A 72,089-nucleotide genomic window follows, 5' to 3' on the forward strand; every position below is an offset into this window, starting at 1 on the left:
ATCCTTGTAAGCGGAACAAGCGCTATACATGCCCTTACACTTCCTCCCTCACTACCATTCAGGGCCCCAGACAGTCCTTCCAGGTGAGGCAACACTTCACCTGTGAGTCGGCTGGGGTGATATACTGCGTCCGGTGCTCCCGATATAGCCTTCTATATATTGGCGAGACCCGAAGCAGACTGGAAGACGGTTTCAATGAACAACTACCCACTGTCCCCCAGAGAAAGCAGATCTCCCAGTGGCCACACATTTTAATTCCATGTCCCATTCCCATTCTGATATGTCTATCCACGGTCTCCTCTACTGTCAAGAAGAAGCCACACTCAGGTTGGAGGAACAACACCTTACATTCCGTCTGGGTAGCCTCCAACCTGATGGCATGAACATCGACTTCTCTAACTTCCGCTAGGCCCCACCTCCCCCTCGTACCCCATCTGTTACTTATTTTTATGCACACATTCTTTCTCTCACTCTCCTTTTTCTCCCACTGTCCCTCTGAATCCAGATCCATGATCCTCTCATATCCCTTTTGCTAATCACCTCTGCAGCTCTTGGCTCCATCCCTCCCCCTCCTGTCTTTTCCTATCATTTCTGATCTCCCCTCCACCTCCCCCCCCCCCACTTCCAAATCTCTTATTAGCGCTTCATTCAGTTAGTCATGATGAAGGGTCTCGGCCCGAAACGTCGACGGTACCTCTTCCCAGAGATGTTACCTGGCCTGCTGCGTTCACCAGCAACTTTTACGTGTGTTGCTTGAAATTCCAGCATCTGCAGATTTCTTCGTGTTTGCAGATACACCAATAGCTTCGCACTGGGAAGCAGCCATTCACCTGCTCGGTGTGAGCGAAGAGACTCATTCAGTTAACCCACCTTGTGATGCTTCACTGAGTTCACTATAAATAGAGGCCACATTTCTGTCCGGAGTGAGCAAAGAGTTTTACTCAATCATCCCAGCTGCTGCAACACCAGCAACTTCACATCAGGGAGGAAGTTCAAATCAGCTCTGTGTTAAATGTTTAACCATCACGGTGACTGAAGGCAGCTGCAGGTTCATGAGGGACTGTTACTGTCAGATTCTGCAGTTCTTGCGGCTGTTCATCGCACCCATGACTGAACCCTGGTCACTGAGCACTGGAGGAGTCCATTCTGCTGATGTTCGCCTTAAACTGGACTGATGTTTAATATTGTGGATCTATGAAAGATAAATCAGTTCTGTATCAAATCCCGTGTCTCAGGTACTTACTGTCTCTGCCACACTCACAATGTAAACTAGGGAGGCCACTCAGACTATTTGATCCCTGCCCATATTTCCGTTCCATATCAGTATATCAAAATCTATCCCTGCCTTTCCCCTCTCACTCTCCCTTTGATGACAGGTTGCAACCAGTCACCACTCCGTGGGAGAAGAGATCTCCCTTGAATTTCAGAGAATCATAGAAATCTACAGCACATTACAGACCCTTTGGCCCACAGTGTTGTGTCGACCATGTAACTTACTCTGGAAACTGCCTAGAATTACCCTACCGCATAGCCCTCTATTTTCCCGAGCCCCATGTATCTAGTCTCTTAAAAAACCCTATTGTATCCGCCTCTACCACCGTCGCTGGCAGTGCATTCCACACACACACCACTCCTTGTTAAGAAAAAACTTAGCTCTGACATCTCCTCTGTGCCTACTTTCAAGCAGCTTAAACATATGCCCCCTCGTGTTAGCCGTTTCAGCCCTGGGAAAAAGCCTGTGGCTATCCACACGATCAATGCCTCTCATCATCCTATACACCTGCATGAATCTCCTGCATGATTGTCTCCAGGCTGAATAAGACGACGTGCTCACTGTGGTTTTGACGTTCTTCAAGGCTCTGGACGAAGTTGGTTAAACTCCTTCCCCGCTCTTTCCAACGTTTTGTGTCATTTCCACTAATTTCAAAGGACTGTGCTTCAGACAGCTGGGTTGTTGCAATGCGCCTCTCAAGCCTGACAGCAGACTAGCGATTGAATTTTCGACAGAGCGGATTCAGAAAGAGTTGGCAGTATGATTCAGGGCTTTTGGGCTCCAGAGAATTATGGGGTCTAGAGTTTACGAGGAGGAGGAGAAATCAGACCAGCAGGATATGGCTGCAAATTAAAGATCAGAAACATTTGGAAACTGGTTGAATGAAAAAAAAAGGTGGTTAATTTCTGCAAATTACTGGTGGAAATCAACAGATCAGGCAGCAAATGTGGAGAGGAATAAATACACAACGTTTAGGCCGAGCTCCTTCAGTATGCTTAGCCTATGAACTCCGCTGCTTATTTGCTGCCTGAACTGCAGAGTTCCTCCAGCATTGTGTGTGTGTGGGTTTCAGTATTTCCAGCAACTGCAGAATCTGTTACATTTGTAAGAGGATTGTACTTTGGCATTAGATACACGGAATACCTGTTGATATTGAGCAAATCGTTTATGGGATCCGCTTTCTGTGTTAAAACAGCTACTGAGTACTCTACACAAAAAAAAAACTGAGGTCTGGACATGGAACCGAAGCTTGCCGGAACATTTAATGGCACCGTGATTACCCAGAAAGCTCGGCATAACAATTTTCGCCGTCGCGGAAGCACCGATCAAATGCGCAGGCGTCAGGGTTGATGTTTGTTCCCGAATATCGCGCATGCGCGCAGTACACTAAAGGCCTCGGAAAATCGGCTCCAGGTAAGAGACAGTTTGCTGGTGGGGTTTTCAACACCGAATTCGGGATAATTACTGTGAGCTCCGGACACCGTGACCCGGAATCCCGGGACAGTCCTGTTCTCTTCTCTCTCTCTCTCAGCCCCACGACCCGTACACGGGCCCCGGGGAGCTTCCGGCTGATGAGGGAATGGGAACCGATGGATCTCTCAGACAGAGCTGAGCTCCAGCTGTCTAAATGCAAGGATTGGGAACTCGGAGAAAGGGAACAAATCTTTTAAATCACCTTTGTTCTACCTCCTATCACATACGAGAGAAAATCTGCAGATGTTGAAAATCCAAGCAACACACACGAATTGCTGGGGGAATTCAGCATTAGTACTCTTCCTTAGATGCTGCCTGGCCTGCTGAGTTCCTCCAGCATTTTGTGTGCGTGTTGTTTCTTCTACCTGCTCTTGTTCTGGACTTTTCTACTCGTGAGAACACGTTTTGACCCACTCTCTCTGGGTACATAATTATATCAAACACTTTTGTCCTGGGCAACAAGTAGGTTTCACATCACAAATGTGCCGGACAGAGTACTGCCTTTCCCTTCATACTCATTGGCATTGCCATCAATAAGCTCAGCACCGACAGTCACCTGGGGGGAGGGTTCAGGGGAAATATTTATGTACGATACAGAATCTGTGTTTATTGTGGTGATGCAAAAGTTGCTGGAGAATTTGCAAGTGGGAGGAAGTGGAGTGATATTTGGAAATCTGACTTTTAAAAGTGTCATTTAGCAAGCAAATCAGATATGGATGGTGTGCAAAAGCTGGAGTGAGAAATTTCTTCCTAACCCTCTGCAGGCCTGCTACATAGGTTGTGTGAGAGTGCAGATGAACTTGATCAAATCCAGAGGATATCAAAGTTCTTATTGACAGTGATTTACTAGCTGTTAAAATGAATACCTCTATTTAAAGTTCAGTGTGCACATATTATTGTCACTGGGTAAAAATTGCACAGCCCAAGATTTTTTGGCACACGGCTCATTACAAATTAGATGGGACATTGGTGGGAAGGTGGGGAGACTTCAAGTGTCCTTGACATCCTCACCTGCTAGGTGTGCGTCCAGCTGCAGCTTGTAACCCTGCATGTTAGGGAGTTTGAGCTAGAAATGGATGAATTCCAGATCATTTGGGAGTTGGAGGGGGTGATGGATATGACCTGAAGAGAGGGGCCAGGCACCCATGCAGCTTAGCAGGAACAGGGAATAATACCAATGGAGAGAGTCAAACTGACCCAAGGCACAAATTGGAGACAGCAAAATGCCCCATTCTTACAGAGACAGGAAGATCATCAGGGAATTGATAGTCATTCCAGATGCCAGCACTGTGCCCAGTTTGAAGATAATTTCTCTCTTCAACTTGGGTTGAACTTCACTAACAGTAATACCAGATCAAATCTTGGCAACTCAAGTAATCTCATCTGAAATGTTGTCCTACACCCATTGATGGATTTTGTAAATTTTTTTACAGGTTAGACACAAGAAGGAATTTGTCTACAGGAATCTCAAACACGACGCGCCAGTTTTGCTGTCTCTGTCTAGATATTTAAGAAGTGGAGCAAGGGATTCAATCGACCATCCTTCCTGCTCAGACTGTGGGGAGGGATTGACTCAGTCATTTGACCAACTGGCATGCCAGTCGTTTTACACGGGGAGAGGCCATTCACCTGCTCAGACAGTGGAAATGGATTCACTTGGCCATCTCAGTTGAGGGTCATCAGCAAGATCACACTGTGCAAGGCCATTCATCTGTTTTGTGTGTGAGAAAAGATTCAGTCGGTCATCCCACCTGTGGACACACCAATCGGAGGCTGGTCATCTGCTCAATTTCTGGTAAAGGATTCACTCGGTCATCTGACCTAATGTTACACCAGCGAGTTCACGCAGGAGAGAAACCATTCTCCTGCTCAGTCTGTGAGAAGAGATTCACTGATTCATCCACCCTACAGAAACACCATCGAGTTCACACTGGGGAGAAGCCATTCACCTGCTCAGTCTGTGGGAAGAAATTCACTCAGTCATCCAACCTACAGATACACCATCGAGTTCACACTGGCGAGAAGCCGTTCACCTGCTCAGTCTGTGAGAAGAAATTCACTCACTCTTCCACCCTGCAGAGACACCATCGAGTTCACACTGGGGAGAAGCCATTCACCTGCTCAGTCTGTGGGATGAGTTTCACTGATTCATCTGCCCTGCAGAGTCACCAGCGAGTTCACACTGGGGAGAAGCCATTCACCTGCTCAGTCTGTGGGAAGGGATTCACTCAGTCATCCAACCTGCAGAGTCATCAGCGAGTTCACACTGGGGAGAAGCCATTTACCTGCTCAGTCTGTGGGAAGAGATTCACTCAGTCATCTGACCTAATGGCTCACCAGCGAATTCACACTGGGGAGCAGCCATTCACCTGCTCGGACTGTGGAAAGGGATTCACTTTGTCATCCACCCTACTGAGACACCAGCGAGTCCACACTGGGGAGAAGCCGTTCACCTGCTCAGTCTGTGGGAAGGGATTCACTCAGTCATCCACCCTGCAGAGTCACCAGCGAGTTCACACTGGGGAGAAGCCATTTACCTGCTCAGTCTGTGGGAAGAGATTCACTCAGACATCTGACCTAATGGCTCACCAGCGAATTCACACTGGGGAGCAGCCATTCACCTGCTCGGACTGTGGAAAGGGATTCACTTTGTCATCCACCCTACAGAGTCACCAGCGAGTTCACACTGGGGAGAAGCCGTTCACCTGCTCAGTCTGTGGGAAGGGATTCACTCACTCATCCACCCTACAGAGTCACCAGCGAGTTCACACTGGGGAGAAGCCATTCACCTGCTCAGAATGTGGGAAGGGATTCACTCAGTCATCCAACCTGCAGAATCATCAGCGAGTTCACACAGGGGAGAAGCCGTTCACCTGCTCAGTCTGTGGGAAGAGATTCACTGATTCATCCACCCGACAGAGTCACCAGCGAGTTCACACTGGGGAGAAGCCGTTCACCTGCTCAGTCTGTGGGAAGCGATTCACTCACTCATCCACCCTACAGAGTCACCAGCGAGTTCACACTGGGGAGAAGCCATTCACCTGCTCAGAATGTGGGAAGGGATTCACTCATGCATCCCACCTACAGAGACACCAGGGAGTTCACACTGGGGAGAAGCCGTTCACCTGCTCAGAATGCGGTAAAGGATTCACTCAATCTTCCAAACTACTGGCACACCAGTCAGTTCACACTGGGGAGTGGCCGTTGTTATGAATCCCTTGGTTTTGTTTGCTATGGACATTCATTTTAAAAGAGAGAGAGAGATTAAGAAGGTGAATCAGTCTGACTTACGGCTTGTTTACATTGCTTGCAGCTTGTTTAGATTTAACCGAGGACACGGACACTCAGAGTCAGACAGAGACGAAGGAGGTAAAATGGAAGGATCGAAACAAAGGAACTAGTGGCCAAGGGTCACTGTTTAGAACTTTCCTATGCCCACAAGGGTGGGTTAATTATCGATTCAGCATACATCGAATGTGTGGTTATCACCTCTTTTGAACTATAGGAGTGGATTGGATTTGGAGTATCCTGTGAAGACCAGTTGTGTGTTAACCCTTGACTGCGTGTGATGTGGGAATTCACTTGAGGATGATACCCCTTGTGACAAGTCACTTTCGGTGATAATTCGTATGTGGATTTGGAACGATGACGGATAAAATCTACAGCGACTGTTCTCTCGTTTTACCACCGTGGAACCTGTGGAATTCGACATGATTCCCTCCTCTGGACATTTACCCTGGATTACAAATATCTCTGTCTCATCACCTATTCCATGGATGAATTGAACTTCCATACTTTATCATCTCAAGACCCTAAGCCTTGTTTCCCCTGCGTTCAATAGCTTGGGAGTAATACTTACACACATATATACACGTAACACTGTTAACTTTTGTTTATCTTGCTTAAGTTATTATTTATAAGTAGACACTAATAAAGATAGTGGTTTTCACATCAAAACCAGACTCCAGTCTATTGCTGCTGGTTCGTTTCTAAAGCATTACGGTTCGTAACAAAATTAGGGCCTACGTCTGGGATATGAACAAATTTGGGGGCATATTGATTGATTAATTATCAATTTCATTGGGGAAATCCCTTTTGATTTATTTGTGTGTGGAAAATCACCAGCAATGGATGTTGATAGATTTCTGGAAGCACCAACCTCTGAGGCATTAGAAGACGCCAGAAGGATTGAGTTGTTGAGTATTGCTAAAAGGTTAGAACTTGCTAAGGTGAAATCAACAATGAGGAAGGCACAGATGCAGAGGACAATAGCTGAACATTATGTATATGAGGGTGTGTTTAAAGTGGAAGAGTTGGAGGTGTTTCTGGAAAGTAAACTTAGTGAGCTTGAGCTCCCGTACAAGTTAGAAAAATTAAAGATGGAGGCTGTGGAAAGGCAGAGGCAGTTTGAGGCTAGAGAGGCAGAAAAACAGGGAGGAAGCAGAAAGACAGAGGCTGTTTGAGCTGGAAAAGATAAGAGAGATTGCAGCAAAGGGGTCTAGTGTTAGACTCTGGTGATAAGTTTGAGGCCAGTCGGGAAGTTAAATTGGTACCTCCATTTGATGAGGCAGAGGTTGATAAATACTTTCAGCATTTTGAGAAGTTTGCTCAGAGTATAAAGTGGCCAAAAGAGGGTTGGCCTATTCTCTTACAAAGTGTAATTAAGGGGAAGGCTCAGCAAGCCTATTCTGCTTTGACAGTTGATGAAGCAGCTGATTATGACACAGGCTGTGCTCAAAGCTTACGAGTTGGAAAGTTTAGAAATTTGAGGAAATCTCTGAACCAGACTTGTATGAAATTTGCTTATGAGAAGTTTGTGTGTTTTGACCACTGGCACATATATAAAAATGTAAATGATGATTTTAACAGCTTGAAAGAGTTGGTTTTAATTGAAGAATTCAAAAGGTGCGTCCCTGATGACATAAAGACATATTTAGATGAAAAGGATGCTGCCACTTTGCAGGAGTCTGCTAGATTAGCAGATGAGTTTGCTTTAACCATAACTCATGAGTTCACCCTGAATAAAAGCTTCCAAAAGAGTAGCAGGGATAACCAGGGTAAACCAGAAATTAATGCTGGAACTAATAACAAGAGTAAGGATGAAGGGAAGCAGTTGAAGGAGAAATATTCTGGTCTTACTTGTTACTATTGTAAGAAAGCTGGTCATATGATGTCTTAATTTTTCCATCCTGAAGAAGAAAAAGGAAAAGGAGTCAGTTCCAAATGCCTGTGATCAGTATGTTGAAGCACCTATAAACCCACATTCTGTTGAGGCTCAGTTAAGGACTGAGAGGTCTGACTGAGTTCAGAAGGTATTCGCCTCACCTCCCCCTCGTACCCCATCCGTTATTTATTATTATTTTTATATACACATTTGTTCTCTCACTCTCCTTTTTATCCGTCTGTCCCTCTGACTATACCCCTTGCCCATCCTCTGGGTTCTCCCCCCCCCCTTGTCTTTCTCCACGGACATCCTGTCCCATGATCCTCTCATATCCCCTTTGCCAATCACCTGTCCAGCTCTTGGCTCCATCCCTTCCCCTCCTGTCTTCTCCTATCATTTTGGATCTCCTCCTCCCCCTCCCACTTTCAAATCTCTTACTAGCTCTTCTTTCAGTTAGTCCTGATGAAGGGTCTCGGCCCGAAACGTCAACTGTACCTCTTCCTAGAGATGCTGCCTGGCCTGCTGCATTCACCAGCAACTTTGATGTGTGTTGCTTGAATTTCCAGCATCTGCAGAATTCCCCTTGTTCAGAAGGTATTCGATCACTTTATGTCAGATGGGTTTGTATTAGTAAAGGAAAGGTCAACCCTGGTACCTATGAAAATTCTTTGAGATACTGGGGCTTCTCAGTCACTTACATTAGACAGTGTTCTAAAGTTTGGTGATGAGACTAACATAGGTGAGGTAAATCTTATTAAAGGCATTGGGGGTGGCATGGTTTCTGTGCCACTGCACAGGATAATTTTAGTCAGGGTTGGTTTCGAGACCTGTTAAGATTGGATTATGCTCCAGTTTACCGGTGGAAGATGTTACTTTGCTGTTAGGGAATGACCGGGCAGATGGTAAAGTCGTTCCTGCAGTGCAGTTGACAACTAAGCCAACCACTGACGACCCACAGATGGATTTTAATATTTATCCTTCCTGCGCAGTAACTCAAAGTATGGCTAAAAAGTCTGCCAATGCAGACAGTTCTGTGCAGCATGATTCTGATACCCATGACAGCCAAAATCAGGATTCAGGTTATGATGACTTGTCAGGGACTTTTCTGCCTTCTTTGTTTCAACAGGACTCAGGTAGTAAGTCTGATAAGAAAGATTTATTCCTGTCTAGGAAGGAGTTTATAGCAGAACAGAACCAAGACCCTGAGATTGAAGCTTTAAAAGAAACAGCTTTCTCAGATAATGAGATTAAGAAAGTACCAGTTGGCTATTATCTCAAGGATGGAGTGTTAATGAGGAAGTGGAGGCCACCTGCTATACCTGTGAGTGAGGAATGGGCAATTGTTCACCAAGTTGTTGTCCCTAAAGTTTATAGGACTAAAATTTTAGCTTTGGCCCACAGTATGCCCTGAGGTGGCCATTTCAGAGTGAATAAAATGGTAAACAGGATTATGAAACAATTTTACTGGCCTAATTTAAGGAAAGATGTTGTGACCTTTTGCAGAACCTGTCACCCTTATCAATTTGTGGGTAAACCTAATCAGGTCACCCCAGTGGCCCACTCTGGCTATACCTGTATTCGGTGAACCCTTTTCCAAAGTTATAGTGGATTGTGTTGGCCCATTGCCAAAGACTGAATCTGGCCATCAGTATTTGCTAAATATTATGTGTACTGCATCCAGATTCCCAGAAGCAATAACTCTCAGAAATATTAAAGCTAAAACTGTGGCAAAAGCTCTTAACAGGTTTTTTACTTTATTTGGTTTACCTAAAGAAATCCAGTCTGATCAAGGAAGTAATATTACACCTGGATTGTTCCAGCAGGTATTTTATGAACTGGGAGCTAAACAAATTACATTGTCTGAGTACCATCCGGAATCACAAGGGGCTTTAGAAACATTTCCTTCTACCCTCTAAACAATGATTAAGACATACCGTGTTGAAAATGGAAAAGACTGGGATGAAGGAATACATTTGCTTTTGTTCACAGTAAGAGAGTCGGTACAGGAATTACTGGACTTTAGTCCTTTTGAACTTGTATTTGGTCATAGAGTGAGGGGAACTTTGGCCTTGTTAAAGGAACAGTGGTTTGATGGGGATGTACATGTTAACCTGTTAGACTGTTTTGAAGTTCAAAAATAAACTACACCAAGCTTGTAGTCTAGTGAGACAAAACTTAAAGATTTCTCAAAACAAAATGAAGTGTTGGTTTGATAAGTGGGCTTGCGGAAGAAAATACGAGGTGGGGAATAAGGTGCTTCTCCTATTTCCAATGTTGACGTATCCACTTCAGGCGAAATTCAATGGACCATATGAAATAGTCTCTCAAAGTAATGATGCGAATTATGTTACTAAAACACCCGACCGACGTCAACTAACACAGGTGGTACACATAAATATGATAAAGCCTTATTTTGTCAAGCAGGCAGCATCTGTGAGTGTTGTAAAAATATATGAATCTGGCAATGCTGAGAATGAAACAATTGACTCATCTAAGGCGACGTCCACACTAGACCGGATAAATCCGTAACCGAAGCTTTCTGTCTTCGTTTTGACCCTCTGTCCACACTGAAATGGTGTTTTCCTCCCCCAAAAACAGAGATTTTCTTCAACGCCCTCCGGAGTGTGTAAATTTGTAAACGTCGATTGCGCAGAGCAGTGTGGACGGGGTAAATGGATATTTTTAAAAACGCTGTCATGACGTGCCAGAACAGATGGCGGCAGCGCGACATTTCATTGTTTTCTTGAACGCAACCCCCCACACAACCTAACAATTTCAGAACAGACAGAAACAATACTGAAGCCAGAAGAGTTAGAAATGTACTTACCAAATACTTTGACCCATAGCTTACTGAATAAATAAGTATACTTACTTTGCCCTGTTTTCTGTCCTTGCTTGTATGAACAGCAAGTACTTCTTTGACAATAGATGTGTAACAGCCTAATGTAACATTGTATGGAAATACAAGATAACACTGATGCAGACATGTTTTATACATTTAACAAGGCACTTTATTTGTCACGGACCCTTCTGGCAATCCCCCACCTTACTGTTTACCTCAGGAATTGGGCTTCAATCCCCTCGTTTAATTTCCAATCATTCCCAGGTTCCACTTACACACACACACCTGCTTTCCATCAGAAAATGCAGGATAAAGACCCTGTGATCACAACAACGAGCTGACAGTTCGTTGGTCGACTCCAGTGTGAGTAACCTTGGTTCATGGTTCATAGGACTGTTAGCTCTAAGTCTAGCATCGCTCCTGGATTCTCTCCAAACCCAAGACTTCAGGTAAAGACTCCCCTGGAAACCGATTCCACGCTCGCTACGGTGATAAGGACTCCCGACTCTGTCCCCACGCCCGTGTTCTGCACTTGGGTTCATCCATGCTTGTGTAATATGATTAATGTATTGCTTGTGCAAACATTCAATAGATGCAATTGTCACCTTTGCCCAGTAACTCATTCTATTGCACATGTTAAATACACCAAAATAATACACAAAGACATGGCAAAGGTAAAGGCAAACAAATGAGGTAACAGCAAATTTCACTTTTGCCTAGTAACAAGCCTTGTTCCATTTAGTTGTACCTGTCGTCCCTTTCATCGGTGAAGAGACTATGGCTGTAGAAAACGTTTCTGGACTAACGCGCACCAGGTCTTTTGTTTGGCAATTTCCATTTAAGTTTCTCTAGTCCAACTGGACAAACGCGCACCAAGTACACCGTTTCCTCTTCGATTTTTTTCCGTGTGTCTTGCGCATGCCCAGTTGGAGGAGATTCACCCAAATATCCATTCTAATGAGGACAGAGGTATTTTGAAAATTGCCTGGTGTGGACACCTGGCGTTTTTACGCCAAACCTGCGTTTTCAAAATTATCCGATGTAGTGTGGACGTAGCCTGAGATTTTTCACAAGCCAGACATGGTCCCAGTTAGGCTAATGAACTTGGTTGTTCTAGAAAACTTTGATAACAAGTTGGCTCATCTGCAGCCAAAGCAAGAACAACAGCTGAGAAATTAATTCTGAAGTTTAAAAATTTATTTCCCGACGTTCCCAAGCAAACCACTGTCGCAGTACATGACGTAGATATTGGTCAATCCAAACCAATTAAACAGCACCCATATTGCATGAACGTAGAAAAGCGTAAATTGGCTGAGTAAGAAATTGAATATATGCTGAAAAATGGTATTATTAGGCCTTCAAAATCAGATTGGAGCTCACCCTGTGTTATTGTGCCCAAACCTGATGGTAGTGTTAGATTTTCCACTGACTATAGGAAGGTAAATGCAGTAACAAAAACAGATGCCTATCCTATCTCTATGGTAGATGATTGCCTCGATAAGGTTGGAAAAGCTAAATTTCTTACAAAGATTGATCTGTTGAAAGGGTATTGGTGCGTTCCATTGACAGACGGAGGTAGAGAAATTTCCGCGTTAGTGACAGCTACTGGGTTGTATGAATACAATGTTTTGCCATTTGGAATGAAAAATGCTCCAGGAACATTCCAGAGAATGATTGATTCTGTAATTTGAGGGTTAGAACACGCAGTTGCCTATATTGATGACTTAGTCACAGGGAGTGACACTTGGGAAGAGCATATCTCTGCAGTAGAAAAGCTGTTTGACAGGCTTTCCCAGGCCAACCTTACAGTTAATAGTGAATTTGGCCATGCCACTGTGACCTATCTTGGCTATGTAGTAGGTCAAGACAAGTTGGCTCCTGTTCAGGCAAAAGTCCAGGGAATTTCTGAAGTTCCTAATCCGACTGGTATGAAGGCTCTCAGAAGGTTTCTGGGAATGATTGGATACTATCGTAAGTTCTGTAAGAACTTTGCAGATATCGCTCTTCCTCTGACTAATCTCCTGAAGAAGGGTGAAAAGTTTGTCTGGACTGAGCCTTGTCAGGAGGCATTTGATTGATTGAAAGTTATTATTTGACATTAGGCCAATCAATGTAGGGTCGTCAGCAAATTTAATTAGTAGATTGGAGCTGTGGGTGGTGACACAAGTCATGGGTATAAAAAGAGTAAAGGAGGGGGCCAAGGAGACAACCCTGTGGGGTATGTGTGCTGAGGGTCAGAGAGACAGAGGTGAGGGAGCCCACTCTTACCACCTGCCGGCGATCTGACAGGAAGTCCAGGATCCAGCTACACAAGGCAGGGTGAGGGCTGAGGTCTCTGAGCTTCTTGTCGATACTTCACGCCTTCGTATGGCTACTGCTCTGCCCATGACTGCAAGGAACTGCAGAGAACTTTGGGGAACAGAGACCATTAGAGAAACAAGCCTCCCCTCCATAGACTCTTCCTGCACTTCCCCTGCTTCGGAAAAGCAGACCATGTACTCAAAGACCCTCACAACCTGGACGTTCTTGCTGCAACCCCGCTCCCCCATCAGGGAAGAGATACAAAAGCCTTGAAGCGCGTACCACCAGCCTCAAGGACGGCCTCCTGTCTGCGGTTATAAGCCAAAAAAATGGACTCGACCTCACAACGTAACTCGACGTGACCCTGCACCATACGTCTATCTGCACTGCACTTTCTCTGCAGCCATAATGCTTTGTTACAGTTATTGTTTTGATGTATATCAGCTCAATGTACTGTTGTAATGTATTGATCTGTGTGGATGGTATGTCGGGCAAGAATTTCACTGCAGCTCAGTACGTGATAAAAATAAACAAATTCCCCATTTTAATTGTGTGGAAATGTTAGACAGACTGAGCTGCTTTGGAACCACAGAAGGAAACTTAACTTTTGTTATTTCTGTAGAATACAGATAAATAGAAAAGGCTTCAATCTCGCATTACAATCTGCGGTAACTGGGATCAGGTGACTGGTGGTGGGTCTCCCATACCGATAATCAGAATCAGGTTTAATAGCTCCGGCATATGTCATGAAATTTGTTGTCTCTGCGGCAGCAATAGAACCCAATTCATAACAATAGATTTTATCAAATGTGATTTAAGATAAGAATATACATATTAAACAGTTAAATTATATAAGTAGTACAAAATAAAAAAAATATAATAAACTATTTTAATTGTGTGGAACTAAATACTGACTGGGTTGTTGCTTTGGAAATTCTAGAGTGAAGCTTAAGTAAACTACACATTTATGAGATGCTCAGATAAATAGAAAAGGCTAAACTCTCACACAAATTGGTCATACACACAGAAACATTGGCTGCACTTCAGCAGGTAAAAACAGTGGAATGAAACATGCTGAAAATATTGCAGAAAAAAAAACATATTGTCCACCCACGACAAGAGGACGTGACAGATCCGGATCTCACTGCCTTGTCTGAATGGGCGAAAGATGAAGCTACACGGACATGTAGAGTAGTGACCGACAGATGCTGCAGATCTGCAGGGAAATGTGAACAGGAAACGGGATCAGGTGACGGGTGGAGGGTCTCCCACCTGAACCGGTGACTCTGCTCCTCACCCCTCACCCGCTGCCCGACCCATCCGCTGTATTTTCCACATTATTCCACTTACACCAGATACGTAGTTACCTTTTCCCTCCATATTTTCCCTCTCCCTTTCCCTCCACCTCCAAGTCACAGAGTCAAGGGTTCAATTCCCATTCCGATCCAACACACAATTCAGACCCAAACAGGAAATGTGCAGGTTTCATTTAAATCAGTCTGTGTTTAAAAACACTCATTTCTATTCACAGTCCCCCGGCCTCACTGGACAGCAACACTGAAACATCAAGTGAGAAACAGCAGGATGTGGCCATTCAGCCCCTCTAACCATCAACAAGATGACGGCTGCTCTCCCATCTCAGCCACATGTTTCTGCCCGATCCTCATTTCCTCGATCCCTCCAGTCTCCACACATCTGCCGGCCTCTGTTTTATGTGAGGATGATCACCGAATCTTCACCGCCCTCTGGGGTGGGGATTTACAGATATTTACCACTCTCGGAGTGGAGACATTTCCCCTCATCTCAGTCCCGGACAGTCCAACCCCCTTTTCAGAGACTGGGATCCCTGGTTCAACCGGTAATGATGTTGTGCATTTCAATGTGTTCACCCCTCGGTCCTCGATTCTCTAAACGAAATGGTTATCACATTTGATGTTTCTTCATATGATGACCCACCACTCCAGGGATCAGTCTGGTGAATCTTCATTGCACTCTCTATAACAAATACTCTCTAACCTCTCTGTTAATCCTCTATGGAATTAATTTCCATCTTCTGCAGCCCCGTGTTGCCCCAACCACTCACCTCCCACCCCTGTCACTATTTCCACCTTCCCACCTCCCCCTCACCTGGATCCACCTCTCACTCCCCAGCTCTTGCCCCATCCCCACCCCTCACCTCTTTTCTCGGACTATTTCCCGTCCACTCTCAGTCCAGAGGGAGGGTCTCGGCCCGAAATGTTGACGGTCCATTTCCCTCCACAGATGCTGCCCGACCCACTGAGTTCCTCCAGCAGTTTGTTCTTTGGTCTGTATAACCCGTGTTAGTGTGGGGAGCGGGATTTTACACCATATTCCCGGTACAATCTCAACAAAACACAAATAATTGTCACTTTGCCCGGACCATTGGCCCCGCTTGCAGGGCAACAGTCTGCCGGTGTTTGCCCCCCAATGTGGTGAATCGCCACCACCGTGGGCTCAGACATTTCCACAGATGAGCCCCTCCTGTCCCCACCGGGACAAACATCCTGTCCGCCCCCTCTCTCACCGTCTTCATCCTCTCCCTCCCCGGGGAACCGGCATCAAACCGACGGGCCGAGCGGTCTCCTCCTACCTCTCAGCGATACATCAGACTCCGGCCGCAGGAGACGCTTCACAAACGCCCCAACTTCCCTCGGAGGGATATGGAAATAAATCAGAAAGCGGACATTTACTTTGAGGTTTGCTCCTCTTTGAGCGGGGTAACGCCCTCTCGGCTGGTCCGCCTCCGCTATTGGGCGGAAACAGTGATTGACATCGCCTTGGAGGTGAGGGGTGGAGGGGTCTCGTGGTCGGTAGCTCAGCCGTTAAACCGCCTCAGCACGAGCAGAGCAGCGCGTGTGTGACGTCAGTTACGCACGGGGGGAACCATGTGTGACGTCACCTGTGGGGGAGCGCTTGTAATTAAAAACACCTGAATGGACATTTCTTATGATTTCAGTGGGACAACAACATTAATCACGGGTTTCATCACTGAATCCAGTGTTGTGAGATGTAAAGTCCCCTGTTATGTGTCCGGCTGTGCCGTGTTGTTGGTGGAGTGGGCAGCGTGGTGTTTGTCTCGATTCGGGTCACAACACCAGAATTGCCAGCGGGGTCCACACACAGTGTATTAGTGACCAGAAAACCTCCCGTCCCTGCAGTCTTTGTCTCCTGGTAAACTCAACACCCTGACAATGTGGACCATAGATACCCCTTCCTCTCAGAGTCAGGGAATCATTCAGACAGCTGATCAAAGAGAGGAATTATATTTATTGGTCATTAAAGTTCACCCAGATTCGTTTGGACGGATTTAATGTGGAGTTCGGGGGTCACAGTGAAAGGGCCGGACGGCCGAACTCTCCCCGTTATCCAAACATCCTTCCAGGTGAGGCGACACTTCACCTGTGAATCTTCCGGGGTCGCCCGTTGTGTCCGCTGCTCCCGATGCGGCTCCTCTACACCGATGACACCGGCTCCTCCGCAGTTGTGCGGGGTCGGGTTGTTTTTACTGGGGGATCGATGTTATTTTTCCCATTTGTGGGAGGGGTGGGTTTGGGGGGTTGACGATCGGGATGCCGTTCTTTTTCATGCGGGGCTGGGGTGGGAGTTTGATTTTTTTCGCTCTGAAAGCCTTTTTCTTTCTTTGTTTCGTGACTCTCTGGAGGAGAAAAAAACTCAGAGTTATTTATGGATACCTACTTTGATAATAAATTAACCTTTGAACTATCCGTGCCGAGCGGGACTTCCCGGTGTCCAAACATTTCATTCCGACTAACTGAAGCTATCAGCTTTTCCAGTCTCTCTCTCTGTTTAGACTGGCCGACTGCCTGTCTGCAGATCGCTCTCTCTCTCTTATGGTTAAATCCACAGTTCGCGCCGTCAGCGTGTGACTGACGTCATAGTCCCGCCTCCTCACTCCCCGGCGCTCTTAAAGACACAGTCACAGTCCGACCGCAGACTCGCAACAGCCGCAACACAACGTCCCGACTTTTCAACTCAGTGCTTCAACTAATAAAGACAACCACGCCATTTGCCTTCTTAACCACCCGATCAATCTGTGCAGTCTCTGTCAGGGACCGATGAACTTGGAGTCTAAGATCCCTCTGATCATCAACACTGTTCAGGGTTTTGCATTTAACAGTGTACTGTCTCAAACATTCGACCAACCGAGCTGCCAAGTTCACAAGTACGGGAAGGTACAGGTACAGAGAACCACTGACTTGTGGCAGCATCACAGGTAAGTACATTCAGATAACACACGGAACACAAATTATACGATTCTCTGTCAGCAACAATCTATAAATACGTTTTATGTTATTAACAATATGTAAAATACATTGTGTCGTGATCAATATTAAAATGTGCATTTTGTGTCAATAACAGACTTGGAAATGTTGAATTTGGTCCCTGTCTCCATTCCTCCTGGAGTCCACAACCAGCTCCTTTGTTTCTGTGACATTGAGGGAGAGGTTGTTTTCTTGACACCACTGTGTCGGGGTGATGACTTCTTCTCTGTAGGCTGCCTCGTTATTATTTGAGATTAGGCCAATCAGTGTAGTGTCGTCAGCGAATTTAATTAGCAGATTGGATCTGTGGGTGACGACACAAGTCATGGGAATACAGAGAGTAAAGGAGGGGGCCAAGGAGACAACCCTGTGGGGTATGTGTGCTAAGGGTCAGAGAGACAGAGATGAGGGAGCTCACTCTTACCACCTGCCGGCGATCTGACAGGAAGTCCAGGATCCAGCTACACAAGACAGGGTGAAGGCCGAGGTCTCTGAGCTTCTTGTCGATACTTCACGCCTTCTTATGGCTACTGCTCTGCCCATGACTGCAAGGAAAAGCAGGCCATGTACTCAAAAATCCTCATAACCGGCACATTCTTGCTGCATTCCTCTCCATTTTAATTGTGTGGAAATATTAGACAGACTGAGCTTCTGTTTTGAAACCTCAGAAGGAAACTTATCTGAACTATTGTCATTTCTGAGGAATGCAGGTAAGTAGAAAAGGCTTCAATCTCGCATTACAATCTGCGGTAAATGGGATCAGGTGACCGGTGGGGGGTCTCCCATATCAATATCAGAATCAGGTTTAATAGCACCGGAATATGTCATGACATTCGTTGTCTCTGCGGCAGCAGTAGAACCTAATTCATAACAATAGATTTTAACAATTGTGAATTACTATAATATACATATTAAATAGCTAAATTACGTAAGTGGTGCAAAACTAAAAATTTTAAAAATGTAATAAACTTTTAATTGTGTGGTAATTCTGGAGCAAAGCTTAACTAAACTGTACACATTTATGAGAAGCTCAGAAAAATAGAAATGTCTAAATTCTCAAATGCATGGCTTTGTGTTAAATGTTTCACCAATATGGTGACTGAAGGCAGCTGCAGGTTCATGAGGGACTGTTACTGTCAGAATCTGCAGTTCTTGTGGCTGCTCATCGCACCCAGGACTGAACCCTGGTCACTGAGCATTGGAAGAGTCTGTTCTGCTGATGTTAGCCTTAAACTAGACTGATGTTTAATATTGTGGATCTGTGAAAGATAAATCAGTTCTATACCAAATCCCGTGTCTCAGGTACTTACTGTCTCTACCACACTCACAATGTACACTAGAGAGTCCTCTCGGCCCATCTGGTCCCTGCCCATGTTTCTGTTCCATATCAGTATATCAAAATCTATCCCTGCTGTTCCCCTCTCACTCTCCCTGTGATGACAGGTTGCAACTAGTCACCACTCCGTGGGATAGGAGATTGTCCATGAATTTCAGAGAATCATAGAAATCTACAGCACATTACAGACACTTTGGCTCTAAATGATGTCACGACCATGTAACTTACTCTAGAACCTGCCTAGAATTACCCTACCGCATAGCCCGCTATTTTCCTAATCTCCATGTACCTATCTAAGAGTCTCTTAAAAGACCCTATTGTATCCGTCTCTACCACCATCGCTGGCTGTACTTTCCACACACACACCACACTTTGTTTAAAAAACGTAGCTCTGACATCTCCTCTGTACCTACTTCCAAGCAGTTTAAACCTATGCCCCCTCGTGTTAGCCATTTCAGCCCTGGGAAAAAGCATCTGGCTATCCACACGACCAATGCCTCTCATCATCCTACACATCTGCATGAATTTCCTGCATGCTTCTCTCCAGACTGAATAAGACGATGAGCACACTGTGGTTTTAATGTTCTTCAGGGCTCTGGTCTAAGGTGTTTAAGCTCCTTCTTCCCTGATCTTTTCAACGTTTTGTGTCATTTTCACTCATTTCAAAGGTCTGTGCCTCAGACAGCTGGGTTGGTTGAATGAACCTCTAAAGTCTGACAGCAGATGAGCGAGTGAATCTTCGATGGTGTAGAGTCAGAAACCAAAAAGTTAACAGCCTGAGTCAGGGCTTTGGGGCTCCAGGAAGAGATGGGAATTAAGAGTTTACAAGGACAAGGAGGAAGAGGAATCCAACCAGCAGAATATGGCTACAAATGAAAGATCAGAAACACTTTGAAACTGTTTGATTGAAAAAAAAGGTGGTTAATTTCAGCAAAGTACTGGAGGAAATCAACAGATCAGGCAGCAAATGTGGAGAGGAATAAATAGACAACGTTTTGGCCGAGCCCTTTCAGCATGCCCAGACTGTGTACTACTCTGCTTAGTTGCTGCCTGAACTGCAGAGTTCCTCCAGCATTTTGTGTGTATATGTTTACATTTCCATCAACAGTAGAATCTCTTGTGTTGTATATCTGCATTTGTAACAAGGTTCTACTTTGGCATTAGACACGCGGAAAGCTTGTTGATATTAAGTGTATTGCTTATGGGAGCTGCTTTCTGCATTAAAAGAGCTGCCGAGTTTTCTACACAAAAAAAAACTGAGGTATGGACATGGAACTGGTGCTTGCAGAAACTTTTAATGGCACCGTGATTACCCAGAAAGCTCTGCAAAGAATTTTCGCCGTCGCTGAAACACCGATCGAATGCACAAGCTGTTCCCGAATATCGCGCATGCGCGCGGTACACAAAGGCCCAGAGAATTCGGCACCAGGTAAGAGATATTCCCCGGCTGCGGGTGGGGGTTTTCAACACCGAATTCGGGACAATTGCTGTCCGGCTCTCTTCCCTCTGTCTCAGCCCCACGATCTGTACACGGGCCCCGGGGAGCTTCCGGCTGATGAGGGAATGGGAACCGATGGATCTCTCAGACAGAGCTGAGCTCCAGCTGTCTAAATGCAAGGATTAGGAACTCGGAGAAAGGGAACAAAATCTTTTACATCACCAGCTGAGAAAAAAACACCTCTGTTCTGCCTTCAATCACAAACGAGAAAACCTGCAGATATTGAAAATCCAAGCAACACACACAAAATGCTGGAGGAATTCAGCATTAGTACTCTTTTCCATAGATGCTGCCTGGCCTGCTGAGTTCCTCCAGCATTTTGTGTGTGTTGCTTGTTCTACCTCCTCTTGTTCTGGACCTTTGTACCCGTGGGAACATGTTTTGACCCATTCTCTCTGGGTACATAATGATATCAAACGCCTTTCACCTGATCAACAAGTAGCTTTCACATCACAAATGTGCCATTCTCCAATGAGACCTGCCCTTCCGTTCATATTCATTGGTTATCAGTCCCCTGGGGGAGGATTCAGGGGAAATATTTATGTACAATATAGAAACCAGTGTTACCTGTGTGTGTTGTGGCAATGCAAAAGTTGCTGGAGAATTTGCAAGTGCAACGAAGTGGAGTGATTTTGGAAATCTGACTTTTTAAAGCATCATTTTGCGAGCAAATCAGATATGGACGGTGTGCAAAAGGTCTGGCGAGAAAATCCTTCGTAACCCTCTACAGGCCTGCTATATAGGTTGTGTGAGAGTGCAGATGAACTCAATCAAACCCAGAGGGCATCAGAGTTCTCATTTGCTAGCTGTTAAAATAAATACCTCTCTATTTAAAGTTCAGTTTGCACATGTTGTTGTCAATGGGTAAAAATTGCACAGGCAAGATTTTTTGGCACACCGGTCATTACAAATTAGACGGGACATTGGTGGGAAGCTGGAGAGACTTCCAGTGTCCTTGACACCCTCACCTATAAGATGTGCATCCAGCTGCAGCTTGTAACCCTGCACGTTCGGGAGTTGGAGCTGGAAATGGATGAATTCCAGATCATCCAGGAGTTGAAGGGAGTGATAGATATGTCATGAAGAGAGGTGCATTGCACCCAAGGTGCAGGACACACGAAACTGTGTGAGAGTTAGAAAGGACCCTGTACAGATTACAGATGTGGAGGTGTTTGTTGTCTTAAGGCAAATTACCATGGATAAATCCCCAGGGCCTGACAAGTTGTTCCCTGGGACGCTGCAGAAGATAAGTGCAAAAATTGTTGGGGCCCAAGCACAAATATTTAAATCATCCTTTGTGACAGGTGAGGCACTGGAGGATTGGAGGACAGCCAGTGTTGTTCTGCTGTTCAAGAAAGGCTCTAAAGGTAAACAAGAAAATTTTATGTTAGTGAGCTTGACATCAGTAGTGGGAGAGTTATTGGAACATATGTGCAGCAACTGGATATATAAGTATTTGGATAGATGTGCTCTGATTAGAGATAGGCAGCATGGTTTTGTGCATGGTGGGTCATGTCTAACCAATCTTATAGAGTCTCTCGAGGATGATATCAGGAAAGTGGATGAAGGCAAGGCAGTGGATGTTGTCTACATGGACTTTAGCAAGGCACTTGGCAAAGTCTCATCTGGGAGGTTGGTCAAGAAGGTTCAGTCACTCAGCATTCAAGATGGGATAGTAAATTGGATGATACACTGTCTTTGGGAGAAGCCAGACTGTGGTAGCAGATGGTTGCCTCTCTGACCGGAGGCCTGTGACTAGTGGTGTGCCACAGGGATCAGTGCTGGATCTGTTGTTGTTTGTCATTTATATCAGTAATCTGGATGATAGTGTGGTTAACTGGATCAGCAAATTTGTGGATGACACCAAGATTGGTGGTGTAGTGGACAGCGAGGAAGATTATCATGGCTTGCAGTGTGATCTAGACCAGCTGGGAAAATGGGTTGTGAAATGGAGAATGGAATTTAATGCTCACAAGTGTGAAGTGTTGCACCTTAGTAGGACCTAGAATTGCACAGTGACTGGTAGGGCACTGAGAAGTGTTGTAGAAGAAAGGGGTCTGTGAATACAGGTCTATATTTCACTGATAGTGGTGTCACAGTTTGATAGGGATAGAAAGAAAGATTTTGGCACATTGGCCTTCATAAACCAAAGTACTGAGTACAGGAGATGGATGTTATGTTGATGTTGTACAAGACATTGGTGAGGACTAACTTGGAGTATTGTGTGCAGTTTGGTCAGCAACCTACAGGAAGATGTAAAAGAGGTTGAAAGAGTTCAGAGAAAATTCGCAAGTATGTTGCCAGGTCTGGAGGACTTGGGTTATGAGGAGAGATTGAACAGGTCTGGGCTTTATTCCTTGGAATGTAGAAGATTGAGGCGAGATTTGATGGAAGTGTATCAAAATTGTGAGGGTTATAGATGGGGTAAGCGTAAGCTGGCTTTTTCCACTGAGATGGTGTGGGACTCCAAACAGAGGCCATGGGTTGAGGGGGAAAGGTGAAATATTAAGGGGAACATGCAGGTAAACGTCTTCACACAGGCAGTCATCCAGGTGTGGAATGAGCAGACAGCCCAACTGGTGCATGTGAGCACAATTTCAACATTTAAGAAGTTTGTATTGGTATCTGGATGGTAGGGGTATGGGTGTAGATAGGTTAAATAGTTCAACACAAACTAGATGGGCCGAAGTGCCTGTTTCTGTGTTGTACTTTTCTGTGACTCTGTGACAAGCACAAGAAATAATACTAATGTTCATTTAATTCCTTTTAACAGCTGTGAAGACCAGCCATTCATCTGGGCAGGAAATGTTTACATGGCGTTAAAACTGTGGCACTTTACATTGACAGTAGATAAAAGAAAATCCCTGCTGCACGTCCGTCAACAAAGGCTATTTGTGTGAGAGTGTTTCAGTTACTGTGGGGCCAGGCACCCATGCAGCTCAGTGGGAACAGGGAATAATACCAATGGAGAGAGTCAAACTGAGCCAGGTCACAGATTGGAGATGGCAGAAATGCCCCATTCCTATAGAGACAGGAAGAGCATCAGAGAGTTTGATGGTCATTCCAGATACCAGCACTGTGCCCAGATAGAAGATGATTTCTCTCTCCAACTTGGGTTGAATCTCACAGAAACAGTGTGATGGCAGATCACACCTTGGTGACTAAAGTGATCTCATCTGAAATGTTGTCCTTCACCCACTGATGGATGTTATAAATCTTTTTTCAGGTTAAAAACGACAAGGAATTTATCTATGAGGATCTCGAACACAACACGCCAGTTTTGCTGTCTCTGTCCACGCTTATAAGAAGTGGAGCAAGGGATTCACTTGATCATCCTTCCTGCTCAAACTGTGGTGAGGGATTCACTCGATCATCTGACCGACTGGCAGGCCTGTCAGTTTACACAGGGGAGAGGCCGTTCACCTTTTCAGACTGTGGGGATTCAAGGTCATCTCATGAAGGTACATCAGCAAGTTCACACTGGGACAAGGCCATTCACCTGTTCTGTGGTGGGTCTTCTCACCTGTGGACACACCAGTCAGTTCACACTGGGCAGAGGCTGGTCATCTGCTGAATTTGTGGGGAAGGATTCACTCGGTCATCTGACCAAATGGCTCACCAGCGAGTTCACACAGGCGAGTGGCCATTCACCTGCCCGGAAGGTGGGAAGGGATTTACTTGCTCTTCTAAACTGAAGGTACATCAGAGAGTTCACACTGGAGAGAGGCCGTTCTCCTGCTCAGACTGTGGGAAGGGATTCAATCAGTCATCCACCCTACTGACTCACCAGCGAGTTCACACTGGAGAGAGGCCATTCATCTGCTTGGACTGTGGGAAGGGATTCAATTCTTCATCTAATCTACAGAGACACCAGCGAGTTCACACTGGAGAGAGACCGTTCACCTGCTTCGACTGTGGGAAGGGATTCACTGAGTCGACTAGCCTACAAGCACACCAGTCAGTTCACACTGGAGAGAGGCCATTCACCTGCTCAGTGTGTGGGAAGGGATTCACTCGATCAGCTCAGCTGAAGGAACATCAGAGAGTTCACACTGGAGAGAGGCCATTCACCTGCTCAGGCTGTGGGAAGGGATTCATTCGGTCATCTGACCTAATGGCACACCAGCGAGTTCACACCAGGGAGCGGCCGTTCGTTTGCTCGGACTGTGGGAAGGGATTCACTTGGTTATCTAATCTGAAGGTACACCAGAGAGTTCACACTGGGGAGAGGCCGTTCACCTGCTCAGACTGTGGGAAGGGATTCACTTGCTCATCCCAACTGAAGGTACATCACAGAGTTCACACTGGGGAGAGGCCATTCACCTGCTCAGACTGTGGGAAAGGATTCAATTCATCATCCCAACTGAAGGTACATCAGAGAGTTCACACTGGGGAGAGGCCGTTCACCTGTTCAGACTGTGGGAAGGGATTCATGCAGTCATCCGAACTAAAGGTACATCAGCGAGTACATACCGGAGAGAGGCCGTTCACCTGCTCAGACTGTGGGAAGGGATTCACTTTGTCATCTAAACTGAAGGTACATGAGCGAGTTCACAACGGAGAGAGGCCATTCACCTGCTCAGACTGTGGGAAGGGATTCACTTTGTCTTCTCACTTACTGAAACACCAGTCACTTCACACCGGGGAGTGGCCATTCACCTGCTCAGTCTGTGGGAAGGGATTCACTGAATCATCCTCCCTACTGAGACACCAGTCAGTTCACATCAGGGAGTGTCCGTGGCCATTCACCTGCTCAGTCTGTGGGCAGGGATTCTCTGAATCATCCTCCCTACAGAGACATCAGTCAGTTCACACTGGGGAGAGGCTGTTCACCTGCTCAGACTTTGGGAAGAGATTCTCTCAGCCAAATCAACCCTATGTGCATCATTGAGTTGATTGAGCTGGAATGAGGCTGTTCACCTGCTCTGAATGTGGGAAGCAATTCACTCAGTTATCTGAACAGATGTAACTCTCGCTAAGGCTAGCAGCTTAATATAGGTGGTGATAGCCTCCCAGCCCAATCTTATCTAATTCTACTTTAGTCTGTTTTTTAAGCTTAGCTGAATAAGAAATGATCTGGCCATGCAAAAATGCTTTAAATGTATCCCATATAATTCATTTGGACGTACCCACTATATCATTAAAATGAAAGAATTCTTTTATCTGGGTTTCAATAAAACCAATAAAGTCAGAGTTTTGCAATAATGTCTGAGACATGTGCCATGTGCTATGTTGAGCAGGCAAGAATGACATAAATTCAAAACAGAAACTCAAAGGTGCATGATCAGATATAGCAATAGCGTCATTTTCACAATTTTTAACACTAGGCAGGAAGCGGGGATTGATTATAATATAATCAATCCTCGAATATTTTTTGTAAACATGTGAAAAGAAAGAATATTCTCTGTTACCGGGGTGCAGATATCTCCATAATTCGATCAATCCAAAATTGATCAAAAAGGAGTTAATAAGTGACACAGAGTGAGTTGGAAGTCGCTGATTGGTTGAGCTCTTGTCAATCATAGGATTTAAACAACAGTTAAATTCCCCACGCATTATCACATATATTCATTTGAATCAGGCAGTAAAGCAAATATCTTTTCTAAAAAAAGAAGGATCATCTAAGTTAGGACCATACAGATTGACCAAAACAATTTTTCTGTTACAGATCACTCCTTTGACAATTAAAAATCTACCATTCGAATCTGACTCAATATCCTCTTGAATAAATATATTAGATTTAATAAAGATGGACATGCCTTTAGTTTTACTCTGAGAAGTAGAGTGGAACTGCAAACCTCTCCACCATCCAAAAAAAATCTATTTAGATCTCCTGCCCTGATATGTGTCTCTTGAGCAAAAATTATATCAGTTTGGAATCAGTTAATAGTTTTGTCTATTTTTCATTTAATAGGATGATTCCAACCACAAACATTCCAACTTATTACATTAATCCGTTTAAATACCATATTATAATTTTATTATACTTTATACCTGCACAGAGCACATACCAATACGGGATGATCAAAAATGGTGGTGATGAAGAATACAACCACATAGAAAACACCCATGCTCCAGAACCACCCAAGAGGAAAAAAAAACTCCTAATTCTAACCCCACCCACCTCCCTGAAAGCCCCCCCAAAAAAAAGGCAAGCAACCTATGATAGCATACGAAGCCAGGGACCGCTCTGTCTGTACAGACTCTTGATGCCCAAATTACTGAAGCCGAAATTCACAAAGCTATTTTTTCAATGCAATCTGGTAAGGCCCCTGGACTTGATGGGTCCTGTAGAATTTTATAAAAAAATTGGAAAATTGCTTTTTCCGGATATATGTTGGAAATGTCTAAGGATTCTGTTTTGAAAGGTGATTTACCCTCTACTTTCTATGAGGCTTCTATTTCTTTAATTCTTAAAAAGGATAAAGATCCTACTGACCGTACTTCATATAGACCTATTTCATTATTGAAAGTCGATGCTAACATTCTGTCAAAGATAATGGCCAATTGGTTAGATAATATTTTGGGTAAAATTATTTTTAAAGATCAAATAGGCTTTATAAAGGGTCGTTTTTCCTTTTCAAATGTTCGGAGACTACTTAACATATATTTATCCTCTTTTAAAACTCCACAATGCATCATCTCTTTGGATGCTGAAAAAGCATTTGATCGAGTTGAAATATTTCTTTAATGTTTCAGAGAAATTTGGCTTTGGTGTTAATTTTAATAATTGGTTTGGAACGATATATAAAGCTCCTATTGCTACTGTTGTCAATAACAACTGTAGGTCTCCTTTTTTTCAGATTTCACAGGGGACAAGACAAGGTTGTCCATCAAGTCCTTTGTTATTTACTTTAATATTAGAACCCCTTGGTATTGCTCTTCGTGAAGCTAAAAATATTCATGGGATTTTTGTGAATGAGACCATTCATAAGATTTCTCTTTACGCTGACTATTTATTGGTTTATGTATCTAATCCCAAAGAATCTATTCCTGCCTTGCTAAAATTATTCAATAAATTTGGAGATTTTTCAGGATATAAAATAAATGTTAGTAAAAGTGAATAGTTTCCTTTAAATGAACCTGCCTCTATAAATGATAATATTCCTTTCAAAGTCACAGATTCTTTCAGATATTTAGGTGTTATAATCACTAAAAAATATAAGGATCTTTATAAAGCCAATTTTGTTCCTTTGGTAGACTCTATGAAGTATTGATTTAATAGATGGAGTCCACTTACCTTTTCACTTGTCAGTCGTATCCATATAGTTAAAATGATGATTTTCCCCAAATTTTTATATTTATTTCAGAATATCCCTGTTTTATTGACTAAGAAGTTTCTTTGATCAGATTGATTCTATTATTTTAACTTTTATTTGGAATAATAAAAGACCAAGAATTAGTAAATGTCACTTACAAAAGTTGAAAAGGGATGGAGGTCTCACTTTGCCTAATTTAAGAATGTATTACTGGGCTGTTAATGTGTGATACATGTCCTTTTGGTTATATTGGGTTGATAAGAATGATTGGCCAATTTGGGTAGACCTGGAATTGAAAGCTGTGAAACAGTTTTACTGAACCTCATTATTAGGAGTTGCTTTACCTATACAATTCGCTAAAGTTGTTAATTTAATTCCATACCCTGTGATTAAGCATTCATTACACACTTGGCTCCAGTTTTGCAATTTTTGAAAATTTTAATCTTAAAAAATTTAAACTTTGTAGTTTAATTTATCAAAATTACTTTTTTAAGCCTTCTTTGAGTGATCCAATTTTTTTACTTTGGAAAAATAAAGGTTTTTTTTTGTTTTTTTAAAGAAGATAGATTGGTGTCTTCTGAACGATTAGTTGATAAATATTATCTTTCATACTCACACTTTTTACAATACCTTCAAGTTAGACATTTCTTACAAAGATATTTAAATAATTTTCCTTGCGTATTGGAGGCTGACCTGTTAGATATTATTATGAGTATGAACCCTTTGACGAAGGGTTTATTGGAAGAAATTATATTTTTTTTATTACAATGGGATAAGTGTTCTTTATTTAAGATTAAACAAGATTGGGAGAAGGAACTCAATTTATCTCTTATGACGAAGGATTGGACACGGATTCTGAAGCTGAACTCTTCTTCAATATACGCTCGTCATTCACTATTCAATTTAAAATTGTACATCATTACCCTTTGACGAAGGAGAGACTGTCTAAAATATTTCCTAATGTTGATAGTTATTGTGATAGATGTAAAACCGAGACAGCTATGCTGACACACATGTTTTGGTCTTGTTCTATACAGGAACAGTTCTGGAAGTCAGTTTTTTCGACAATTTCTAAAGCACTTAAAATTAATTTACAACTTAACAAATTAACTGTGCTTTTTGGAATAATTCCTCAAAATATCCGTGGTCTCTCTATATCTGACCAACATGTTATTGCATTTGTTACTTTGATAGCTGGGAGGGCCATTTTGTTGAAGTGGAAGGATACATCAGCTCCCACTTTGTCACAATGGTTCTCTCAAGTGATGCTATGTCTTAGTTTGGAGAAAATTTGAAGTCGAACCTTTGAACCTTTATTTGATTTTGAGAAAAGATGGGATTCATTTGCTCGTTATTATCATTTGAGTTAATTGGTAGATTTCCTCCACGATCTAATTGTAAATTTTGGTATATATTTTTTTTTCTTGCTGGCGGATTGCTGTTTATTTTTAGAAGCTTTTTGTATGACGCATGGCTCCGGGTTGTACACCTAATGGGGTTTCCCCCCACTTTTTCCTGCTGAGTAGGGTTTCTATTTAATATCAACAAAATTTTTCAATCTAGAAAATAATGTTTTTTTCCTTGAGACATTGTAAGTATCGCTTACTTTGATGTACTCGTGTTATTTTTGAATAATATAATAATAAAAAGATTTGAAAAGAAAGAAAGAAACTGCCGAGATACAGTCGGCTAAGAGCCAAGTGCTGATAAATGGGACCCGTGTAGAATTGATGAAGTTCCTGTCTCTTTCTCCATTAATGTTTCCTCCTTACGGCAAAACTAACCCTCTCACTGTGTCAGAATCAGTGATTAAATCCGGCCCCAAACACTGTGCTTTCATCCCTGCACATTATAACTTGAACCATCTCACTGAGGGTCTGATGGAGACACAACCCCTGCCCTCTGCACATGTGATCACATCTCCCCTGCTTCTGACATTTCAAATACCCTCAGAATGGTTTTCTGATTCAGTCTGAAGGTTATGGTACATTCAGCTCATCATCAGACCTGACAAACCATGTCTTCCCACAGCTGGTTCCACCTGTTGGTGTGTCCTCTTTCCTCCACCTCCAGAGAAGCTGCATCTCCACACAAACTCCTCACTTGAGATGAATGTCTGTACCCGTGACACAGGAAATCACATCACTGTCACTCTCCTGATACCATCCGGGAAGCGGTACCGCAACATAAAAGCCATGACCAACAGGCTCCGGGACAGCTTCTTCCACCAGGCCGTCAGACTGATGAACTCACGCTGATTTGAGTGTGCTCTATATTACATTGTCTGTTTTATTTATTGTAAACTATTATAAATTACTATGATTGCACGTTGCACATTTAGGTGGAGACGTAATGTGAAGATTTTTACCCCTGATGGATATAAGAAATAAAGTCAATTCAATTCAATTCCTGATTCCGTATCTGAGCTGCTCGCCTCCGGGTATCCTCCGTCAACAAGCTTCTTCCTCAGTCACCATCTGTCAGATTATAAAAAACAATTAAAACGATCTATCAGACAGCTCCTGTACCCCTCCACCCCTGTTAAAACTCTCTGCTCAGCCCCTTCCCTATTCCCTTTCCCTTTCAGACTCTCGATGTGCCAGCAGATCCGAATTCACCGTGTGGACATTTCTACCCCACAGGAGGCTGTACAAACCCGTGTCCTTCTCTGATGCACAGCTCAGTGACCCCAATCCCTGTCTGCACTCGCAGCCCATGACGGTGACAGCTGTCCTAGACTCTGTAACTCACAATCTTGTAACACAGAATCTTGTTCACAGCAAGTTTAGACAGTCATTAATATGAAGAGAGAATTGTTGTTTCCTGAAAGGACAGGCGAGCGAAGCTGTCTGATCCAATTCACCAGATGGTCCGGTGTTTACAAGTTAATGTGTCCCGGGACCCACTCATAACCCCGACCCACACAGACAGACAGACAGACAGACAGACTGTCCCTTCGCCCCAAACCCCCTGCAGAACCACAAGGAATTGATCCACGGCCCGGGCTCGGTCGCAAAGTGAAAACCGGGGCTGAGGAGAGCCCGGAGACAAACACCCCGCTGCCCACTCCACCAACAACACGGCACAGCCGGACACATCTCACAACACCGGATCCGCTCCCGATGAAACCCGAATTTAATTTTGTTGTTCCAGATCGGACCCAACAAAAGGTGTTTTAAAACTGAAGCGCTCCCCCCTCACGTGACGTCACACAACAGCCCCTCCCACGCGCCTGACGTCACCCATGGTCTCCCCGTATCTGCATCTGCTGTCACGAGCACGGTGCCTTACGTCACACACGCGCTGCTGTGCTCGAGCTTTTTCGGTTTAACGGCTGAGCTACTCAGCACGAGCCACGCCCCCTCCCCGAACAGTCAACAGAGGAATTGAACTGATTGCAGAGCTGCGCTATTCCCATTGGTGCGAAGCGATGTCAATCACTGGTTACACCCAATAGCGGAGGCGGACCAGCCGAGAGGGCGTTACCCCGCTGGCATCTCTTCTCAAAGAGGAACAAATCCCAAAGTAAATGTCCGCTTTCTGATTTATTTCCATTTCCCTCCGAGGGAAGTTGGGGCGTTTGTGAAGCGTCTCCTGCGGCCGGAGTCTGATGTATCGCTGAGAGGTAGGAGGAGACCGCTCGGCCCGTCGGTTTGATGCCGGTTCCCCGGGGAGGGAGAGGATGAAGACGGTGAGAGAGGGGGCGGACAGGATGTTTGTCCCGGTGGGGACAGGAGGGGCTCATCTGTGGAAATGTCTGAGCCCACGGTGGTGGCGATTCACCACATTGGGGGGCAAACACCGGCAGACTGTTGCCCTGCAAGCGGGGCCAATGGTCCGGGCAAAGTGGGGATGGGAGTCGCGTTGGGGGCCCGGGTGGACCGGTCCGAGGTTTTATTGAATGACAGGACGGTGTGGAGGGGCCGAGAGGCCTGCTCCTGTTCCTGGTCTCTGTGTGTTCAAATACAAGGAATAACCAGACCCTTCCCGGGCCTGCAGGATGTCCCAGTCGGTGTTGTAGGAACCGGTGCTCGGAGTCCAGTTGTTCCCAAACTGTGTCAGCCATTTGGCTGAGAGACCAAATCCAACATTTCCAAATCTGTTACTGACACAAAATGTATGTTCATAGAAACATAGAAAACCTACAGCACAATTCAGACCCTTCAGCCCACAAAGCTGTGCCGAACATGTCCTTACCTTAAAATTACCTAGGTTTACCCATAGCCCTCTAATTTGCTCAGCTCCCTGTACCTATTCAAAAGTCTCTTTAAAGACCCTTTCATATCCGCTTCCACCACCATTGCCGGCAGCCCATTCCACACACTCACCACTCTCTGAGTAAAATACTTACCCCTGACAATCTCCTCTGTCCCTACTCCCCAGCACCTTAAACCTGTGTACTCTTGTGATAGCAATTTCAGCCCTCGGAAAAGCCTCTGACAATCCACATGATCAATGCCTCTCATCATCTTGTACACCCCTATCAGGTCACCTCTCATCCTCCAGCTTGAACTCCATCTGTCACTTCTCAGCCAAGTTTTGCATCCTATCAAAGTCCCGCTGTAACCTCTCCTCCGTCGCTCCAAGGAGAAGAGGCCGAGTTCACTCAACCTATTCTCATACAGCATGCTCCCCAATCCAGGCAACATCCTTGTAAATCTCCTCTGCACCCTTTCTATGGTTTCCACATCCTTCCTGTAGTGAGGCAACCAGAACTGAGCTCAGTACTCCAAGTGGGGCCTAACCAGGGTCCTATATAGCTGCAGCATTACCTCTCAGCTCCTAAACTCAATTCCACGATTGATAAAGGCCAATGCACCATATGCCTTTTTAACCACAGAGTCAACGTGCGTAGCAGCTTTGCATGTCCTATAGACTCGGACCCCAAGGTCCCTCTGATCCTCGACACTGCCAAGAGTCTTACCATTAATACTATATTCTGCCATAATATTTGACCTACCAAAATGTACATAGAAACACTTATCTGGGGTTAACTCCATCTGCCACTTTACAGCCCAGTTTTGCACCCTATCAATGTCCGATGTAACCTCTGACAGGCCTCCACACTATTCACAACACCCCCAACCTTTGTGTCATCAGCAAATTTACTAACCCATCGCTCCACTTCCTCATCCAGGTCATTTATAAAAAGAGTAGGGGTCACAGAACAGATCCCTGAGGCACAGCATGCCTCCTTACTTTCTCAGCGAGCCTATCATGGGGTACCTTGTTAAAGATCATCTGAAGATCCAAGCAAAACAACATTCACTGGCTCTGCTTTATCTATCCTGCCTGTTATTTCCTCAAAGTATTCCAAGACATTTGTCAGACATAATTTCCTCCAAAGGAGTCCTGCTGAGTTTGCCCTACTTCATCAGGCGTCCCCAACTACAGTACCCAAAAAACTCACCCATAATACACACTATCACCTTCCTGACCACTGTGGTCAGCCGAACTGTCCTATAACTCCTTTATTCTGCCTCCCTCTCTTAAAGAGTGGAGTGACATTTGTACTTTCTAGTCTACCAGAACCGTTCCCAAATCTAGTGATTCTTGATGCATTTTAAGAGAAAACTAAGGGGGAAATTATTCATTCAGAGGCAGGGACAGTGTGCAACGAGCTGCCAGAGCAAGTGGCAGGGATGATTTCAACCTTTAAGAGAAGTTTCCTTTGGTCCATGGATGAGAAGGATATGGAGGGCTATGGTCCAGGTGGAAGTTGTTGGAACTCGGCAGATTAATGCTTTGGCACAGACTAGATTGGCCGAATGGCATTTTCCTGTGTTGTGGTGTTCTATAACTCTAATAACTTCACAATCTCTTCAGCTATCTCTTTCTGAATCCCGGGGTGTTCACGTTCTTGTCCAGGAGCCTTATCTACCTTCAGGCCTTTCAGCTTCCGAAACACCTTCTCTCCTGGGTAAAAGCATGTAACCTCACTTCTGCCCCAGTTACTCCCAAATGGTTGGCATTTATGTAATAAATTTAATGACACAATTGTAGTGGGTTACTTCAATCTGTAGGACAATTGGGAAAGTCAGCTTTGTGTCAGATCGGAAGAGAGGGAATGTATCAAATTCCTACGAAAGGGCTTTTTAGAGCTGCTGATGGTTGAGCCTACTCGGGGAACTACAATCTTTGATTGGGTATTGTGTAATAACCCAGATCTTATTAGGAAGGTTAATGTAAAGGAACCATTAGAAGGCAGGGACAATAATATGATTCAATTCCTACTGCAATTTCTGAGGGAGAAGCATAGGTCACATGCGTAGTATTGCAATGGAACAAAGGGAATTACAGAGGCATGAGAGAGGTGATTCCCCAGGTGGATTGGAGAAGGATACTCGTGGGGATGATAGCAGAGCAGAAATGGCTGACGTTTCTGAGAATAGTTCATAATGTACAGGATAGATGTGTCCCGATGAAGTAGCTCTCAAACAGCGGGTCTAGGCTACTGTGGCTGACAAAGGAAGTTAAGGACTGTATAAATGTGAAGGAAAGTGCATATAAGGTAGCAAAAGTGAGTAGGAAGTTAGATAATTGGGTAGCTTTTAAAATCCAAAACAGGCAACGAAAAATAGATAAGAATGCTAAAGGTAAAATATATGGGCAAACTAGACAATAATATAAACTAGTTATAAAAATGCGAAAGGGAGGCGAGAGTTGATATTGGACCGCTGGAAAGTGATGCTCATGAGGTAGACATGGGGAAGAGATGGTAGATGAACTTGATAGGGACTTTGCTTCCGTCTTCTCTGTGGAAGACACTAGCAGTGTGCCAGAGATCCGTGAGTGTCAGGGAGGAGGAGTGAGTGCCATTGCTATTACAAAGGAAAATGAGCTGGGCAAACTCAGGTTCTTAAAGTGGATAAGTCACCTGGACCAGATGGACTACATCCCAGAGTCCTGAGAGAGGTTGCTGAAGAGATAACAGATGCATTGGTCATGACCTGTCAAGAATCACTTGATCCTGGTCTGGTCCTGGAGGACAGGAAGATTGCAAATGTCAATCCACTCTTTGAAAACGGAGGAAGGCAAAAGAAAGCAAATTATAGTCCAGTTAGACTAACCTCGGTGGCTGGGAAAGTGTTGGAGTCTATTATAACAGATGAGGTTTTGGGCTACAAGTGGACTAATGATAAAATAAGTCAAAGCCAGCATAGCTTCTGTACAGGGAAATATTGCCTGATCAGTCAGGGCAGTACAGAATATATCAAGGAGGCAGGTGCATGGGGTTGAGTCTGAACAATGATCAGCCATGATAGAACGGCGGAGCAGACTCGATGGGGCTGAATGGCCTAACTCTGCTCCTATATTTTATCGTCTTATACTGCTTGTGTTTTACACAGTGAAGATTGACACAAAATACTTATTACATTTGGCTGCTATTTCTTTGCTCTATTACTAACTCGCCAGCATCATCTTCCAGCGGTTCAGTATCAGCTCTTGCCTCCCTTTTACTCTTTATGTATCTGAAAAAGAAATTTTGATGCTTGATATTATTGGCTCACTTACCTGAATTTTTCATCTTGTCTCTCCTGTGTGTTTTTTTCAGTAGTCTCCTGCTGGTTATTTAAAAGCTTTCCAATCCTCCAACTTCCCACTATTTTCTTGCTATTTTATATGACCCCACTTTTGTTTTTATCAAAACAGGAGAAAATCTGTGGATGCTGGAAATCCAGGCAACACATACACAAAATGCTGGAGGAACCTAGGAGGCCAGACAGCATATATGGGAAATAGTAAACAGTTGACGTTTAGGTCAGAGACCCTTCATCAGGACAGGGAAAAAAAGATGAGATGTCAGAGGAAGAAGTGTGGGGGTGAGAGGGGTGGAAGAAGTTGGAGGTGATAGGTGAAACTGGGAGAGGGAGAGTAGTGAAGGGAAAAACTTTCTAGGATATCATTTCCTTAACGATTCTCGAAAGATCATTTCCAATGCCTCCACATCTCTTCAGCCACCACTTTCATATCTCTGGGGTGTACACCATCTGGTCCAGGTGATTTATTTACCTTCAGACCATCTCTGTTTCCCAAGAACCTTCTCCCGAGTAACGTAACTTTACACATTCTGACCACTGACATCTGGGACTTTCATATTCCTGCCAGTGTCTCCGACAGATAAGAGTGATGTACAATACTTATTCAGTTCATCTGCCATCATCTTGCACCCCCACCCCATTACTAACTCTCCAGCATCATTTTTCAGTGGTCTGACATGCACTTCCGCCTGTCTTTTACACTATATGTAGCTGAAGAAAAATTTGGTATCCTTTTTAATACTACTGCCTAGCTCACCTATGTATTCCATCTTCCCCTTCTTATTTATTTTAGTTGCATTCTGTTGGTTTTTAAAAGCTTCCCAATCCTCTAACTTCCTGGTAATTTTTGCTCTCTGCACTCTCTTTGGTATTTATGTTGTCTTTGGTTTCTCTTATCAGCCACGGTTTTGTCACCTCACCTTTAGAATACTATTTCCTCTTTGTGATGTATATATCCTGTGCCTTCTGAATTGCTTCCAGAAATTCCAGCCATTGCTGCTCTGTTTTCATCCCTGCCCATGTGCTTTTCAAATCAATTTTGATCTTTTATTTTCTTATGCCTCTCTAATTCTCCTTATTGCACATCTGACATTGGCTTCTCCTTCTCTAATGTCAGGGTGAATTTGATCACATTAAGTTCACTTTCCCTTAAGGGTTCTTTGAACTGAAGTGACCTAATTAATTCAGGTTCATTACAACACCCAATCCAGAATAGCTGATCCCCAAGTGGGCTCAAACTCGAGCTGCTCTAAAAAAGCATCTTGTAGGCATTCCAGGAATTCCTCCTCTTGAGACCAACACCATCCTAATTTTCCTAATCACCTGCATGACAATCCCTCATGACGATTGTAACATTGCCCTTTTGGCACGCATTTTCTACCTCCCTGTGTAATCTGTGGACCGCATACTTACTACTGTTTGGAGGTCTCCATACAATTCCCATCAGGGACTTTTTTTTTTACATTTATTGTTCCTTAATTCTACCCACAGATTCTACACCTTCCAACTTTAATTTTACCAGAAGAGCCACACAACCCCACTACCAGCTTGTTCTTTCAAGAGGCATGTAAGTATCTGGGAAACAAGAGGACCTGCAGATGTTAGAAATCTAAAGAACTACACAAAGTGCTGGAGGAGCTCAGCATGTCAGGCAGCATCTATGGACAAAATTTAGTTCAAGGTTGAAAAAAAACCTGCCAAACAGAGCTTAATAGTTAACAAACACAACAAAGGCAAGAAGCACTACTGTAGCCTACTGACTCTCACAGCTATCTGGACTATTCCTCTTCTCACCCTGTCTCTTGAAAAAATGCCATCCCCTTCTCGCAATTCCTCCATCTCCGCTGTATCTGCTCTCAGGATGAGGCTTTTCATTCCAGGACACGGGAGATGTCCTCCTTTTTTAAAGAAAGGGGCTTCCCTTCTTCCACTATCAACTCTGCTCTCAAACATATCTCTCCCAATTCACGCACATCTGGTCTCACTCTATCCTCCCGCCACCTCACTAGGAATAGGGTTCCCCTTGTCCCCACCTACCACCCCACCAGCTTCTGGGTCCAACATATAATTCTCCATAACTTCCGCCACCTCCAACGGGATTCCACCACTAAGCACATCTTTCCCTCCCCCCCCCGCTGCTTTCCGCAGGGATCATTCCCTACGTGACTCCCTTGTCCATTCATCCCCCCTATCCCTCCCCACTGATCTCCCTCCTGGCACTTATCCTTGTAAGCGGAACAAGTGCTACACATGCCCTTACACTTCCTCCCTCACCACCATTCAGGGCCCCAGACAGTCCTTCCAGGTGAGGCGACACTTCACCTGTGAGTCGGCTGGGGTGATATACTGCGTCCGGTGCTCCCGATGTGGCCTTTTATATATTGGCAAGACCCGACGCAGACTGGGAGATCATTTCGCTGAACACCTACGCTCTGTCCGCCAGAGAAAGCAGGATCTCCCGGTGGCCACGCATTTTATTCCACGTCCCATTCCCATTCTGATATGTCTATCCATGGCCTCCTCTACTGTAAAGATGAAGCCACACTCAGATTGAAGGAACAACACCTTATATTGTCTATTTTCTATTGTCTATTCCATCTGGGTAGCCTCCAACCTGATGGCATGCACATTGACTTCTCAAACTTCCACTAATGCTCCACTTCCCCCTCGTACCCCATCCGTTATTTATTTATATACACACATCTTTTTTTCTCTCTCCTTTTTTCCCTCTGTCCTTCTGACTATACCCCTTGCCCATCCTCTGGGCTCCTCCCCCCTTCTTTCTCCCTAGGCCTCCTGTCCCATGATCCGCTCATATCCCTTTTGCCAATCACCTGTCCAGCTCTTGGCTCCATCCCTCCCCCCTCCTGTCTTCTCCTATCATTTTGGATCTCCCCCTCCCCCTCCCACTTTCAAATCTCTTACTAGCTCTTCTTTCAGTTAGTCCTGACGAAGGGTCACGGCCCAAAACGTCGACTGTACCTCTTCCTAGAGATGCTGCCTGGCCTGCTGCGTTCACCAGCAACTTTGATGTGTGTTGTTTGAAATTCCAGCATCTGCAGATTTCCTCGTGTTTGCACGAAGAACTTGCATCAATACAGTACTGACATTGACTATTTTTTATCAAAATATCTTGGTCCCATTTCAATCAGTAAAATTTACAAAGATAAATAAGAACTTTAGAAAACTTTAGAAAAAACCATTTATACTCAAACTCACTTCGATTAACCAATTGCCCACTATTGAGAACATCTACCATAAACGCTGCCTGGGGAGGACGAAAAGCATTATCAGGAATGCATCTCACCCTAACCATGGACTTTTTACTCTCCTCCCATCCGGTAAGCGCTGCAGGAGCCTCCGCTCCTGCACCAGCAGGCACAGGAAGAGCTTCTTCCCTGAGGCTGTGACACTGCTGAACTTCTCATCACAGTGCTAAGCAGTATTGCATCTGTATTGTACTGCCTCAGTACTTTTATATTTGTGTGCTGTAGCACTTTTTTTTATTAGCAGTTATTTTGTAAATAACACTATTCTTTGCATTTCTGGTCAGATGCTAAATGCATTTCATTGGTTTTGTATCTGTACTCGGCACAGTGACAATAAAATTGGATCTGATCTAATCTAACCTAATCTACCTTGGACAGAAGGAGAATGAGGAATAACACACATGAAAAAAGAAATCACACAAAAGTCAGATAAAACTTCTAAGTATATATAATCTTTCATCAAAAATGAACAGGATTCAGCACTCCAGGTGTGTCTATGCCATCGTGATAAGAAATACAGACCAGAAAACTTCAATGAGAGGCCAACTCAGAAAAATGAATCATCACTATGGAAGAAGACGTTAACCAGTGGAATGAGTATGACCCTCGATGGGAGACATCCCAATGATCTGAGCAGTCAAGATGTTGACAAGGAAGCATTGAGCACCTGACTGAGAGTTGGAGACCTCTTCCCAGAAACAGAGGGGTTCCTTGCAGAAATACAAGGTGGTTAACAAAAGGAAAAAAAAATACATGAAATACAAACAATCAAGGCAGCAAGTGCAGAAAATGCCAAGAGAAACTAAACACAATATAACACATTCCAGGATCCTGCAGCAGTTTAACTCAATCTGATTACTTACAAAGTTACAGTCAAGTGGCAAATGTCATTCACCAAACTCTTGCTTTAAAATACAAACTCATGATTGACGCCCATAACTTCATTGAGGCACCATAAATTCAAGCTTACATAGAAACATAGAAAATAGGTGAAGGAGTAGGCCATTCGGCCCTTCGATCCTGCACCACCATTCAGTAGGATCATGGCTGATCATACAACTCAGAACCCTGTACCAGCCTTCCCTCCATATCCCCTGATCCCTTTAGCCACAAGGGCCATATCTAACTCCCTCTTAAATATAGCCAATGAACCGGCCTCAACTGTTTCCTGTGGCAGAGAATTCCACAGATTCACCACTCTCTGTGTGAAGAAGTTTTTCCTAACCTCGGTCCTAAAAGGCTTCCCCTCTATCCTCAAACTGTGACCCCTCGTTCTGGACTTCCCCAACATCGGGAACAATCTTCCTGCATCTAGCCTATCCAATCCCTTTAGGATTTTATATGTTTCAATCAGATTCCCCATCAATCTTCTAAATTCCGATGAGTATAAGCCTTGTCGACCCTGCCTTTCATCATATGAAAGTCCTGCCATCCCAGGAATCAATCTGGTGAACCTTCTTTGTACTCCCCCTATGGCAAGGATGTCTTTCCTCAGATTAGGGGACCAAAACTGCACACAATACTCCAGGTGTGGTCTCACCAAGGCCTTGTACAACTGCAGTAGTACCTCCCTGCTCCTGTACTCTAATCCTCTTGCTATAAATGCCAGCATACCATTCACCTTTTTCACCGCCTGCTGTATCTGCTTGATCCAGCCAGAGACAGAACCTCACAATTTATATGACAGTAAATACATTATTACAGATAGGATAATCTAAAATAACCATCTGGATAAAATATTACAGGATAAACAAGCAGGAACAACTCCCTCAATAGATATAACCATTCCCAACACACACGTGCCTCGACCAGTGGAGCATCTCACCACAGGCATTGTTTGTGTCATCGGTCAGGCAACCAAATTATTTTCTCTGCCAATTAGCTTCCAAATGTTGCTACTCTGTCACTCGTTGCCATACCCCGCTACTGATTTCCTTCTCCTCATCATACATTCTTACCCCGACCATCGTCCTGAGCCCCAATCTCTGCCCTGTGCAGACCTGCCTCTGGTTCCTGACCCTGCTCTGTTGAACATCCAACTAATGGTTTCCCATTCTGCTTTCAGTCTTTAGAGGACAGTGGTGTTTTCGAACAACCCTTTAAGAAGTAGGGAAAATGACACACAATGTGGAAATGAGCCCTGAATAAGGAGATGCCAATGGCATTCTTCCTCAGCCCTGAGACTTGAGGGGGGAAGAACATCTCAGACAGAACAACTTCTTCGGTCTGCAGTAAATTCAAGGGAAACCTCTTCACCCACAGAATGGTGACTGTTTGGAACCCATCACCACAGGGAGAGCAAGAGGGGAACAACAGGGGAGGATTTAAAAGGACTGTCATGGAACAGAATTACTGGCAGGGTCCAGATGGCCTGAGTCGACTCTCTACTGTAAACTAGGTGTGTTATAAATTCATTAAGTACTGGAGACAGAGTTTAAAATAGAACTGATTTATTTGTCACAGATGCAGAATATTAAACTCCAGTTCCATTAAAGGTGAATATGCAGCAGAAGAAACTCCTCCCATGCCCAGTGACCAGGGTGCAGAACTGGGTGTGGTGAGCAGCAGCAATAATTGCAGAGTTCAGCACCGACAGTCACTCTCGAAATTGAATCAGCAACAGTGATGGACAAATATCCAGCATGAAGCTTATTGAAACTTTCTCCCCAGTGTGAACCCGGTAGTGCGTCACAAGTGTAACACGATGTAAGTTTCACTGCTAATGTAATGGCCTCTCTGTAATGTTTCACTGCTGAGGTGATGGTTTCTCTGGAGCAGCAATGTGAAATGAAATGAAATATCTTCATTGTCATTGCATAGTACAATTTGACATGCACCAATACAGCGAAAAAGAGTTTGCAACTCTCATACTCAATGCTATAAAACAAATAAAATGAATAAACAATAAATAAAATCAAGTAACCAGCCAGTACAAGCAATGTCCAGCAGTACAAAAACACAACTCAGATGCATAACAGCCATAAAACCAGTATTAAAGTAGCAATATAACACATTTATGGATGATGCTTGGCCAAATTAGTTCAGAGCAATTATAGCTCTGGGGCAAAAGCTATTTTTCAGTCTGGAAGTGCGGGGCATAGAAAGTCTTATAATGTCTGCCAGATGGAAGAAGCTCAAACAGATGATTGCATGGGTGTGTATTGTCCTTACAGATGCTTGTAGCTTTCCTTAGGCAGCGAGAGCTGTAGGTGTTCTTCAGGGCTGGGAGCTGTGTCCCGATGATCTTCTGTGCACTAGAGATGACCCACGCAAGTGCTTTAGACCAGCTTTCTTCAGCTTCCTGAGGAAAAACAAGGGACTAGGTTACGAATAGAAATAACAGGGTTTTGGAGTTCAGGGCTATCCAATGACAGAAATGTTCTTCCTTGTGAGTCTGGAACAGAGATTTTCGTGGTCTTTTGTTGGGGAGAGATGAGACAATGCGAATGGAGAGAGTGGGCCCTTTTTCTTTCTTTTTGTTTACTTCACTCGCCATATAGTCAAAGTAAGAATTATAAAACTCAATCATTTATTCACATCTTGTGTACCATTTGTTATATCAGGTTACTAATTTGTAACGGGTACAAATCACGCAGCATCCACCCAAACAAGATTTCTTAAGTTTGGCCGGGCTGGGGGGCTATCACCCCCTATATTAAGCTGCTAGCCAAAGCGCGAGTTACATAAGGTTACATTACTGAGTGAATTGCTTACCACATTCACAGCAGGTGAACGGCCTCTCCCCAGTGTGAACTCAGTCATGCACATTTGGTTGATTTGGCTGAGAGTATCTCTCCCTTTCTTTATTAATCTTTTTATTGATTTAAAAAGCACATATATACAAACACAAGAATTATGTCAAATATAAATATCAATAGCAATACAAACAGACATTATCAAGATCATACATAGTATTAAACTAATTAGTATATAATAAAAAAGGAAAACAGCTAATTCTCTTATCAATTCATAAAGAGAGAAAAAATGTTTAATTTTTTAAAATGAAAAGCAAAAGAAAACACCCACAGCTCTATATAAAAAAAAGGTGGTGGGGGGGGGAGAAGGACTGGGCAGTCCATTCTGAGGACACGACCAATAAAAAGGAAAGAGTTCCTGATCAAATCTAAAACTTCGAAAATAAATAATTGGAAGAGTTATAAGTCAAATCAAATGAAAATATTGAATAAAAGGTCGCCAGATTTGCTCAAATTTAAAAGATGTATCAAGTGTCTGACTTCTTATTTTCTCTAAGCTTATACAGGACGTAATGGCGGAAAGCCAATAAAAGACAGTAGGTGGATTAGAATCCTTACACTTCAATAAAATGGCTCTCCTAGCCAATAAAGTTGAAAAGGCTATCATACATTGACTGGAAACAGGAATATTTCCTGCTTCTGATGGGATAATCCCAAAGATTGCCGTAGGTAAATTAGATTGTAGGTTCAGATCCAAGACTTTTGATAGCGTTTTAAAAATGTCTCTCCAAAAATTATCTAGCTTTATGCAAGACCAAAACATATGAGTTAAAGTGGCCGCCTCAGTATTACATCTCTCACAAATAGGATTGATGTTGGAAAAAATACATGCTAGTTTATCCTTTGACATATGGGCCCGATGCATTACCTTGAATTGTATCAAGGAATGGCGGGCACAAATAGATGAGTTATTAACAAAATGAAAAAATTTACTCCATTGATTATCTAAAAATGACTCTTGAAATTTCAATTCCCAAGCATGTTTAATTTTATCATTAGGTACCATTTGTGAATTCAATAACCGTTTATAAATTATAGCTAGCAACCCTTTTTGAAGTGGTTTAAGCTGAAAGAGAGCATCTGTCATATTAGTTGGATAAGTAGAAGGGTAATTTGTCAGCATACCATGTAAAAAAAAATCCTAATTTGTAAATATCTAAAAAAGTGTACATTAGATAAGTCATATTTATCCACTAACCGAGAAAAAGACACTAAACAATCCCCTAAAAACAAATCTGAAAAAGTTGTTATTTTCCTGGTGTTCCAAGTTAAAAAGGCCTTATCCAAAAGTTTAAAACAATAATTGAAATGGATATTACTAGAGAGAACAAAATTATTTAACTCAAAAAAATCTACGAAACCAAATCCAAATTCTTAATGTATGTTTAATAATGGGATTAAAGTCTTGTCTACTAATTTTAGAAAACAAAAAGGAAAGGGGAGCTCCCAGTAAAGAGGCCAAAGAGAACCCCTTTACTGAGTTTTCCTCCAAATCCAACCATGAAGGATATTCATGTATGTCTGAATAATGAATCCAAAAAGTAATATATTGAATATAATAATTCTAAAATTTGGCAAAGCCATACCACCATCCTTTTTTAATTTCTGCAATAAGGGTTTACTCAAGCTAGGATTTTTTATTATTCCAAATATAAGATAAGATTATAGAGTCTATTCTGTCAAAAAACGTTTTAGGAACAAAGGAAGGAACAGCCTGAAATATATCTAAGAATTTCGGTAGAACTATCATTTTAATAGTATTAATTTGACCTATTAATGATAATGTCACAAGTGACCATTTAGAAAGCATTTGTTGAGTGTAATAAATTAATGGAAGAAAATTATATTTATACAGGTCCTTAAAATTTTTAGTAATTTTATTACCAAGTAAAGTAATTTTTTAGCAATACTAAAGGGTACTTGATGATATTGATCTGAGTAATTATTAATGGGAAATAACTCACTTTTACGTAAATTTAATTTATATCTAGAAAAACTACTGAATTCAGGAAATATAGATAACATAGAAGGAATAGATTTCCTAGGATCTAAAATATAAACTAACAGGTCATCTGCATACAACGAAGCCTTGTGTACTTTGTCCCCTCTCTTAATAACCTGAACAGTATTGGAATCTCTAACAGCAATAGCAAGGGGTTCTAAAGCCAAGTTAAATAATAAACCGCTAAGAGGACATCCCTGCTGAGTACCTCTGTTTAATCGAAAGTGAGGAGATTTTTGATTATTAGTTATAACCGCAGCCATAGGGACTTGATAGATCAATTTGATCCAGGAAATAAATCACAGTCCAGAATTAAATTTTCCAAAACCTCAAATAAGTAAGACCACTCCACCCTATCAAAGGCTTTCTCTGCATCAAGAGAAACAACACATTCAGATTCTTTAGATGGAGAAGAGTGAATAATGTTTAATAATCTTCAGATGTTAAAATGTGAATATCCATTTTTAATAAATCCAGTTTGATCATTGGAAACAACACTAGGTAAAATACTCTCAAGTCTATTAGTCAAGATCTTAGAAAGAATTTTAAAATCCACATTCAGTAGAGCTATTGGTCTGTAGGAAACACATTCAGATAAATCTTTTTCTTTTTTAGGAATTAATAAGATTGATGCTTCATAAAAAGTTTTCGGGAGATTCCCAGAGGATATAGAATCAGTGAAAATTTGACATAAATGAGGTGTAAGTATTTCAGTGAAAGTCTTATAAAATTCCACTGTGTATCCATCTGGTCCCAGAGCCGTACCTGGTTGGGAAGAGGACATAGCCCTTGCTATTTCCTCTTGTTTAATAGGTGCATCTAATGTATTCATATCTTGGATAGAAATTTTATGTATATTCAATTTTTGCAAAAAGTTATTCACAAAAGAAATATTGTCTGAAAATTCAGATTTATAAAGGTTAGAGTAGAAATCCATAAATACCTTATTAATTTCATAAGGAGCTACCATTTCAGTTCTATCAGGTCTTCGTATTTTCAGGATCTGTCTTCTAGCCATATTTGCTTTTAATTGACCAGCCAATAATTTGCCTGACCTGTCCCCATGTATATAAAATTGGCTTTTAGATTTAAGAAGTTGTTACTCAATGGGAAAGTCAAAAGCAAATCATGCTGTGTTTGGAGTTCCACCCTTTCCTTAAAGAGATCTTCACTAGGCATTACTGAATACACCTTATCTATTTCTTTAATCCTATTAGTAATCACTAAAAGTTCCGCCTTGGTTTTCCTTCTTAAACCTACTGAGTATGAAATCATCTGACCCTAAAAAAGATTTCATCGTATCCCAAATAACCAAATTTGACATTCCTTCAGTTGTATTTAATTCAAAAAATAGAGAAATTTGCTCTTTAATAAAATTTACAAAGGTTGAATCTTGTACCAATGCAACATTAAATCTCCACTGTGGTATCTTCAGAATATTATCAGAAAACATTGAAGTTAGTTTCATGGGGGCATGATCCGACAACGCAATAACTTCATATGCACAATCAGCGACAGAGGGCACCAATCGCGTGTCCAGCAAAATATAATCAATTCTTGAGTAATTATGGTATACATGTGGAAAAAAAAGAAAAATCCTTATCTTTAGGATGCCTAAATCTCCAAATATCGACCAAACCGCATTCTAATAAATAAGTATTAATACAAGTCACAGATTTATTAGGAAGTGACAAATTGGTGGACGATTGAGACAGCCCATAATCAACTGATATTCCTTTAAATTTGGCAGCACAGAAGATAACTTCTTAAAAAATTCAGGGCCATCTATAATTAGGTGCATAAACACACACCAAACCCACTTCTGACCACATAACAGACCAGTAACAATTAAATATCTTCCAATTAAGTCAGTGACAGTATTAAAATGTACAAAATGGATTTTAGAATGAATACAAATAGATACCCCTCTTATTTTATTTACCGATAAAGAATGAAATAAGGTCCTTTCCAATACTTAAAAAAAACTATTTTCATCCTGCCTACGGATATGAGTCTCCTGCACAAAAACAATATCCTCTTAAAAATCTTTCTGTGCTTAATAGGTTGACTCATACCGTTCAGATTCCAAGATATTATACTAATTTTATTAAGATCCATATTTAAAGTGTAATTTAAAATTGTCTAAAGAAAGCTAATGCGCAGGCACAAACTAAATCTGAAGAAAGGACAAAGCATGACTTGATCAGAAAGAAAAGCAAGATAATTGACAAAAAAAAACTATCAGGATTGCCCAGTCCAAAAAAAAAATAATGTAATAGATCCACCCCCCTCCCCCGGAAACTGTCCACTAGGCAGACAGCATGCTACTCAAACCCTTGGCCCCCGTCTCCAATTAGCAGCCACTGCTTACAAAGTAATACGTTACCATCACCAAACAGACACAATAAAGGGTACATAAAAAAAAACAAGTTCCAAATCTTTTCATATTATGTCTACCAATAGATAACACCTAACTAAAACAGCCATCTTAAATTCATTTAAAATACTTAACCATGTATTCAAAAAAAGATAAATCCAACCAACTAATATACTACAACTAATGTTAAAGACTGACAATTAAGTAAATAATAAGTAAAAATAAGTAAATAAATATATAAAATCCAAAACTATATTAACTATTAAAGCAAACAACAGAAGATCTAAGTCAACCAAGTCCATGTCTGGGCACTCATAAAACGAGGAGCAGACTTTCATTGAAGCCATTACAAACAGCTCCCAGATAAGGACTAACTTTTGAAATTGTTTATGAAATAAGCTTAAACTCCTTTAAAATTTTCCAACCGTCTTCTGGGCAGTCAATCTGTTTTGGACGAGTGTTAGGTGGAGTAATTATCAGACAAGCCAAATAGCGCAGAGAGGAATGACAGTTAAATCTTAAAAAGTTCAGCCATGACTTCCCAATATTTGATTCTATCAGCATAAATCTCTGTGGTGAAATCTTCAACTATATGAATCTTTATATCGTTATAAATTAGCTCATCCCTTTTCCTTGCATCCTGAAGAATAGCTTCTTTGGTTGTAAAATAATGGAAAAACTATCACAGGACGTGGTTTCATTTTGGCTGAAGGCTTAGGACGTCGAATTCGGTGGGCTCTATCCAGTATCAGACAGGCTTCAAGAATGTCACTAAAAAGTAAATATAACACGTTCAAAAAGAACTTTAATGGCTTCTCTTCCCAAAGTCTGAGCAGGCGATTGGCCTCTATCCAGTGTGAACTTGCTGGTGTCTCTGCAGTTGAGATGACCGAATAAATCCCTTCCCACACACTGAGCAGGTGAACGGCCGCTCCTCGAAGTGAACTGACTGGTGTGCCATGAGGGATGATGACTGAGTGAATCCCTTACCACAGTCTGAGCAGGTGAATGGCCTCTCTCCAGTGTGAACTCGTTGATGTACCTTCAGATTAGATGATGAAATGAATCCCTTCCCACAGTCTGAGCAGGTGAACGGCCTCTCGCCAGTGTGAAGTCGCTGATGTACCTTCAGATTAGATGATGAAATGAATCCCTTCCCACAGTCTGAGCAGGTGAACGGCCTCTCCCCAGTGTGAACTCGCTGGTGTGCCATTAGTGTGAATGACTGAGTGAATCCATTCCCACAGTCCGAGCAGGTGAATGGCCTCTCTCCAGTGTGAACTGACTTGTGCAGCAGTAGGTCGGATGACCGAGTGAATCCCTTCCCGCAGTCTGAACAGGTGAACGGCCTCTCTCCGGTGTGAATTCACTGATGTACCTTCAGATTAGATGAGCAAGTGAATCCCTTCCCACAGTCTGAGCAGGTGAACGGCTGCTCACTGGTGTGAACTCGCTGGTTAGCCAATAGGTCAGATGACCGAGTGAATCCTTCTCCACAAATTCAGCAGATGACCAGCCTCTGTGCAGTGTGAACCGACTGGTGTGTCCACAGGTGGGAAGACCAACTGAATCCCTTCTCACACACAGAACAGATGAACAGCCTTGCCCAGTGTGAACTTGCTGATGTACCTTCAGTTGAAATGACCGACTGAATCCCTGCCCACAGTCTGAGCAGGAGGAATGATCGAGTGAATCCCTTGCTCCACTTTTTCAGTATCTGGACAGAGACAGCAAAACTGGTGTGTTGTGTTCGAGATTCCCGTAGACAAATTCTTTGTCATTTTTAACCTGTAAAAAGATGTACAAAATCCATCAATGAGTGCAGGACAACATTTCAAATGAGTTGCAAATGGCATCTGGCATGAAGTTCAACTCAAGTTGGAGAGAGAAATCATCTTCTAACTATGCACAGTGCTGGTCTAGGACCATAACTAAATCATTATGCATAATGAATAGACCATAAGACAAAGGAGCAGAAGTCAGCCATTTGGCCCATCGAGTCTGCTCCGCCATTTTATCATGAGCTGATCCATTCTCCCATTTAGTCCCACTCCCCCGCCTTCTCACCATAACCTTTGATGTCCTGGCTACTCAGATACCTATCAATCTCTGCCTTAAATACACCCAATGACTTGGCCTCCACTGCTGCCCATGGCAACAAATTCCAGATTCACCACCCTCTGACTAAAAAAAATTCTTCGCATCTCTGTTCTGAAAGGGCGCCCTTCAATCCTTAAGTCATGCCCTCTCGTACTAGACTCCCCCATCATGGGAAACAACTTTGCCACATCCACTCTGTCCATGCCTTTTAACATTCGAAATGTTTCTCTGAGGTCTCCCCTCATTCTTCTAAACTCTAAGGAATACAGTCCAAGAGCGGACAAACGTTCCTCATATGTTAACCCTCTCATTCCCTGAATCATTCCAGTGAATCTTCTCTGTACCCTCTCCAACATCAGCACATCCTTTCTTAAATAAGGAGACGAAAACTGCCCACAGTACTACAAGTGAGGTCTCACCAGCACCTTATGGAGCCTCAACATCACATCCCTGCTCCTATACTCTATTCCTCTAGAAATGAATGCCAACATTGCATTCACCTTCTTCACCACCGACTCAACCTGGAGGTTAACCTTAAGGGTAGCCTGTACAAGAACTCCCAAGTCCCGTTGTATCTCAGAACTTTGAATTCTCTCCCCGTTTAAATAATAGTCTGCCCGTTTATTTCTTCTGCCAAAGTGCATAACCATACACTTTCCAACATTGTACTTTATTTGCCACTTCTTTGCCCATTCTTCCAATCTATCCAAGTCTCTCTGCAGACTCTCCGTTGCCTCTGCACTACCGGCCCCTCCACCTATCTTTGTATCATCAGCAAACTTAGCCACAAAGCCCTCTATTCCATAATCCAAATTATTGATGTACAATGTAAAAAGAAGCGGCCCCAACACGGACCCCTGTGGAACACCACTGGTAACCGCAGCCAACCAGAATAGGATCCCTTTATTCCCACTCTGTTTCCTACCAATCAGCCAACACTCTATCCACGTATGTAACTTTCCCGTAATTCCATGGGCTCTTATCTTAAGTAGCCTCATGTGTGGCACCTTGTCAAAGGCTTTCTGAAAATCCAAATATACGACCTCCACTGCATCTCCCTTGTGTAGCCTACTTGTAATTTCCTCAAAAAATTGTTATAGGTTTGTCAGGCAGGATTTTCCTTTAAGGAAGCCATGCTGAGTTCTGCCTATCTTGTCATGTGCCTCCAGGTACTCTGTAACCTCATCCTTGACAACTGACTCCAACAACTCCCCAACCACCGATGTCAAACTAACAGGTGTATAATTTCCTTTTTGCTTCCTTGCCCCCTTCTTAAATAGCGGAGTGACATTTGCAATCTTCCAGTCCTCCGGAACCATGTCAGAATCTATCGACTTTTGAAAGATCATTGCTAATGCCTCCGCAATCTCCACAGCTACTTCCTTCAGAACACGCGGGTGCATTCCACCTGGTCCGGGAGATTTATATACCTTTAGACCATTCAGCTTCCTGAGTACTTTCTCTGTCGTAATTGTGACTGCGCACACTTCTCTTCCCTGCCACCCTTGAATGTCCAGTATACTGATGTCTTCCTCAGTGAAGACTGATGCAAAATACTCATTCGGTTCCTCCACCATCTCCTTATCTCCCATTACAATTTCTCCAGCATCATTTTCTATCGGTCCTATATCTACTATCACCTGTCTTTTACTCTTTATATACTTGAAAAAGCTTTCAGTATCGTCTTTGATATTATTTGTTAGCTTCCTTTCATAGTTAATCTTTTCCCTCTTAATGACCTTCTTAGTATCCTTTTGTAAGCTTATAAAAACTTTCCAATCCTCTGTCTTCCCACTAATTTTTACTTCCTTGTATGCCCCCTCCATTGCTTTAACTTTGGCTTTGACTTCTCTTGTCAACCATTGTTGCTTCCTCTTTCCATTCCAAAATTTCTTTTTTGGAATATACCTGTCTTGCACCTTCCTCATTTCTCGCATAAACTTCAGCCACTGCTGCTCTGCCATCTTTCCCGCCAGTGTCCCTTTCCAGTCAACTTTAGCCAGTTCCTCTCTCATGTCACTGTAATTTCCTTTACTCCACTGAAATACCGACATATCAGATTTCGGCTTCTTTTTCAAATTTCACAGTGAACTCAATCATGTTATGATAACTGCCTCCTAAGGGTTCCTTCACCTCAATCTCTCCAATCACCTCCGGTTCATTACACAATACCCAATCCAGTACATCCGATCCCCTAGTGGGCTCAACAACAAGCTGTTCTAAAAAGCCATCTCGCAGACATTCTACAAATTCTCTCTCTTGAGATCCAGTGCCGACCTGATTTTCCCTATCCACTCGCATGTTAAAATCCCCAACAATTATCATAACACCGCCCTTCTGACAAGCCTTTTCTATTTCCTGTTGTAATTTCTAGTCCACATCACTGTAGCTGTTTGGAGGCCTATAAATAACTGCCATCAGGGTCCTTTTACCCCTGCGATTTCTTAGCTCAACCCATAAAGATTCTGCACCTTCCAATCATATACCACCTCTTTCTAATGATTTAATATCATTTCTTACCAATAAAGGCACACCTCCCCCTCTGCCTACCTTCCTATCCTTCTGATACACCGTGTATCCTTGGACGTTCAGCTCCCAGAGACATGCATCCTTTAGCCACATCTCTGTGATGGCCACAATATCATACCTGGTACTAGAATGACCAACAAATTCTCTGATGCTCCTCCTGTCTCTATAAGAATGGAGCATTTCTGTCATCTCCAGTCTGTGAACTGACTCAGTTTGATTCTCTCCATTGGTATTATTCCCTGTTTCCACTGAGCTGCATGGGTGCCTGGCCCCACAGTAACTGAAACACTCTCACACAAATAGCCGGCAGTGCATTCCATGCACCCAAGACTCGCTGTGTAAAAAAAAAACTTACCCCTGACATCCCCTTGGTATCTATTTCCAAGCACCTTAAAACTATGTCCCCTCGTTTTAGCAATTTCAGTCCTGGGAAAAAAACCTCTGGCTATCCACACGATCAATGCCCCTCATCATCTTATATACCTAAAAATGGCTCTAAAGATAAACAAGGAAATTATACATTGCTTTAAGGATTTGTTAGAAGTATACAAAATTATGAGGGTATAGATAGGGTAAATGCAAGCAGCTTTTTCCACTGAGGTTGGGTGGGATGACAACCAGAGGTCATGGGTAAGTGGCGAAGGTGAAAATTTAACGAGAATATTTGGAAAAGCTCTGTACTGAAATGGTCATAAGAATGTGGAATGAGATGCCAGCACAAGTGATGAATATGAGCTCAGTTTCACCATTTAAAATACATTTGGACGGGAGCCTGGATGGTAGGGGTATGGAGGACAATGGTCCTTGTGCAGGTAGTTGCATTAGACAGCTTAAATGTTTTTTCGGCATTGATTAGTTGGGCCAAATACCCTGTTTCCGTACTGAACTTCTCCATGTTTCTATGGCAGACTTGTTTGGAAGGGAAAAGGTAGGAATGACAGTGGAGCAGCAATGGCTGGGTTTTCTGGGAGCAATTTGAGAGCTGAGTGATCGATACATCCCAAAGAAGTGGAAGCATTGGAAAGGCAGGAAGACGCAAACGTGGCTGAAATGAGAAGCCAAAGTCAACGTAAAATCCAAAGACAGGGCAAACAAAAGAACAAAAACTATTGGGAAGCTTTTAGAAATCAACAGACGATGATATAAAAAGAAAGTCAGATGAGCTCAGGGCATGGAATTATGATATTGTAGTCATTAATGAGTCTTGATAGGACCCAACAGACTGAGCCATTTGCAGGAACAAAATATAAGGGGCCTCAATATCTCTTGAAGACCAAGGTTCCCTACACCAGTTACCTTTCAATTTTTATTTTTGCAGGCTCAGACGAACTTTACACCCCAAAATTTCACTTCTGAATGCCTCCCACTTACCAAGTACCATTTCAAGTTCCAACTCCTTAAAGTACAGGATTACAAGCTGCAGCTGGATGCACATCTTGTAGGTGAGGGCATCAGAGACACTGGAGGTCTCCCCACCTTCCCATCAATGTCCCCTCTAATTTGTAATGACCAGTGTGCACATAAATCTTGTACTGTGCATTTTTTACCCAGTGACAAATTGAATTTTATATAGCGAGGTAGTCATTTTAACAGCTAGCAAATACTGTCGAAAAGAACTTTGATCTCCTCTGGGTTCGATTGAATTCATCTGCACTCTCACACAACCTATGTAGCAGGTCTGTAATGGGTAATGAAGGATTTTCTCACCAGAGCTTTTGCACATTTTCCATACGTGATTTGCTTCCTAAATTATGCTTTAAAAAGGCAGATTTCCAAATATCACTCAGGTAACACCAGTTTCTGTATTGTACATAAATATTTCCCCTGAACCCTCCCCCAGGTGACTGACGGTGGTGAACTCATTGATGGCAATGCCAATGAATCTGAAGGGAAGGGCTGTATTCTGTCTCATTGGAGTCTGGCTCATTTGTGGTGTGAAAGCTACTTGTTGCCCAGGGCAAAGTTGTTTGATGCCATTATGTACGCACAGAGAATAGGTCAAAAACTGCTGGAGGAACTCAGCAGGCCAGGCAGCATCTATGGAAAAGAGTACTAATGCTGAATTCATCCAGCATTTTCTGCGCGTTGCTTGAATTTCCAGCATCTGCAGATTTTCTCTTGTTTGTGATTGGAAGTAGAACAAAGGTGATTTTCTCACCTGCTGATGTAAAAGATTTTGTCCCCTTTCTCCGAGTTCCTAATCCTTGCATTTAGAAAGCTGGAGCTCAGCTCTGTCTGAGAGATCCATCGGTTCCCGTTCCCTCATCAGCCGGAAGCTCCCCGGGGCCCGTGTACGGATCGTGGGGCTGAGAGAGAGGGACGAGAGCAGGATTGTGCCCGGATTGCTAGCCATGGAGTCCGCAGCTGACAGCAATTGACCCTCAGTAGGTGTTGGAAAACCGCCCGGAGAAATGCTCTTACCTGTAGTCGATTGTTTGAAGTCTTTTGTATACTGCGCGCATGCGCGATTTTCGGGATCATCCGCAACCCTGACGCCTCCGCATTTGATCGGTGCTTCAGCGACGGCGAATATTTAGAACACAGGGCTTTATGGGTAATCACGGTGCCATTAAAGATTACTGCCAGCCCTGGTTCCAAATCCATACCTCTGTTTTTTTTGTGTGTGGAGAAAAATCAGCAGCTGTTTTAACGTAGAAGCCGGTTCCCATAAAATACATGCATTCTGTGTATCGAATGCCAAAGTACAATCCTCTTGCAAATGCAGATATAAAACACAAGAGATTCTGCAGTTGCTGGAAATACAGGGACGCACACACATAAAATGCTGGAGGAACTCTGCAGTTCAGGCAGCAACGAAGCAGAGAAGTACACAGTCTGGGCATGCTGAAGGGGCTCGGTCTAAACGTTGCTTATTTATTCCTCTCCACATTTGCTGCCTGATCTGTTGATTACCACCAGTAATTTGCAGAAATTACCACATTTTTTCGAACAACCAGTTTCCAAATGTTTCTGATTTTTCATATGTAGGCAGATTATGCTGGTCTGATTCCTATTCTTCCTCCTTATAAACTCCAGACCCCATCTCTCTCTCTCTGGAGCCTCAAAGCCCTGACTCAGGCTGGCAACTCCGGTTTCTGACTGCTCTATCAAACATTCACTTGCTAGTCTGCTGTCAGGCTTCAGAGGCACATTCCAACAACCCAGCTGTCTGAGGCAGAGTCCTTTGAAACTAGCTGGTGCATTCAGAATTGGCTTTTGTCAGCAGAAGGTAGATGATAATTACGCGTATGATCAGTGGTGACGTGCAGGGATCTGTTCTGTGATCCCCTGTTTATAGTTTTTTAAATAGATGATTTGTTTGAGGAAGTGGAAGGGTGGAATTTGTAAGTTTGCAGATGATATGGAGATTGCTAGAGTTGTGGTTAATATAGAAGATTGTCGTAGCTTACAACAGGACATCGACAGGATGCGGAACAGGGATGAAAAGTGCCAGATGGGGTTCAACATGGAAAAGTGTAGAGTGATTCACTTTGGAAGGATGAATTTGATGGTTCTTCCTCCCTCCACTGACCTGTATGTCACCCTTGGGCGAGGCATTGCTCCTACTTAGCACAACCCCTCCCGCCACCCCGATCAGGGTGATGTGAAGCCATGGGATCTTATGAGTAGCCAGCGCGTGTCACAAGTTCTGCTAATGTGTCCACTGACACCGGGCAGTCTGTCTCTGAAGAGTACTGATAACGGCTGTCTCTGACCAGTACTGATAACGGCTGTCTCTGAAGAGTACTGATAACGGCTGTCTCTGACCAGTACTGATAACGGCTGTCTCTGACCAGTACTGATAACGGCTGTCTCTGAAGAGTACTGATAACGGCTGTCTCTGAACAGTACTGATAACGGCTGTCTCTGACCAGTACTGAAAACGGCTGTCTCTGAACAGTACTGATAACGGCTGTCTCTGACCAGTACTGATAACGGCTGTCTCTGAACAGTACTGATAACGGCTGTCTCTGACCAGTACTGATAACGGCTGTCTCTGAACAGTACTGATAACGGCTGTCTCTGAAGAGTACTGATAACGGCTGTCTCTGACCAGTACTGATAACGGCTGTCTCTGAGGAGTACTGATAACGGCTGTCTCTGACCAGTACTGATAACGGCTGTCTCTGAACAGTACTGATAACGGCTGTCTCTGACCAGTACTGATAACGGCTGTCTCTGAACAGTACTGATAACGGCTGTCTCTGACCAGTACTGATAACGGCTGTCTCTGAAGAGTACTGATAATCCCAACATCTTGAAAAGACACTGCCCAGAAAGCAGCAATGGCAAACCACCGCAGTAGAAAAATTGCTGAGCAATCAGTCATGGAAAGGCCACAACCACCTACATCATGTGACACAGCACATGGCGAACGAACGGACAAATATAAACTTGGACCTGCTGACTGAAAGTGATTTAGATGTAGAATTTGTCAGGCGCATCTTAATGCAACATGTGTATTGTCCAACAAGCTGAAGGCCTGTACTGCATCGGGGGTTGGGTAATGAGCCCAGCCAGCAGACTGAACAGTGAACAGAACACCTCCCACCCTGTCACTATTTCCACCTTCCCACCTCCCCCTCACCTGGATCCACCTCTCACTCCTCAGCTCTTGCCCCATCCCCACCCCTCACCTCTCTTCTCTGACTATTTCCCATCCACTCTCAGTCCAGAGGGAGGGTCTCGGCCCGAAATGTTGACGGTCCATTTCCCTCCACAGATGCTGCCCGACCCACTGAGTTCCTCCGGCAGTTTGTTCTTTGGTCTGTATAACCCGTGTTAGTGTGGGGAGCGGGATTTTACACCATATTCCCGGTACAATCTCAACAAATCCCAAATGATTGTCACTTTTCCCGGACCATTGGCCCCGCTTGCAGGACAACAGTCTGCCGGTGTTTGCCCCCCAATGTGGTGAAGTCCACTGCTCGCCACCACTGTGGGCACAGACATTTCCACAGATGAGCCCCTCCTGCCCCCACCGGAACAAACATCCTGTCCGCCCCCTCTCTCACCATCTTCATCCTTCCAATAAAATCCTCCCCCTCCCATCTTCTGCCGGGATCCCTCCTTCCCACCCAGGGAAGCCGGAATCGCCAATGGGCCGAGTGGTCTCCTCCCACCTCTCAGTGAAGGATCAGGCTCCGGCCACAGAAGACACTTCACTAACCTTCTCCAAAAATGTACTTTATTCAGAAATACTACAAAATAAAGTTATTTACAAAAAAAGAACATTTGTTGACTGAGTCTTTAGTCAATAGTTATTTACAATAAATCATGCATTGACTCTCAGTCCTTGTTCAAAATAAAGACGTTTACAATATATCATTCGTTGACTCTCAAACCTTAGTCAAGAATAAAACTTATTTACAATAAAAAGCCAGGCGTTGACTCTCATTCCTTTATCGAAGTTCCATTACAGTCAATACCTTTCTCCATTTCTAGCCACTCCTGTGACACAATGTTGATTCAACTATCCATACTGCTGATGAGGTGTACACTGCCCACCCGACCCTCCCACTCCCACGGGTGACGAATCTTAAACTGTGGCCCTTCCCCACCGGGCCCTTGCGGTGGCTGCACCGAGTTTCAGTGCGTCCCTCAGCACGTACTCCTGCAGCCGAGAATGTGTCAGTCGGCAGCATTCTCCCACGGACATCTCCATGTGCTGGTAGATCATCAAGTTTCGGGCCGACCAAAGAACGTCTTTCACCGAGTTGATGATCTGCCAGCAGCACCGGATGTTGGTCTCCCTGTGCATCCCCAAGAGCAGCCCATAAATCAGGGATCCTCGGTTACTCAGCTGTTGGGCATGAGTCTCGATACCGTCCCTTCCATCCTGCTCCACACCCTCTCTGCGAACTCAGTGTACAAGATGTGGTTCACAGACTCCTCCTCATTGCAGTCCTCCCGTGGGCAGCAGGGTGTGGAGATGACGTCCCGGGCGTACAGGAGGGCTCCTCTCACCGCCAGCCAGGCGAGGTCCTGGTGCCTGTTGGTGAGGTCTGGCGATGAGGCATTTTGCCAGATGAACTGGACGGTCTGCTCAGGGAACCACCCCACTGTGTCCATCACGTCCTTCTCCCGCAGGGCTTGCAGGACATTACGTGCCGACCACTGCCTGGTGGCCCTGTGGTCAAAGGCAGGGGACCCCAACCTTTCTGGCACCGCAGACCGGTTTAATATTGACAATATTCTTGCCGACCGGCCGGCCGGGGGCACCTCTGTGCGCGTGCATGATGTGTGCATGCGTGTATGTGGCGATTCTTTTCTACAAATCGTGTTTGGCGATTCTGTTCAGTGAAACTACACTGTACAAACATTATTTCTACTTTATATAGGCTGTGTATTTATCATATCATTCCTGCTTTTACTATATGTTACTGTTTTTTTAGGTTTTAAGTGTTATTTGGTATGATTTGTTAGGTTATTTTTTTGGGTCTGGAAACGCTCAAAATTGTTTTTCCATATAAATTAATGGTAATTGCTTCTTTGGCGTAAAGCATTTCAGCACGAAAAAGTATTTTGTGTAATTCAAATACAATTCGCCCAAATAAAAGGCCACAAATTGGAAGTACAATCTGAGCTGTTTTTTCTCCAAACGATTTAGTAGGTAGATCTTGCCTTTCACTGAGGTCGAGGTAGGGGATCTTGGGCTTAAAAAGGTTGGTGACCACTACTTTAAACCATCGCACACCCAACACAGCCATGGGCATTTCCCAAATATCACAAACCATTCAATAATAACCAGGGTTGAACCCTGCCCAAAATCTTCTTACTGCAGAACCAAAACGGTCTGTTCAATCACCAGACTTGCTGAGGTCAAAACACCATTAAATGAATTTGAGGTAAACTGCAGGTGAATGGGAGAAAAAAAATAAATTCAGCTGGAACCCCTACCACCTTCCCTTAGCATACACATCGAACAAATAGACCCATGGTCTGCAGCACTCCCATTGATTCAGATGTTGCTCTGAAGAGCAAAGCTCTAGTTCCAAAGTTTCGGTGACATGCGGGGAAATGTTCAAGCTTGATGGGCAGCCTCCTCCCACATGGGCTAATGGATCTCAAAACTGTTTAACCGTATCCAACAAATGCTCATCAGCTGCTAGCATGGAGATGACTGCAGTTATTGAAGAATGTGCACATCTCAGCCTGTTACGTTGCTAGAAATGCTTTGCACACTGAGCAAAGAGAACAAAGATACAGAAATGATCACTGACTCAAGACGCATTCAGCTTTTCATGATTATCAACTGGTACGAATATTGTTGCTGAGGGCTTGAGTATAGTTCTAAAAATAAAAGGGAAGTATAACATAGCAAAGAAGAGTGGGAAGCCGGAGGATTGGGAAACGTTTAAAGAGCAACAGAAGGTAAATAAAAAGGCAATATGTGGAGGAAAAAAATGAGGTATGAAGGTAAACTAGCCAAGAATATAAAGGAGGATAGTAAAAAGCTTCTTTAGGTATGTGAAAAGGAAAAAAAATAGTTAAGACCAAAATTGGGCCCTTGAAGACAGAAGCGGGTGAATTTATTATGGGGAACAAGGGAATGGCAGATGAGTTGAACAGGTACTTTGGATCTGTCTTCACTAGGGAAGACAGAAACAATCTCCCAGATGTAATAGTTGCCAAAAGAACTAGGGTAATGGATGAATTGAAGGAAATTTATATTAGGCAAGAAATGGTGTTGGATAGGCTGTTGGGTCTGAAGGCTGATAAGTCCCCAGGACCTGATGGTCTGCATCCCAGGGTACTTAAGGAGGTGGCTTTAGAAATCGTGGAAGCATTGGTAATCATTTTCCAATGTTCTATAGATTCAGGATCAGTTCCTGTGGATTGGAGGGTGGCTAATGTTGTCCCGCTCTTCAAGAAGGGAGGAAGAGAGAAAACAGGAAACTATAGACCGGTTAGTCTGACTTCGGTGGTGGAAAAGATGCTGGAGTCAATTATAAAAGATGAAATTACAACACATCTGGATAGTAGTAACAGGTTGGTCCGAATCTGCATGGATTTACAAAGGGGAAATCGTGCTTGACTAATCTTCTGGAATTTTTTGAGGATGTAACTATGAAAATGGACAAGGGAGAGCCAGTGGATGTAGTGTACCTGGACTTTCAGAAAGCCTTTGATGAAGTCCCACACAGGAGATTAGTGGGCAAAATTAGGGCACATGGTATTGGGGGCAGAGTACTGACGTGAATTGAAAATTGGCTGGCTGACAGAAAACAAAGTAGCGATTAACGGGTCCCTTTCGGAATGGCAGGCGGTGACCAGTGGGGTACCGCAGGGTTCAGTGCTGGGACCGCAGCTGTTTACAATATATATTAATGATTTAAATGAGGGAACTAAAAGTAACATTAGCAAATTTGCCGATGACACAAAGTTGGGTGGCAGTGTGAAATGTGAGGAGGATGTTGTGAGAATGCAGGGTGACTTGGACAAGCTGGGTGATAGGGCAGATGCAGCTTAATGTGGATAAATGTGAGGTTAAACACTTTAGTGGTAAGAAAAGGAAGGCAGATTATTATCTAAATGGAGTCAAGTTAGGAAAAGGGGAAACACAACGAGATCTAGGTGTTGTTGTACATCAGTCACTGAAAGCAAGCACGCAAGTACAGCAGGCAGTGAAAAAAGCTAATAGCATGCTGGACTTCATAACAAGGGGAATTGAGTATAAGAGCAAAGAGGTCCTTCTGCAGCTCTACAGGGCCCTGGTGAGACCACACCTGGAGTATTGTGTGCAGTTTTGGTCTCCAATTTGAGGAAGGACATTCTTGCTATTGAGGGAGTGCAGCGTAGGTCCACAAGGTTAATTCCCGGGATGGCGGGACTGTCATATGTTGAAAGATTGGAGTGACTGGGTTTGTATACTCTGGAATTTAGAAGGCTGAGAGGGGATCTTACTGAAACATATAAGATTATTAAGGGATTGGACACGCTGCAGGCAGGAAGCATGTTCCCGCTGATGGGTGAGTCCAGAACCAGAGGCCACAGTTTAAGAATTACAACAGAGTTGAGGAAAAACTTTTTCCACCCAGAGAGTGGTGGATGTATGGAATGCTCTGCCCCAGAAGGCTGTGGAGGCCAAGTCTCTGGATGCTTTCAAGAAAGAGATGGATAGAGCTCTTAAAGATGGTGGAATCAAAGGTTATGGGGATAAGGCAGGAACTGGGTACTGATCGTGGATGATCAGCCATGATCACAGTGAATGGCGGTGCTGGCTCGAAGGGCCGAATGACCTATTCCTGCATCTATTGTCTATTGTCTAAATGTCTGAAATGCTGTGAATAAGGCATAACAATACCCCATTTTTGTTCTATTACACAATAAAAGTGAAGAGATTTGCATCCTTATACCTTGGTCATCAAGTAACAGAGACTCTGGCTTGATGTCCCTGTGTGTAATTCCATTGCTGTGAAGATATTCCTGAAAGTAGGCAAAGACAAATATAGATCAGGTATTCTGAATTTACATCTTTTTCTAATTCTCCAAGCCCACAAAATATCAATCGTAGAAATGGAACAGATTTCTGGCAGAATTAGTGACACTAATAAGTCAGATACAATTGCTGGACAATCAGTTCAGAGAATATTTTGTGACTTAATCTGGGTGCACACTGGACTTCCAGTGCCGATATGAAAGTTGAGTATGAAGGCTGGCCTGGAAGAATGATGAAACTTCTGAAGATGCTTTGGGAGGTCACCCATCCATGAACAGCATTTTACTGTCAAAGGGAACTATGGTGAGCTCCAAAATTGATCTCATTTGAAAATTGGGAAAAAGCACTGTTAACCTCCTTACTGCTGGTTATAGTGCTAGTTCAATTCTGGCAGACAAAGCTCTTCGAGAGCAAACATGGGCAGGTAAATCCATCTATGATCATGCTCAGTAATGTACGTCGAAATAGAGAAAACTGCTGCTGCACGTCATAAACACTCACTTAAAACAAAGGGATAAATAATGAGGAGCACATACCACTCCTGCTATCAGCTGCTGGAAAAACCCATCAGCATCTGCCTCGGGCATCCCCACGTCAGGCTCTGTGGGAAGGCAGATCACATTAATCAAAGGCTGAACTTGGGATCAGTTCGCAAATCATTAATATTGTCTGAAATTATGTCATTTTACATCACGCTTAAATTTAATCCCAAATCCCAGGCCTCATTTCACTCAGGTGCCCAAGTAGATGGATTCTCCAACATGCCCTATTTAGCCCACAGACCAAAAAACCTAGGACAACTGAAGCAGCTTACATGCTGAACTTTAAAGCCTGTCCTATTTTGTCCCCGTAACATCTGGAAATGTATTATGTACAACTTCAGATGTTCCATTTCTCCCATAATTTAGTTTTCTGGGTGTTCTATAGGGAGAATGTCTGGGAGTGGATGCCAGCTTTTTCCAGCTCAGGACACAAAGGTGCAATTACTAAAAAACCCACACAAATATATCTGTAAAAGTGACAGCAACGGTATAACCAAAATTATTACAATTAGCCAATCCGTATACAAAACATCTTTAACCCTTCCCCCCTCACCCCAAACTTCTCTATTTTAAACCCTAAGTTTAAGCACAGATCCTACCTATTCTATCAAAGAGCTCTCCTCCACTGCAATACTCCAAAAACAAGTATTGGATATGGGCCTCGACGATGCCCATAAAAGCCGACAGTCTTTTCATGGTTCAACATCTTATTGATGCATATTTCTCTCTTGATGTTATCAGGGTAGTCACGAGCATGTGTGGTGTCCACTTTCTTCACTGTCACTGCTTCCTTTGTTCATCGACTAATTGCCAGTTGTACCCTATGATCAAATACAAAACCGTTGTCTACATTGCAAAACTTCTCAATACTCCATTGAGTTAAATGCATCAGAAACAGAGCATGAGCCAAATGGCTCTTCATCCCCGCTTCCCAATGCAATAAGATCATTATTGATCTGGTTTTGGCCTCAACACCACTTTCCAACTCTCTCTGCACCTGTAGATTTCCATGTAGTTCCTATGCCTGCAATATATTGTATATTCTATGGCTGTACCACAACTCTTAGTTGAGAATTCCAAAGGATCACAACCCACAGAAGAAATTCCTGTTCATCTCCTGATTAATGGGAAAACAGTTACTCAAACTATATCCCATTTTCTCAATATCCTCACTTGGAGAAACAACCTCTCAGTATCTTGTCTAACAACACCCTCAGAATCTTGCTTCAGTAAGATCACCTCTCATTCTTCCCTACTCGCTCACCTCTCGCCCCCATACGTGAATCCCCTGAATCAAGTATATCCTTCCTTAAAGACGAGATCTAAACTGTACACAGATCGCCAGGTGTTGTCTCACGAGCTGCCAATAAATTTGCTACAAAGCATCCTTACCTTTGTTATCCATAATCCTTACAATAAAGGCCAACAGTAGATTAGCCTTTCTGCTTATTTGTTTAACCTACACACCACTCTTGTGCTAGAGATTGAGTTTGCACTGCAACATTCTCTAATCACCTCTCTATTTAACCATCAAGTTTTTCATTCTTCTTTCCAGGGCAGGCAGGCAACTTCATATTTTGTTCTACATTATATTTCAAAGGCCACCTTTCTGCTCGTTCACTTAACCTGTGCTCATCACGTTGCAGGCTCTTGTGTACAGCGCATGTCACAAGTTCTGCTAATGTGTCCACTGACACCGGGCAGTCTGTCTCTGAAGAGTACTGATAACGGCTGTCTCTGAACAGTACTGATAATGGCTGTCTCTGAACAGTACTGATAACGGCTGTCTCTGACCAGTACTGATAACGGCTGTCTCTGAAGAGTACTGATAACGGCTGTCTCTGAACAGTACTGATAATCCCAACAGCTTGAAAAGACACTGCCCAGAAAGCAGCAATGGCAAACCAGCTCAGTAGAAAAATTGCTGAGCAATCAGTCATGGAAAGGCCACAACCACCTACATCATGTGACACAGCACATGGCGAACGAACAGACAAATATAAACTGGGACCTGCTGACTGTAGGTGATTTAGATGTAGAATTTGTTAGGCGCATCTTAATGCAACATGTGTATTGTCCAACAAGCGGAAGGCCTGTACTGCATCGGGGGTTGGGTAATGAGCCCAGCCAGCAGACTGAACAGTGAACAGAACACCTCCCAACCCTGTCACTATTTCCACCTTCCCACCTGCCCCCTCAGCTGGATCCACCTCTCACTCCTCAGCTCTTGCCCCATCCCCACCCCTCACCTCTCTTCTCTGACTATTTCCCATCCACTCTCAGTCCAGAGGGAGGGTCTCGGCCCGAAATGTTGACGGTCCATTTCCCTCCACAGATGCTGCCCGACCCACTGAGTTCCTCCGGCAGTTTGTTCTTTGGTCTGTATAACCCGTGTTACTGTGGGGAGCGGGATTTTACACCATATTCCCGGTACAATCTCAACAAATCCCAAATGATTGTCACTTTTACCGGACCATTGGCACCGCTTGCAGGACAACAGTCTGCCGGTGTTTGCCCCCCAATGTGGTGAAGTCCACTGCTCGCCACCACTGTGGGCACAGACATTTCCACAGATGAGCCCCTCCTGCCCCCACCGGAACAAACATCCTGTCCGCCCCCTCTCTCACCATCTTCATCCTTCCAATAAAATCCTCCCCCTCCCATCTTCTGCCGGGATCCCTCCTTCCCACCCAGGGGAGCCGGAATCGCCAATGGGCCGAGTGGTCTCCTCCCACCTCTCAGTGAAGGATCAGGCTCCGGCCACAGAAGACACTTCACTAACCTTCTCCAAAAATGTACTTTATTCAGAAATACTACAAAATAAAGTTATTTACAAAAAAAAAACATTTGTTGAATGAGTCTTTAGTCAATAGTTATTTACAATAAATCATGCATTGACTCTCAGTCCTTGTTCAAAATAAAGACGTTTACAATATATCATTCGTTGACTCTCAAACCTTAGTCAAGAATAAAACTTATTTACAATAAAAAGCCAGGCGTTGACTCTCATTCCTTTATCGAAGTTCCATTACAGTCAATACCTTTCTCCATTTCTAGCCACTCCTGTGACACAATGTTGATTCAACTATCCATACTGCTGATGAGGTGTACACTGCCCACCCGACCCTCCCACTCCCACGGGTGACGAATCTTAAACTGTGGCCCTTCCCCACCGGGCCCTTGCGGTGGCTGCACCGAGTTTCAGTGCGTCCCTCAGCACGGACTCCTGCAGCCGAGAATGTGTCAGTCGGCAGCATTCTCCCACGGACATCTCCATGTGCTGGTAGATCATCAAGTTTCGGGCCGACCAAAGAACATCTTTCACCGAGTTGATGATCTGCCAGCAGCACCGGATGTTGGTCTCCCTGTGCATCCCCAAGAGCAGCCCATAAATCAGGGATCCTCGGTTACTCAGCTGTTGGGCATGAGTCTCGATACCGTCCCTTCCATCCTGCTCCACACCCTCTCTGCGAACTCAGTGTACAAGATGTGGTTCACAGACTCCTCCTCATTGCAGTCCTCCCGTGGGCAGCAGGGTGTGGAGATGACGTCCCGGGCATACAGGAGGGCTCCTCTCACCGCCAGCCAGGCCAGGTCCTGGTGCCTGTTGGTGAGGTCTGGCGATGAGGCATTTTGCCAGATGAACTGGACGGTCTGCTCAGGGAACCACCCCACTGTGACCATCACGTCCTTCTCCCGCAGGGCTTGCAGGACATTACGTGCTGACCACTGCCTGGTGGCCCTGTGGTCAAAGGCAGGGGACCCCAACCTTTCTGGCACCGCAGACCGGTTTAATATTGACAATATTCTTGCCGACCGGCTGGCCGGGGGCACCTCTGTGCGCGTGCATGATGTGTGCATGCGTGTATGTGGCGATTCTTTTCTACAAATCGTGTTTGGCGATTCTGTTCAGTGAAACTACACTGTACATACATTATTTCTACTTTATATAGGCTGTGTATTTATCATATCATTCCTGCTTTTACTATATGTTACTGTTTTTTTAGGTTTTAAGTGTTATTTGGTATGATTTGTTAGGTTATTTTTTTGGGTCTGGAAACGCTCAAAATTGTTTTTCCATATAAATTAATGGTAATTGCTTCTTTGGCGTAAAGCATTTCAGCACGAAAAAGTATTTTGTGTAATTCAAATACAATTCGCCCAAATAAAAGGCCACAAATTGGAAGTACAATCTGAGCTGTTTTTTCTCCAAACGATTTAGTAGGTAGATCTTGCTTTTCACTGAGGACGAGGTAGGGGATCTTGGGCTTAAAAAGGTTGGTGACCACTACTTTAAACCATCGCACACCCAACACAGCCATGGGCATTTCCCAAATATCACAAACCATTCAATAATAACCAGGGTTGAACCCTGCCCAAAATCTTCTTACTGCAGAACCAAAACGGTCTGTTCAATCACCAGACTTGCTGAGGTCAAAACACTATTAAATGAATTTGAGGTAAACTGCAGGGGAATGGGAGAAAAAAAATAAATTCAGCTGGAACCCCTACCACCTTCCCTTAGCATACACATCGAACAAATAGACCCATGGTCTGCAGCACTCCCATTGATTCAGATGTTGCTCTGAAGAGCAAAGCTCTAGTTCCAAAGTTTCGGTGACATGCGGGGAAATGTTCAAGCTTGATGGGCAGCCTCCTCCCACATGGGCTAATGGATCTCAAAACTGTTTAACCGTATCCAACAAATGCTCATCAGCTGCTAGCATGGAGATGACTGCAGTTATTGAAGAATGTGCACATCTCAGCCTGTTACGTTGCTAGAAATGCTTTGCACACTGAGCAAAGAGAACAAAGATACAGAAATGATCACTGACTCAAGACCCATTCAGCTTTTCATGATTATCAACTGGTACGAATATTGTTGCTGAGGGCTTGAGTATAGTTCTAAAAATAAAAGGGAAGTATAACATAGCAAAGAAGAGTGGGAAGCCGGAGGATTGGGAAACATTTAAAGAGCAACAGAAGGTAAATAAAAAGGCAATATGTGGAGGAAAAAAATGAGGTATGAAGGTAAACTAGCCAAGAATATAAAGGAGGATAGTAAAAAGCTTCTTTAGGTATGTGAAAAGGAAAAAAAATAGTTAAGACCAAAATTGGGCCCTTGAAGACAGAAGCGGGTGAATTTATTATGGGGAACAAGGGAATGGCAGATGAGTTGAACAGGTACTTTGGATCTGTCTTCACTAGGGAAGACAGAAACAATCTCCCAGATGTAATAGTTGCCAAAAGAACTAGGGTAATGGATGAATTGAAGGAAATTTATATTAGGCAAGAAATGGTGTTGGATAAGCTGTTGGGTCTGAAGGCTGATAAGTCCCCAGGACCTGATGGTCTGCATCCCAGGGTACTTAAGGAGGTGGCTTTAGAAATCGTGGAAGCATTGGTAATCATTTTCCAATGTTCTATAGATTCAGGATCAGTTCCTGTGGATTGGAGGGTGGCTAATGTTGTCCCGCTCTTCAAGAAGGGAGGAAGAGAGAAAACAGGAAACTATAGACCGGTTAGTCTGACTTCGGTGGTGGAAAAGATGCTGGAGTCAATTATAAAAGATGAAATTACAACACATCTGGATAGTAGTAACAGGTTGGTCCGAATCTGCATGGATTTACAAAGGGGAAATCGTGCTTGACTAATCTTCTGGAATTTTTTGAGGATGTAACTATGAAAATGGACAAGGGAGAGCCAGTGGATGTAGTGTACCTGGACTTTCAGAAAGCCTTTGATGAAGTCCCACACAGGAGATTAGTGGGCAAAATTAGGGCACATGGTATTGGGGGCAGAGTACTGACGTGAATTGAAAATTGGCTGGCTGACAGAAAACAAAGTAGCGATTAACGGGTCCCTTTCGGAATGGCAGGCAGTGACCAGTGGGGTACCGCAGGGTTCAGTGCTGGGACCGCAGCTGTTTGCAATATATATTAATGATTTAAATGAGGGAACTAAAAGTAACATTAGCAAATTTGCCGATGACACAAAGTTGGGTGGCAGTGTGAAATGTGAGGAGGATGTTATGAGAATGCAGGGTGACTTGGACAAGCTGGGTGATAGGGCAGATGCAGCTTAATGTGGATAAATGTGAGGTTAAACACTTTAGTGGTAAGAAAAGGAAGGCAGATTATTATCTAAATGGAGTCAAGTTAGGAAAAGGGGAAACACAACGAGATCTAGGTGTTGTTGTACATCAGTCACTGAAAGCAAGCACGCAAGTACAGCAGGCAGTGAAAAAAGCTAATAGCATGCTGGACTTCATAACAAGGGGAATTGAGTATAAGAGCAAAGAGGTCCTTCTGCAGCTCTACAGGGCCCTGGTGAGACCACACCTGGAGTATTGTGTGCAGTTTTGGTCTCCAATTTGAGGAAGGACATTCTTGCTATTGAGGGAGTGCAGCGTAGGTTCACAAGGTTAATTCCCGGGATGGCGGGACTGTCATATGTTGAAAGATTGGAGTGACTGGGTTTGTATACTCTGGAATTTAGAAGGCTGAGAGGGGATCTTACTGAAACATATAAGATTATTAAGGGATTGGACACGCTGCAGGCAGGAAGCATGTTCCCGCTGATGGGTGAGTCCAGAACCAGAGGCCACAGTTTAAGAATTACAACAGAGTTGAGGAAAAACTTTTTCCACCCAGAGAGTGGTGGATGTATGGAATGCTCTGCCCCAGAAGGCTGTGGAGGCCAAGTCTCTGGATGCTTTCAAGAAAGAGATGGATAGAGCTCTTAAAGATGGTGGAATCAAAGGTTATGGGGATAAGGCAGGAACTGGGAACTGATCGTGGATGATCAGCCATGATCACAGTGAATGGCGGTGCTGGCTCGAAGGGCCGAATGACCTAATCCTGCATCTATTGTCTATTGTCTAAATGTCTGAAATGCTGTGAATAAGGCATAACAATACCCCATTTTTGTTCTATTACACAATAAAAGTGAAGAGATTTGCATCCTTATACCTTGGTCATCAAGTAACAGAGACTCTGGCTTGATGTCCCTGTGTGTAATTCCATTGCTGTGAAGATATTCCTGAAAGTAGGCAAAGACAAATATAGATCAGGTATTCTGAATTTACATCTTTTTCTAATTCTCCAAGCCCACAAAATATCAATCGTAGAAATGGAACAGATTTCTGGCAGAATTAGTGACACTAATAAGTCAGATACAATTGCTGGACAATCGGTTCAGAGAATATTTTGTGACTTAATCTGGGTGCACACTAGACTTCCAGTGCCGATATGAAAGTTGAGTATGAAGGCTTTCCTGGAAGAATGATGAAACTTCTGAAGATGCTTTGGGAGGTCACCCATCCATGAACAGCATTTTACTGTCAAAGGGAACTATGGTGAGCTCCAAAATTGATCTCATTTGAAAATTGGGACAAAGCACTGTTAACCTCCTTACTGCTGGTTACAGTGCTAGTTCAATTCTGGCAGACAAAGCTCTTCGAGAGCAAACATGGGCAGGTAAATCCATCTATGATCATGCTCAGTAATGCACGTCGAAATACAGAAAACTGCTGCTGCACGTCATAAACACTCACTTAAAACAAAGGGATAAATAATGAGGAGCACTTACCACTCCTGCTATCAGCTGCTCGAAAAATCCATCAGCATCTGCCTCGGGCATCCCCACGTCAGGCTCTGTGGGAAGGCAGATCACATTAATCAAAGGCTGAACTTGGGATCAGTTCGCAAATCATTAATATTGTCTGAAATTATGTCATTTTACATCACGCTTAAATTTAATCCCAAATCCCAGGCCTCATTTCACTCAGGTGCCCAAGTAGATGGATTCTCCAACATGCCCTATTTAGCCCACAGACCAAAAAACCTAGGACAACTGAAGCAGCTTACATGCTGAACTTTAAAGCCTGTCCTATTTTGTCCCCGTAACATCTGGAAATGTATTATGTACAACTTCAGATGTTCCATTTCTCCCATAATTTAGTTTTCTGGGTGTTCTATAGGGAGAATGTCTGGGAGTGGATGCCAGCTTTTTCCAGCTCAGGACACAAAGGTGCAATTACTAAAAAACCCACACAAATATATCTGTAAAAGTGACAGCAACGGTATAACCAAAATTATTACAATTAGCCAATCCGTATACAAAACATCTTTAACCCTTCCCCCCTCACCCCAAACTTCTCTATTTTAAACCCTAAGTTTAAGCACAGATCCTACCTATTCTATCAAAGAACTCTCCTCCACTGCAATACTCCAAAAACAAGTATTGGATATGGGCCTCGACGATGCCCATAAAAGCCGACAGTCTTTTCATGGTTCAACATCTTATTGATGCATATTTCTCTCTTGATGTTATCAGGGTAGTCACGAGCATGTGTGGTGTCCACTTTCTTCACTGTCACTGCTTCCTTTGTTCATCGACTAATTGCCAGTTGTACCCTATGATCAAATACAAAACCGTTGTCTACATTGCAAAACTTCTCAATGCTCCATTGAGTTAAATGCATCAGAAACAGAGCATGAGCCAAATGGCTCTTCATCCCCGCTACCCCATGCAATAAGATCATTATTGATCTGGTTTTGGCCTCAACACCACTTTCCAACTCTCTCTCTGCACCTGTAGATTTCCATGTAGTTCCTATGCCTGCAATATATTGTATATTCTATGGCTGTACCACAACTCTTAGTTGAGAATTCCAAAGGATCACAACCCGCAGAAGAAATTCCTGTTCATCTCCTGATCAATGGGAAAACAGTTACTCAAACTATATCCCATTTTCTCAATATCCCCACTTGGAGAAACAACCTCTCAGCATCTTGTCTAACAACACCCTCAGAATCTTGCTTCAGTAAGATCACCTCTCATTCTTCCCTACTCGCTCACCTCTTGCCCCCATACGTGAATCCCCTGATTCAAGTATATCCTTCCTTAAAGACGAGATCTAAACTGTACACAGATCGCCAGGTGTTGTCTCACGAGCTGCCAATAAATTTGCTACAAAGCATCCTTACCTTTGTTATCCATAATCCTTACAATAAAGGCCAACAGTAGATTAGCCTTTCTGCTTATTTGTTTAACCTACACACCACTCTTGTGCTAGAGATTGAGTTTGCACTGCAACATTCTCTAATCACCTCTCTATTTAACCATCAAGTTTTTCATTCTTCTTTCCAGGGCAGGCAGGCAACTTCATATTTTGTTCTACATTATATTTCAAAGGCCACCTTTCTGCTCGTTCACTTAACCTGTGCTCATCACGTTGCAGGCTCTTGTGTACAGCGCATGTCACAAGTTCTGCTAATGTGTCCACTGACACCGGGCACTCTGTCTCTGAAGAGTACTGATAACAGCTGTCTCTGACCAGTACTGATAACGGCTGTCTCTGAACAGTACTGATAACGGCTGTCTCTGACCAGTACTGATAACGGCTGTCTCTGAAGAGTACTGATAACGGCTGTCTCTGACCAGTACTGATAACGGCTGTCTCTGACCAGTACTGATAACGGCTGTCTCTGAAGAGTACTGATAACGGCTGTCTCTGAACAGTACTGATAATCCCAACATCTTGAAAAGACACTGCCCAGAAAGCAGCAATGGCAAACCAGCTCAGTAGAAAAATTGCTGAGCAATCAGTCATGGAAAGGCCACAACCACCTACATCATGTGACACAGCACATGGCGAACGAACAGACAAATATAAACTGGGACCTGCTGACTGTAGGTGATTTAGATGTAGAATTTGTTAGGCGCATCTTAATGCAACATGTGTATTGTCCAACAAGCGGAAGGCCTGTACTGCATCGGGGGTTGGGTAATGAGCCCAGCCAGCAGACTGAACAGTGAACAGAACACCTCCCAACCCTGTCACTATTTCCACCTTCCCACCTGCCCCCTCAGCTGGATCCACCTCTCACTCCTCAGCTCTTGCCCCATCCCCACCCCTCACCTCTCTTCTCTGACTATTTCCCATCCACTCTCAGTCCAGAGGGAGGGTCTCGGCCTGAAATGTTGACGGTCCATTTCCCTCCACAGATGCTGCCCGACCCACTGAGTTCCTCCGGCAGTTTGTTCTTTGGTCTGTATAACCCGTGTTACTGTGGGGAGCGGGATTTTACACCATATTCCCGGTACAATCTCAACAAATCCCAAATGATTGTCACTTTTCCCGGACCATTGGCCCCGCTTGCAGGACAACAGTCTGCCGGTGTTTGCCCCCCAATGTGGTGAAGTCCACTGCTCGCCACCACTGTGGGCACAGACATTTCCACAGATGAGCCCCTCCTGCCCCCACCGGAACAAACATCCTGTTCGCCCCCTCTCTCACCATCTTCATCCTTCCAATAAAATCCTCCCCCACCCATCTTCTGCCGGGATCCCTCCTTCCCACCCAGGGGAGCCGGAATCGCCAATGGGCCGATTGGTCTCCTCCCACCTCTCAGTGAAGGATCAGGCTCCGGCCACAGAAGACACTTCACTAACCTTCTCCAAAAATGTACTTTATTCAGAAATACTACAAAATAAAGTTCTTTACAAAAAAAACATTTGTTGACTGAGTCTTTAGTCAATAGTTATTTACAATAAATCATGCATTGACTCTCAGTCCTTGTTCAAAATAAAGATGTTTACAATATATCATTCGTTGACTCTCAAACCTTAGTCAAGAATAAAACTTATTTACAATAAAATGCCAGGCGTTGACTCTCATTCCTTTATCGAAGTTCCATTACAGTCAATACCTTTCTCCATTTCTAGCCACTCCTGTGACACAATGTTGATTCAACTATCCATACTGCTGATGAGGTGTACACTGCCCATCCGACCCTCCCACTCCCACAGGTGACGAATCTTAAACTGTGGCCCTTCCCCACCGGGCCCTTGCGGTGGCTGCACTGAGTTTCAGTGCATCCCTCAGCACGTACTCCTGCAGCCGAGAATCTGTCAGTCGGCAGCATTCTCCCACGGACATCTCCATGTGCTGGTAGATCATCAAGTTTCGGGCTGATCAAAGAACATCTTTCACCGAGTTGATGATCTGCCAGCAGCACCGGATGTTGGTCTCCCTGTGCATCCCCAAGAGCAGCCCATAAATCAGGGATCCTCGGT

The 72,089-nt window shown here is 43.6% G+C and overlaps 1 protein-coding gene across 1 annotated transcript; it reads left to right on the forward strand.

Annotated features, from left to right (window-relative positions):
- The first annotated feature begins 2,601 nt into the window (after positions 1-2,601).
- Positions 2,602-26,786, forward strand: LOC140207954 (uncharacterized). Its single transcript, XM_072276490.1, has 4 exons — positions 2,602-2,686; positions 4,180-5,952; positions 20,011-20,122; positions 23,787-26,786. Exons 2-4 carry the CDS (start codon positions 4,571-4,573, stop codon positions 25,080-25,082), a joined length of 2,790 nt encoding a protein of 929 aa, XP_072132591.1. The 5' UTR covers positions 2,602-2,686; positions 4,180-4,570; the 3' UTR covers positions 25,083-26,786.
- Positions 26,787-72,089: the final 45,303 nt, after the last annotated feature.

This window comes from Mobula birostris, chromosome 13 (genome assembly GCF_030028105.1).
Source record: "Mobula birostris isolate sMobBir1 chromosome 13, sMobBir1.hap1, whole genome shotgun sequence".
Taxonomy (NCBI): Eukaryota; Metazoa; Chordata; class Chondrichthyes; order Myliobatiformes; family Myliobatidae; genus Mobula; species Mobula birostris.

Coding starts and splice junctions, on each gene's coding strand:
- LOC140207954 (XM_072276490.1), top strand. CDS start 4,571: ATGTTACACCAGCGAGTTCACGCAGGAGAGAAACCATTCTCCTGCTCA. Junction 5,953..20,010: donor CACACTGGGGAGTGGCCGTT/GTTATGAATCCC, acceptor GTGATTACCCAG/AAAGCTCTGCAAAGAATTTT. Junction 20,123..23,786: donor CCCAGAGAATTCGGCACCAG/GTAAGAGATATT, acceptor GAAGGATTCACT/CGGTCATCTGACCAAATGGC.